The sequence below is a fragment of the Oreochromis niloticus genome, linkage group LG15 (genome assembly GCF_001858045.2).
Source record: "Oreochromis niloticus isolate F11D_XX linkage group LG15, O_niloticus_UMD_NMBU, whole genome shotgun sequence".
Lineage (NCBI taxonomy): Eukaryota > Metazoa > Chordata > Actinopteri > Cichliformes > Cichlidae > Oreochromis > Oreochromis niloticus.
This window is the reverse complement of record NC_031980.2, coordinates 28,581,060-28,640,564: the sequence shown is the minus strand read 5'-3', so window position 1 is coordinate 28,640,564 and position 59,505 is coordinate 28,581,060. Positions and strand designations below refer to the sequence as shown.

The 59,505-nt window shown below is 42.9% G+C and overlaps 1 protein-coding gene across 1 annotated transcript; it reads right to left on the bottom strand.

The window, feature by feature from the left end:
- Positions 1-17,344: 17,344 nt before the first annotated feature.
- On the bottom strand, positions 17,345-56,236 carry ddhd1b (DDHD domain containing 1b). Its single transcript, XM_019346233.2, has 13 exons — positions 55,284-56,236; positions 53,325-53,501; positions 52,785-52,913; positions 50,284-50,431; positions 50,069-50,178; positions 44,653-44,759; positions 41,916-42,172; positions 41,283-41,358; positions 36,115-36,264; positions 35,034-35,098; positions 34,133-34,311; positions 32,369-32,626; positions 17,345-21,903 (listed from the first exon to the last, which is right to left on the bottom strand). The coding sequence occupies exons 1-13, from the start codon at positions 55,996-55,998 to the stop codon at positions 21,719-21,721; spliced, it is 2,556 nt and encodes an 851-aa protein (XP_019201778.1). The 5' UTR covers positions 55,999-56,236; the 3' UTR covers positions 17,345-21,718.
- Between the last annotated feature and the right edge of the window lie 3,269 nt (positions 56,237-59,505).

The window sequence follows — 59,505 nt, the reverse complement described above, 5'->3', positions numbered from 1 at the left end:
CTGTGCAACACACATGTCTTTTGCCTCTACAATGGTTGAAATGGCAAGATTCTCATTTCAACCATTATCAAGGATTCAAGGATTCAAAGTGTTTATTTTCATGTGTACAGAAGAAATAGCATTTCTCTGTGCAATGAAATTCTTCCTTTGCTGTCCATACACAAATGCCAAGTTAGGTAAGGTTGAAGGAACAAGATAAATAAGGTAAAAATAAGGATAAAAAATAGTGAAAGATAAATAAATAAGTACAAAATAAGTAAATGAAGACAAGTGAGGTATGCAGTTGTCAATGTAAAAGGATGTACAAAGGAGCTTAATGTGCAAAATGAACTTAGTGTGCAAATTGTCCTGATGTGCAAATTGCAGTTGAGGTAGGTCAGCTGTTCAGGAGTCTGATAGCAGTGGGGAAGAAGGAGTTGTTGAGTCTAGATGTTCTGGATTTCACACCTAAACCTTCGTCTCGAGGGTAGAAGTGTGAACAGTCCGTGTTGGGGGTGTGTGGGGTCTCTAAGGATGGAAGCAGCTCTCCTCTGGACTCTGCGATGGTAGATGCTCTACAGAGAGGACAGGGGGGTCCTGGTGATCTTCTCCGCAGTTGTTATCACTCTCTGCACTCTCTTGCACAATGTACTTCTAAACATAAACATAATAAAATCTTTCAACATTCCCTCCTGTTGTTTGATCTTTTCTCCTATATATATATACATAGCAACTCACTAACACTGTATCAGTCTATGGCCACTTGTAAAACATTTTTAGCCAGGACATCATTAATTAGTGGGTTTTGTGAGTATGTTATATCCAAATGTCTATGTCATTATCATCTTCTTCATTCTGTGGTAGGGTGATGTAAGCATTAATTGAAGCAGTTACCATTTTTGACACCATGTTCTTCAAACAAGGTATGACGCATGAAGTGGAAAGACACAATAACAATAGTAGAACACCAACGAAAATAAGTCCTTTAATCAGCAGGGACTTCCAAGAGCCGCTTAACAACCACGTGAGCCAGTCTTCTGTGTTTGTAACATAGTCTTGTTGTTGTGCATCCCTGAGTTGTCTAAGTGTGTTCAGAGCATCGGTCATGTTGGACGAGTGTACATTATCTGGAATGTATGTGCAGCATGTGTTGTTAAAGAGGACACATAGTCCTCCTTTCTCAGCGAGAATCATGTCTAATGCTACCCTGTGTTGCATTACTGCAATGCGCAGAGCGTCAATTTCTTGATTCTGTTTGTCGTTGATTTTACATGAAGCATTCAGAAAAAGTCCAAAACGGTAGTCCAACGTCTCGATACGCAGGGCATATTTCCCAACTCCGACCCATGGGAACAGGGCATGTACCACTTTCTGTCCAGTGGTCCAGAGCTTGAAATCCTGGGGGACATCTGATCCCCAGATCGGGTCGTGTGGTTGGACTGCAGAGACGTCTCGTCGTTGTCGTCGAGGCATCGTAGTGTTTCCCACAGTTATTTTGAAGGTGTGATCTGATATGAAGATGGGAGCGCAAACTCCGGTCCAGCCTGGGGGTAGTATGAAATAAGCACGTTGTCCACATAGCCAGGCCATTCCTTGCACCCAGTAGGTGCCGTTAGAGCGGTTGGCTGTGTTCACAGGGGCACCTTCTCCATTTCCAGCGATCTGATTACAATTAGTGGTGCTTCCAAGCGGTCTGTTACCGTTGTCTTGCCGGTAGCACATGGAGTGGTTCTTCCCTGGGGTTTGGTCCAAGAACACTGGGAAGTGAATGGATGTGTTCCGGTTCGTCACGTTGAAGTTGATCCAGAAAAGTTGATCAACTTTTCTGGATAATCCAGCATTTTCAGTGGTGATCAACTCATATTGTGGTGGTCCCGTAAACATACTAAACAGGTTAGGCGAGTGGATGGTAGAGCTTGTCTCATTAATGATGATTTTCTTATGTTGATAGCCAATGCCCGTGAAACTGGCAGCGCACTTGGCTTGTGTTTTATTCATGTAGTCTCCATAAAAGGTGGGATGTGTCGAGGTGCTTGGCATGTGGGAGCAGACGTAACATGCAGTGTTGTTAGGCTCTCCCTTAGTTCTGTCATGTACGTAGCGATACCATGCGTTATTCATCCATGGGTGAATGTGGTCTTGTGTCATGTCACGGAGGTGTGAGTTGTCATGTGTCCATCTTGTCTGCAGGTGGTGTTGTTCATCTTCTTTCTTTCGGGTGAGTGTCAATAAACTCACCAGGAGTGCAACACTAGCCACTAGGAGGACGAGCGTCTTCATGATGACCAGACACACCTGTGACCTCTGATGAGTAGACTACCGGCGAGAAGTAGAGGGCGGGGTGTACCCGATCAGCCCTCCCTTCACCAATAGCTCACCAGGAGTTAGGGGTGTCGGCGTCTAAACGTCTAGGTTGTCACTCACTTTTTTGCAGTGGCTTTGATGAATCCAGGACGGTCTTTCTGCTATTTTGCAGGCAGTTGGTGTGGTGAGTAGCACTTGATAAGGACCTTCCCACCTTGGTGAGCTCCAATTTTTCCTTTGGAGTACTTTGATCAGGATCCAATCACCTGGTTTCAACCTGCAAGACACTGAAGAGATATCACTCGGCAGTTGGTTGTTTAGTACAATCTCTTTATTTTCAAGCAATTTAGTCATCCATTCAGCTAGTGTAGTTTCTCTTATTGACTTATCTATGGGCTCACTTGTGATTGGTAGTGGAAATGGTCTACCGTGAATGATTTCAAAAGGTGTGAGTTTCTGAGAACTTTGTGTCAGTCTCATCCACATTTTTACCAGGCCTATACACTCAGGCCATGGTCTCCCTGTTTCTTCCATGCATTTTCTCAGTCTCTGTTTTATCGTGCCGTTAGTTCTTTCCACTAGTCCGGCACTTTGAGGGTGGTAAGCACAGTGGTGTTTGATGCTGAATCCTAGTGCTTCAGAGACCTTGCTGATTACTTCATTAACAAAATGTGTCCCATTGTCTGATCTTATCAGAGTGGGGATGCCATATGTTGGAATGAAATGGTTGCACAAACATTTTGCTACTGAGATGGCATCTGCTTTTTTTACTGGATAAATTTCTGGCCATTTTGAAAATACGTCTATAATCACTAGAGCATATTTTGAGCCTTGGCATTCATTTAGTTCAATAAAATCCATGTGGATTGTATGAAAAGGATAAGGTGGTGTGGGAAAGTTACCTCTTCTTGGTCTGAGGTTTCCCTGTGCATTATATTTTTGGCAAATCATGCATGTTCTGACAAATTCCTTTGCTGAATTTTTGAAATTTTGAGTAAAGAAATGTTTAGAAAGTATATCTACCATTCCTCCCGTTGACACATGAGTGAAACCGTGTGTCACTAATGCTGCTGTTTTGTGTAGGGATTTTGGTAGTATTGGTTTACCATTACAAGTCATCAAATCATTTTCTAGCTGTGCACCACATTTTAACCATTTCTTTTGTTCTGCAGTTGGTGCGGCTTTTTGTTCGTTTTTAAGCACATCAAGTGGTATTTGCATTGAGGATTCAGACATTAATGTGTCTATTGTTTGTTGTGCTGCTGCTTTTGCGGCTTGATCTGCGAAGTTATTGCCTTTAGTGACCTTTGAGTTGTCCTTCTGGTGTGCAGCACATTTACATAATGCTAACTGTTTTGGCAATGTTATCACTTCCAACAGTGCCTTTAAAAGATTTCCATGTTGCACTGGATTGCCAGTAGAAGTAATCATACCTCTATTCTGCCAAATTTTTGCAAAATGATGTACTGCTGCAAAAACATACTGGCTGTCAGTGTGTATGTTTATGTCTTGTCCTTCATGCAGTTGACACACACGTATAACAGCTGTAAGTTCTGCACTTTGAGCACAGTGTGAGGAAGTTAATGCTTTTGCTTCTAAAACTGTGTCTGCTGTGGTTACTGCATAACCTACACAGTTTCGCCCGAAGCTATTTTTAAACGCTGAACCGTCTACAAAGATGTTAACGAAACCAGCTTGTGGTGTGCTGTAAATGTCAGTGCGTGGTTTTGTTTCCTCATCTAGCTTCTTTATACAGCAGTGTGCATCACCATCTTGCAGAGTGGGGAGAAGTGTGCTGGGGTTTAACTGGCCACACTTCTCAATTCTGATGTGTGACTGTGAAAGCAAAATGCCTACATAGGAAAGTTGTCTTGCATGTGTGAGATAAGACAAATTTGCTTGCAATAAGATGGAGGTTACAGCATGTGGGACTTTGATAATCAATGTGTGTCCCAGAACGACATCAGCAGACTTTTTAACTGCCTCTGCTGCAGCTGCACAGGCCTGCACGCACGCAGGCAAACCTGATGCAACCGAGTCTAATTTGCACGAGTAAAACGCAAGTGGACGTTGCTTTTCCCCGAAGGCCTGCGTTAAAACAGCCTTCATGTAGCCTGCACCTCCGTCTACATGCAAGTAGAAAGGTTTGTCATAATCTGGCAATGCTAAAACTGTACGTGTTTGGAGTGCGAGTTTTAGATTGCTGAACGCTTTTTCTGCTTCTGGTGTCCATTCTAATTTATCTTTCAGTGCTAGATTTTTACCATAAATTAGATTCTGCAAAGGCTGAGCTAAGGAAGCATATTCAGGTATCCAACTTCTACAATAATTGCAAAGACCTAAAAAGCTCATCATTTGTTGCTTCGTGAGTGGTTTTGGAGCATTTTGTACTGCTAGTTTTCTGCTGTCTAACAGTGTTTTCCCTTCCCCTGTGAGTGTGTGTCCGAGGTATGTGACCTTTGGGCTCCACAGTTGTAGTTTGTGCTGTGAGACTTTATGACCCTGCTCAGCTAAATGGTGTAACACTGTCATTGTGTTCGCTTTGCAGTCTGCTTGTGTGTACCCTGTGATGAGTATATCATCTACATACAAGAGAAACTGCCCCGGCGCGGGGAGTGTGCACAGTGACATGGACTTTTTTAGAGCCTCTGCGTACAGAGTGGGGCTGTTCTGAAACCCCTGAGGTAGCCTTGTGTATGTGTACTTTTGACCCTCAAAGGTGAACCCGAACAGATGCTGCGAGTCAGGGTGCAGTGGTACAGAAAAGAATGCATTTGACAGATCTATAACTGAAAACCACTGTTCCTTGGGGGTCCCTTGATTCAGGAGTGTGTGTGGATTTGCTACCACAGGCGGGATTTGTTCTGTTACTTCATTTATTGCTCTGAGGTCATGTACTAGACGGTACTTTCCCGTATTTGCTTTTTCACTGGGAAAATAGGTGTGTTACAGGTTACTTTAGTTGTTTTTATTAAAATGCCTGCCTTTTCCATGTCTGCAATTACTGGTTTTATTCCTGCTTTGGCTTCTGTTGTGAGGGGATACTGTGGTTTTACTGGCCTGTAAGTTGTGGTGGTTTTTACTACAACAGGATCTGCTCCTTTAATTAGTCCTACGTCTGTTGGTCCTATAGACCATAGCTTTGCAGGTAGTTCCTCTAGTTCTGGATGTTGCTCTAAAGAGAGTGTGTATCAATCCTCACTAACTTCATGCATGTGTGCATGTGCGCAGTCAGTCATGTGGGTTGCTGGCTGTGTTGTGAGTACCCACCCTAATGTGTACCTCATACATCCTGTTCTACGGCCCTGAAACCACCCTTCATGTGTTTCTTCAGTTTTCTCATATCTGTCCCTTTCAACCTGAGTGAGGATGCGGCCTAAGTCTTTCCAGTCTGTATTGTTATTGCGTGCTACTGACACATGTGGTTTTGGCATCCTGTTTAGCTCTTGTACCTTTTCTGGCTGTATTACAGAACACACTGCGTTGCCGCTTTGGGTAACATAAAGGTGTTGCAGTGTGAGTTTCTGCGGTCCTAGTCTGTGCACTTGTTGGTCATATATGGAGTCATGACCTGGGCTTTGTTTGAACCTTAAGGTGTTGTGGTAATCAGTAAAGTCTAGCTTTCTTGAATGGGTTGGCAAATAGCGGTTTGCTATATGCTGCAAGGGTTCTAATGGAGGCAGGTCTAGTGTCCAATAATAGTGGGGTTCACCCTGTCCTTCACACACAGTAAGCTGACGGGCCTCAGGACTTTGCTCTTCATGCAACATTAGTTTAGCATACATGCCCTCTGGCCCTGGCACTACACCGATCTTTAGTTTTTCTAAGGCATCTCTCCCTAAAAGGTTGACTGGGCAGGATGGGTCTTATATACATTGGTTCTTACAACTTCTGCTGCTTTCTTTGTGTACTAGCAACAATCCTTCTGTTAATGATTTAAATCTGGTGTGGCCTGACGCAGATTTAACTATCAGGGTGTCACTTGAGTATTTTAAATTTTTGGGCTTTTGATTTAACACGGTTTTACATGCTCCAGTGTCACATAACATGGTTATAGGTTGGCCACTGACATGGATTGTTACTGTGGGTTTGTGTTCAGAACCTAGGAGCAACTGTTCTATGTTGAAAATTTCTGTTTCCTCTTCTGTTTCCTGTTCTAGTCACTTACTCTGATCCTCACTTCTATTCCTACAGTCTCTTGCAAAGTGTCCTTCCTTTCCGCAGTTATAACAGCGATGGTCTCTATCATTTTTGTCCCTTCTATCTCCTCTGAAACCTGCTCTTCTCCTTCCTTTGTTCCTCTGCTGTCCCTGTCTCTGTCCTCTGTATCCACCAGCAAATGCCACGAATCCTGTTTCAGGATCCACAGTGAAAACACCTCCTTTCTCTTTCTTTTTTAGCACTCAGGTTGCATGTTCTGCATACTGCAGAGCATCTGTTAGGTTACCGGTGTTCATTGTCACCCAGTGTTTTTCAACATGGGCTCTAACTGGGGGAAGGAGACCATTTAAGAATGCATTCTTTAATTGCTGTTGGTATGGTCTCTCTGGGCCTTCTTCATAATCTAGGCCTGAATGCTGTCTAAAAACCGGGTGTAGCCGGTCGAGGAAGTCTGATGCTGTCTCGGCTTCCTTTTGTTTTACTTCTCCTATTTTTGCATAATCTGCTCTGGGGGCCAGGCGGACTCTAATCCGCTCATACAAGTGTGTTATGGCAGTTTGTAAGTCATCAGATACAGGAGCTAGGACCTTACCATGTTCATCTGATCCTGTAAAATCTTCCCTCACTGTTCCCATTTTTAATCCTAACAAGTCTTGTATCACTTGGAGCACTTCATGGCCATTTAAATACCACTGTCTTCTAATTAACTCGACAGCTTCTCTCCACTGTATGAAGCCTTCATTTAAAGATGGGACATCTTTGAGTACATTCTGTCTATCTTTTTGTGACCATGGTCTAAAAACAAATATGTTTGGGTTCTCATCTCGCTCATTATTTGCACCACCGGTCAGCTGTCCAAATCTAGGATTAGGTGTGGCTATCATTGGGAATAATTCAGAGGGTCCTGGGGGGTCAACACTTCCTCCCATGTCCCTGCCTGACGGATCTTTCCCTATGTCTTCCTGTGGATTTTTATTTACAGTCATACAGTTTAATGCGTTTCGGGCTTGAGCATAGGGGTTAGGTTGGTTGATAAACGGATTTTTTGATTGCGGTTCTGGTGCTGACGGCATTGATACATAAGGGGGTGGCTGTGGGCTTTGTAACGCTGTTTCTTTTTTCTTTTGCTTTTTTTGTCTATTTTCACTGCGTCTTTCTTCCTCCTCTTTCCATGCTTTAAAATATTGCAACTCTTGAATACGTTTTGTTTTCTTTTTTGGATTCTTTTCAGTATTTATTTCTACTTGGAGGGTTTCTTTTAATTTAGTCAATGCGGAGGGGCTACATTTTCCCTCCCATGTGGGACATTTAGTTTTTTTTGGATTTCTCCATCTACATGCACTAACTTGTCCGGCGCCTGGACATTTTTTCTCTAACCACTGCTCGTCAGCAGTGAGTTTTGAAGCTTCGTTACCCATTTTAATCCTTTACAACTACACAACTGCGGCACCTTCTCTGGCACGAGAATCGAGAGAGGTAGTTGACACGGCCTTCTACTTTCAAGCTATTCTTGAAAGCGGTGTCAGCTTTACGTGATGAAACACGACCTTTTTCTCTCTTCACCAGTACTTGGGTGGCCAACAGTAAACAAATTAGTGGAATAGTTCAGCCTCCTTATTGTGCTGTAAAATCAACTTATTCCATCAACACAAAAATAAAACAATAAATACCTTTATGCGTGCGCTAACTTTACCCACTACAGGGGAGCTACCAGTCCCAGACGAGCTCTATTTTATTTTAAAATGCTACCAGCCTTCTTCAGGCGAGCTTTTACATGCTACCAGCCCCTCTGGGCGAGCTTACACGGTTTTACGCAACGTGTCTCAGAGTGTCAATATTCACCTGCTTGTTGAGTTATTGCCGGGTTGTCAGGTCCTCCTCATCGACCCCCACCGTCGTGGACCACTTCTAAAAACGCTGGCCAGAACCCGAATTCACGTCTCTGGTCTTTATCCTGTACCTAGACAGGAGCTGTCGACAGACTTCAGTGCGGGCTTCTCACGACGTCAGGACTCGATGAGGTTTTCCCGTAGGATCACACAAAAGTGTTATGTTAATCCGGCTCGAAGGACCAAGAAATGTGAGGAGTTTCCCTGTAATGCAACTCAGGTTGGAATAAATGACACTCAGACAGGTTTTACAAATTAACGTGCACACGGGTGAGAGCTTGAAGGAGACTCACACACCCTGGAGCAGTGGTCAGCCTTTATTTATACTCAAGCATGTTTGCGTCTCAGAAACATGCAGGAAGAGATAACATACAACTGTGCAGGCTTCCTGCAGAGCTTGCACAGCGTGCAGGCTTCCTGCTGAGCTTGCACAACGTAACTTCCTGTTGAGCTTGCACAACGTAACTTCTCTAGTAAAAAAGAGCAAACACATCTAGAAAACCTTAAATGAAATGTACTTCTAAACATAAACATAATAAAATCTTTCAACAGCCGGGTACATGAACAGAGAGATGTGGTCAGACTGTCCAAAGTGGGGGCGTGGTGCAGCCCTATATGAACCGTTTATGTTGCTGTAAACATGATCCAGGGTGTTCTTGTCATGGGTAGTAATGGCCACATGTTGGTGATATTTGGGTAGTACAGTCCGTAAGTTGTACTTATTGAAGTCACCAGCGACAATAAAAGCAGCATCTAAATGAGTTGTCTCTAATGCACTGATGACTTCATGGAGTTTGCCGAGCACTGCTGTGGAGTCAGCTCACGGTGGGATGTAAACAATGGCCAAAAACACAGCTGAGAACTCCCGCGGCAGATAGTAAGGGCAGCATTTCAGCATTAGAAACTCCACGTCTGGCGAACAGTACTTGTGGACAGTCTGCACGTCTCCACACCACGAGTTGTTAATAAAAGCACATACACCTCCCCCAAAAGCCTTACCGGAGGCTGCGGTCCAGTCTCCTCGGTGTACGGAGTAAGTCTGCAGATGGACGGCGCCTTCCGGGACTTTATCTGAAACCCAGGTCTCAGTGAAAATAAGAGCGCTGAATTCTTTTATCTCCCGCTGTGTTGTGATCCTGGCTCATATTTCATTGAGTTTGTTTTCCAGGGACCGCACGTTGGCCAGTAAGAGGCTTGGTAGCAGTGGTTGGCTAGCCCGAGCTTTTAGCCTAGCACGGAGCCCTCCCCTCTTGCCTCATTTGCGTTGCCATCTCCGAAGTGCTCTCCTGGGGTCGGCTAGCTCACTTGGGCTCGGTGCTTCGTGGCCTTCCTGGGAGTGGTGGCGGTGACGGTGGCTGCTGGGGCGAAAAATGGCTGAAAGTTCCAGTAGTAGAGCTGAAAGCTCCGGGGATAAGAAAAGAGTAGAGTCCAGATGATTGTGTGAGTTGCCGATGTCTAGTAGTGCCTGTCTCGTGTACATTAACAGTGCACAACACTTGTCCAGTGCAAAAAGAACAGTGAACACACAAAAAACAAACGAAAATCAGCATTTGTGAGTGGAGCGATCAAACATGTCTGCCTCGAGGGGCGCCATGATTTTCTTACTATTATAGAAATGTGACTACGGTTTTGATTTTTAAGATTATTTTTTGAGCATTTTAGCCTTTAATTAATAATAGAGCAGTGAAGACAAGAAACTGGGGAGTGAGAGAATGGCAAGACACAGGGTGCATCTTTTCCTTTAAATGGTTCACTTTGTCCAAACTGTTACAGATTTTGAAAAGTAATTTTTCAATACAATTCAATTTTATTTATATAGCGCCAAGTCACAACAACCGTCGCTTCAAGGTGCTTTATATTGTAAGGTAGACCCTACAATAGTACATACAGAGAAAAGACCCAACAATCATATGACCCCCTATGAGCAAGCACTTTGGCGACAGTGGAAAGGGAAAAACTCCCTTTTAATAGGAAGAAACCTCCAGCAGAACCAGGCTCAGGGAGGGGCGGCCATCTGCTGTGACCGGTTGGGGTGAGAGAAGGATGACAGGATTAAAGACATGCTGTGGAAGAGAGCCAGAGATTAATAACAAGTGTGATTCAATGCAGAGGTCTGTTAACACATAGTGAGTGAAGAAGAAATACTCAGTGCATCATGGGAATCCCCCAGCAGTCTACACCTATTGCAGCATAACTAAGGGAGGATTCAGGGTCACCTGATCCAGCCCTGACTATATTCTTTAACAAAAAGGAAAGTTTGAAGCCTTATATTAAAAGTAGAGATAGTGTCTGTCTCCCGAATCCAAACTGGAAGCTGGTTCCACAGAAGAGGGGCCTGAAAACTGAAGGCTCTCCCTCCCATTCTACTTTTAAATACTCTAGGAACAACAAGTAAGCCTGCAGTGTGAGAGCGAAGTGCTCTAATGGGGTGATATGGTACTACAAGGTCATTAAGATAAGATGGGGCCTGATTATTTAAGACCTTGTATGTGAGGAGCAGGATTTTGAATTCAATTCTGGATTTAACAGGGAGCCAGTGAAGGGAAGAAAATAGAAGGAGAAATATGCTCTCTCTTTCTAGTCCCTGTCAGTACTCTTGCTGCAGCATTTTGGTTAAACTGAAGGCTTTTCAGAGAGTTTTTAGGACATCCTCATAATAATGAATTACAGTATTCCAGCCTAGAAGTAATAAATGCATGAACTAGCTTTTCAGCATCACCCTGAGACAGGATATTTCTAATTTTACAATTTTGCACAAATGGAAGCAAGCAGTTCTACATATTTGTTTAATGTGTGCATTGAAGGACAAATCCTGGTCAAAAATGACTCCTTCCTCCAGTAACACTGTGAGGTTCCACACAGTGTTACTGGAGGCCAAGGTAATGCCATCTAGAGGAAGAATCTGGTTAGATACCATATTTCTAAGATTTTCAGGGCCAAATACAATAACTTCAGTTTTATCTGCATTTAGAAACAGAAAATTAGAGGCCATCCAGGTCTTTATGTCTTTAAGACATTCATGCAGTTTAACTAATTGGTGTGTGTTACCTGGTTTCATGGATAGATAAAGTTGGGTGTCATCTGCATAGCAGTGAAAATGTATACTATATATTCTGATGATACTGCCCAAGGGAAGCATATAATATAAACAGAACTAGTCATGGCACTGAACCCTGTGGAACTCCATAATTAACCTCAGCGTGTGAAGAAGACTCTGCATTTACATGAACAAATTGGAGTCTATTAGATAGAAATGATACAAACCACTGCAGTGCTCTAATAGAATATTATGGTCAAGAAGAGTATCGAACGCTGTACTGAGGATAACCACAGAGATGAGTCCACTGTCAGAGGCCATAAGAAGATCATTTGTAACCTTCACTAAAGCTGTTTCTGTGATGAGCTCTTAAACCTGACTGAAACTCTTCAAATAAGCCATTCCTCTGCAGATGATCAGTTAGCTTCTCCAGTCTGAATGAGATTCCGATTTCATTGCTGTATATCCTGGTTGTGTGGATCAGTGAATCAATGTCCCATTCACTCTTGGCGTACAGCTTGATGTCATCCATGTAGAGGAGGTGGCTGGCAATTGCTCCAGTCGGGATCCGTAGCCGTACTCATCAATGATCTCAGTAATGCTATGTAGAACAGCAGTGAGGACAGAGTATCTCCTTGGTCGATCCTGCATTTGATGGTGACTTGTGCTATTTTCTTGAAGTTGGACTCTAGTGTTGTTCACCACATCCCCATTGAGTTCCCGATGAAGGATTCAATTCAATTCAATTCAATTCAATTCAATTTTATTTATATAGCGCCAAATCACAACAAAAGTCGCCTCAAGGCGCTTTATATTGTACAGTAGATAGCACAATAATAAATACAGAGAAAAACCCAACAATCATATGACCCCCTATGAGCAAGCACTTTGGCGACAGTGGGAAGGAAAAACTCCCTTTTAACAGGAAGAAACCTCCGGCAGAACCAGGCTCAGGGAGGGGCGGCCATCTGCTGCGACCGGTTGGGGTGAAAGAAGGAAAACAGGATGAAAGACATGCTGTGGAAGAGAGACAGAGATTAATAACAGATATGATTCGATGCAGAGAGGTCTATTAGCACATAGTGAGTGAGAAAGGTGACTGGAAGGGAAAAACTCAATGCATCATGGGAATCCCCGGCAGCCTACGTCTATTGCAGCATAACTAAGGGAGGATTCAGGGTCACCTGGTCCAGCCCTAACTATATGCTTTAGCAAAAAGGAAAGTTTTAAGCCTAATCTTGAAAGTAGAGATAGTGTCTGTCTCCCGAATCCAAACTGGAAGTTGGTTCCACAGAAGAGGGGCCTGAAAACTGAAGGCTCTGCCTCCCATTCTACTTTTAAATACTCTAGGAACAACAAGTAGGCCTGCAGTGCAAGAGCGAAGTGCTCTAATAGGGTGATATGGTACTACAAGGTCATTAAGATAAGATGGGGCCTGATTATTTAAGACCTTGTATGTGAGGAGCAGGATTTTGAATTCAATTCTGGATTTAACAGGAAGCCAATGAAGGGAAGCCAAAACAGGAGAAATATGCTCTCTCTTTCTAGTCCCTGTCAGTACTCTTGCTGCAGCATTTTGGATTAGCTGAAGGCTTTTCAGCGAGTTTTTAGGACATCCTGATAATAGTGAATTACAGTAGTCCAGCCTGGAAGTAATAAATGCATGAACTAGTTTTTCAGCATCACTCTGAGACAGGATATTTCTAATTTTAGAGATGTTGCGCAAATGGAAGAAAGCAGTCTTACATATTTGTTTAATATGTGCGTTGAAGGACATGTCCTGGTCAAAAATGACTCCAAGGTTTCTCACAGTGTTACTGGAGGCCAAGGTAATGCCATCCAGAGTAAGAATCTGCTTAGATACCATATTTCTAAGATTTTCAGGGCCGAGTACAATAACCTCAGTTTTATCTGAATTAAGAAGCAGAAAGTTAGCGGCCATCCAGGTCTTTATGTCTTTAAGACATTCCTGCAGTTTAACTAATTGGTGTGTGTTACCTGGCTTCATGGATAGATAGAGCTGCGTGTCATCTGCATAGCAGTGAAAATTTATGCTATGTCTTCTAATGATGTTGCCTAGGGGAAGCATGTATAATGTAAATAGAATTGGTCCTAGCACTGAACCCTGTGGAACACCATAATTGACCTTAGTGTCTGAAGAGGACTCTCCATTTACATGTACAAATTGGAGTCTATTAGATAGATATGATACAAACCACTGCAGTGCAGTACCTGTAATACCTACAGCATGTTCTAATCGCTCTAATAGGATATTATGGTCAACAGTATCGAATGCAGCACTGAGGTCTAGCAGGACAAGCACAGAGATGAGTCCACTGTCAGAGGCCATAAGAAGATCATTTGTAACCTTCACTAAAGCTGTTTCTGTGCTGTGCTGAGCTCTGAAACCTGACTGAAACGCTTCAAATAAGCCATTCCTCTGCAGATGATCAGTTAGCTGTTTGACAACTACTCTTTCAAGGATTTTTGATATGAAAGGAAGGTTGGAGATTGGCCTATAATTAGCTAAGACAGCTGGGTCTAGAGATGGCTTTTTGAGTAAAGGTTTAACTACAGCCACCTTGAAGGCCTGTGGTACATAGCCGATTATTAGAGATAGGTTGATCATATTTAAGATTGAAGCATTAATTAATGGCAGGACTTCTTTGAGCAGTTTTGTAGGAATGGGGTCTAAAAGACACGTTGATGGTTTGGAGGAATTAATTATTGAAGTTAACTCAGAAAGATCAATTGGAGAAAAAGAATCTAACTTAACATTGATGGTACTAAGAGTAGCTGTAGATGATATTACATCTGTGGGATGATTATTGGTAATTTTTTCTCTAATGATAAAAATTTTATTTGTGAAGAAGTTCATGAAGTCATTACTAGTTAACGTTAAAGGGATGGTTGGCTCAGTAGAGCTCTGACTTTTTGTCAGCCTGGCTACAGTGCTGAAGAGAAACCTGGGGTTGTTCTTATTTTCTTCAATCAGTGACGAATAGTAAGATGTTCTGGCTTTGCGGAGGGCTTTCTTATAAAGCAGCAAACTATTTCTCCAGGCTAAATGATGATCCTCTAAATTTGTGACACGCCATTTCCTCTCCAGCTTACGAGTTATCTGCTTTAGGCTACGTGTTTGAGAATTATACCACGGAGTCAGGGACTTTGGATTTGAGGCCTTAGTTTTCACAGGAGCTACAGTATCCAGAGTCGTACGTAGTGAGGAGGTAAAATTATTAACAAGATAATCGACCTCTGTTGGAGTAGCGTTCAGATAGCTGCTCTGCTCTATGTTGGTACAGGGCATTGAAGATGATAACAGTGGGTGGATTATATTCTTAAACTTAGTTACAGCACTTTCAGAAAGACATCTACTTTGATAAACTCTACTCTCCACTGCTGTGTAATCAATTATTGTAAATGTAAATGTTATCAGGAAATGATCAGACAGCAGAGGGTTTTCAGGAAACACTGTTAAATGTTCAGTTTCTATGCCATATGTTAAAACAAGATCTAGAGTGTGATTAAAGTGGTGGGTGGGTTCTTTTACATTTTGAGAGAAGCCAATTGAGTCTAATAACAGATTAAATGCCATGTTGAGGCTGTCATTTTTAGCATCTACATGGATGTTAAAATCACCCACAATAATTATTTTATCTGAGCTGAGCACTAAATCAGATAAAAAGTCTGAGAAATCAGAGAGAAACTCTGTGTAAGGCCCAGGTGGACGATAGATGATAACAAGTAAGACTGGTTTCTGAGTTTTACAGCTGGGGTGGACAAGGTTAAGCATCAGGCTTTCAAATGAATTAAAAGTCTGTCTTGGTCTTTCGTTAATTAATAGGCTGGTGTGAAAAATTGCTGCCACACCGCCCCCTCGGCCTGTGCTTCGAGATTTCTGGTAGTTAGAATGACTCGGGGGTGTTGATTCATTTAAACTAACATACTCATCCGGCTGCAACCAGGTTTCTGTAAGGCAGAGTAAATCGATTTGTTGATCAATTATTAAGTCATGTACTAACAGAGACTTGGAGGAGAGAGACCTAATATTTAATAATCCACATTTCACTGTTTTACTCTTTGGTTCAGATGTGGATACTGTATTGTTCTTTCTTTGTGATTTTTTATGTTTAAGTTGTTTATTGCTGGTTTTTGGTTTGTTTTTTGTCTTTTTGGGAGCTGACACAGTCTCAATGGAGATGGGTTTTTGGGGGGGTAGCAGGAGGAGAGAAGCTGCAGAGAGGCGTGTAAGACTGCAACTCTGCTTCCTGGTCCCAACTCTGGATAGTCATATTTTGGGGGGTTTAATAAATTTGTCCATATTTCTAGAAATGAGAGCTGCTCCGTCCAAAGTGGGATGGATGCCGTCTCTCCTAACAAGACCAGGTTTCCTCCAGAAGGTTTGCCAATTATCTATGAAGCCCACATCGTTTCTGGGACACCACTCAGACAGCCAGCAATTTAAGGAGAACATGCGGCTAAACATGTCACTCCTGGTCTGATTGGGGAGGGGACCAGAGAAAACTACAGAGTCCGACATTGTTTTGGCAAAGTTACACACCGATTCAATATTGATTTTAGTGACCTCCGATTGGCGTAACCGGGTGTCATTACTGCCGACGTGAATTATGATCTTACTGTATTTACGTTTACCCTTAGCCAGCAGTTTTAAATTTCCTTCAATGTCGCCTGCTCTGGCCCCTGGAAGACAATTGACTATGGTTGCCGGTGTCTCTAGCTTCACATGTCTGAGAACAGAATCACCAATTACCAGAGTTTGACCCCCGGCGGGTGTGTCGCCGAGTGGGGAAAAACGGTTAGACACATGAACAGGTTGGTGGTGTACCTGGGGCTTCAGTTTAAGACTATGCTTCCTCCTCACCGTCACCCAGCCGCCCTCTTTCCCCAGCTGCTTGGGGTCTGCCGGGGAACAGCTAGCGGGGCCTACGCTATCTTCGGCTGCACCAGCTACAGGGGCCTGGCTAGCTACGGGTGAATGAAGGGTGCGAAGCCGAGTCTCCAATTCAGTAATCCTGGCCTCCAGAGCTGCAAATATGCTACATTTATTACAGGTATCATTACTGCTAAAGGAGGCCGAGGAGTAACTAAACATCTGACACAATGAGCAGGAAAGTGCAGGAGGGACAGGTGAAGTAGCCATGGTGCTAACGAGTCGGCTACGAGCTAAGCTAAGCTAGCGAAACAGTAAAGAGACAGTGAGTGAATACTTTGGCTATAAATTAGGTAGTGAGTACACAGAAAGGGTGATTCAGATGAAGCACGTTAAGATTATACTATGAAAAAGGGATGTATCAAAAGATTTAAATTAAATTGCTAAGCAGAAAAGCTACTCAGAAACACCACTGTGTTTGAGCAGGAACAGGAAGTGATACTCTACCACAAAGCGAGCGAACACCAAGTGACAGCGCCACCAAGAGTCAGATCCCAAACAGACAGCAATGTTGACCTAAAGGCCCTACTGATCTTGTATAGTTTGAGGCATTCCAGGATCTACGTGTGGGGCATTGAGTCATTGAGTCATAGGCCTTGCTGTAGTCAACCCAGATAGTGCACACTACTACCTGGGTTGACTACCTGGGTTTCGCTCCTCTAGTATTGCTCTAGTATTCCTACCAATTCCTTTCTGTGTCCTGCTCATGTTTTTAGCCATGTGCCTGTTCATCTTTGCCGCTATATGTGTAAAACATTTTGTATATGGTGAGCGAGACATATTGTGTTGGACATATAACATAGATTAGTAATAACTAAAGTTATTTTTGTTGTTGTTGTTTCTGTCCAAAGAAAATGGTTTGAACAGGGTTAAACATTTCAAGCAGATTAATATAATTTTTATTTAAAAATTCTCCCTTATCATTTATTACACCCATAATAGTATGTGATAAATCAGAAGTGTGTTCTGCATATGCAAATTAAATCTTTCACAATGTAAAATGAAGACCAGAGAAAGAAGTGTATGTTCCTGGTCTTTTAATCATAAAATGGAAAAAAAACATGAATCGATTAAGAGCCACATCAATCATGAAGGAACTGTACAATGTAGGCAGAAGTGGGTAGCTAGACAGAAACATGGTGTTAGCTAGACTTCTCATTTCATCAGCTGCAAAGTAATATTTGACATAACTACATTTATTAAAAAAAAAAAAAAGACTGAAAAAGATGTCACTGTACAAAATGTAAACAGTATGGTTGATGGGTCCAAAAGACATATTCTGTTTCTGAATGTGATATGGTAACCTTTTAATTCTCAATATTGTTAGAGTTTTCATTTTGCTTCCAGGGTAATGCAGAAAAGGAGAAAGGCCTCCAGTCACATTCCAACGCAAAACATACCCGCAGCAGAGGGGACCACCATCAGCAGCATCAGTGATTCTTAAGGGGCAGTCTGCCACCCAGTTCTGTTAATAATGCAGTCTAATGATTCTATGATTTAAAGTCATACAGTATGTATCATCATGCATCATTCATGAAAACCTTCTTCCATTTACCATGTATCCTTGCTATGCTACCTTTTACAGCAATGCAGAGTATTTGGCCACCCCACATCATCAAGACATTTAGGGCCTTTTCCTAACAATTTTTAGAAAACATAATATTTCATGTCCAACATATTTGATATTAGGTCTGATTTTATTCAATATTAAGCTGATGATGAAAACATCTCTATATTTTTACAAACATTTAAAATAATAGTACATTTGAATCCAAGGGTACTTTTTGTATGTTTTGACCCTTTTTAAAAAAAAAAAAAAAATCCACAAAACAGAATAGAGGTTTGGGGGATTATTATGACTACTCAAAAAAACTGACAAGCTGACTGGACTTTTTAAGGTACAAGTTAAAAATGCAAAAACAAACAAACAACAACCTGTTCTCAAATTCAGAACTGTTCTACACACAGAAAGGATTTCATTAATATTTATCCTTACTGTGCAGAACTTAGACCTGTCTTGGTTGAAACTGTTTTTTTGTTGTTGTTAGCTGTCTCCTAATATAGGTAGGCCCCCAAATTCTCTACATCGATGCATATATAGGACATCACATATATTAGGTTTTAACTAAAAAAAAAAAGGTGCAAACACATATTACAAGGGATCAGTGAAAAAAAGTTTAAAACATTTAACTGGCAGGTTAAACTTTTCTCTGAATTCTAATTTACGCATAGTACATTAGCAAATTTAGTGTCAGGTGTTAGTGTCAGCTTCTCTGCATGCTTGTGTCTTTACAGTTCAGCTAATGTACATGGCACATCTCCATTGCATGCTTTGAGTTAGGTAAAGTGGCCTTTAAGAAAATTGTTTAAAATTGAATTGGTGCACAAAGCTATTCTCTGGGTAACACAGAATTCACAGATTCACACTAGGCATTGTTGTAATTCACTGTTATATTTTGCCTTTTTGCCTCTGTTCTGATAGAAGGGTCATTTATGTATATTATAATTTCATTTTTATTTTATAAATATATATTTTTTTCATATTTTTATTTATTATATTTTATGTAATAGTACTGATTACAGTGAGGATTCAAGTTGTATCACCTCCAAGGCAACTCACAAATATTTTGCAGAGAGTTACGCCATTAGTGACACAATCAGTATTCAATTTCAACATGATAATAAAACACCCAGGCTGCCATAACATTAAGTGACTTTTTTTTCTTAAATAATAAAGGACAAACTTTTGTGGCTGCAGTTATTTCTCCTGCCCATATTGACCATGAAGTCCTTTTAATTGTGTCCCCCTTTACAGTAGCAATTCTGCCATGGTTAATCTGAACTTGACGCATCAAATGATGGTGATGTAGAAAAGAACAAAAACATGGGCATCTCACAATTTTCCACATAAGACAACAGAACAAACCTTTCTAGGCTTGTGACAGCTGCATGTGCAGCAACACAACTGAAGTTGGGGGAAAAAAAATGCATTCTGGGATGCTTATATACAGGAAGTGCTGATTGGGCCACACCAAGTGCACCTCTTACATGGTGGAGAATATATAATTAATTTTAAGTTATATATATTATATTTGACTTATGAGTTGTCTATTTACTTTGTCTTCTGTTGAATATTATTGATTTGAAGAGGTTATTAAACTAACAGTTATTTTGTTTTGTTTGGTGTTACATAATTTGTTAGTATTTGTTATTACCTTATGTGTCATCCTGGACTGATCAGCCAGTAGTTATGTCCCCTGTGTTTGTTGTGTGTTAGGGCAGTTTTAATGCGGTAAATCAAACCTATAGATGGGCAAAGTGAGACTTTGTGAAACACTGAAACACTCAAAGCATTTGTGCCGGAGTTGTATTGAGGCTTTGAAACAAATGAAACCCGTCTCCATGATGACATCTGCTGGCCAACTTTCACTACACCAGTACACTACAGTGGCACAGACAAGCTCTGCACAATTCCAAACAAAGCTACTTATTATACCAGACTGTTAATAATTATTTTGAAGGCCAGAAAAATATTGGCACAGTTAAAGATGGCAGCCTGTGACTATAGTGATCAGCAAAATTCTTCCTCTGTCAAGAGTCCTGTTGTTTTCAGCAACTTAATTTACAAAGTAAATCATTCTGAGAAAAGACTGCTGTGTTTACTGGAATAACCACAGAGGTTTCCAGCTGTCTGGAGCTCAGTCTGTCTCGTTTTTTCCTCAAAGCCTTCAAACTTTGGATGTCTTTGGTTGATTTTGAAGCTTTCCAGGTGTTAGTGTCAGCTTCGTGCTAGAAGCCACCAGTCTCTGTCTTGATGCTAGTAATCATTCACAAGAGGTCTTTACATATTATGCATATACCAATATAATATTGGATTGATTACACTATAGATTCCAGTGTTTAAGTGCTTGGATAATCCATATTGGGCTTCACAATTCACAGCAAAAATAATAATAGAAGAGAGGATATTGTTTTCTTTTACACATGCGTGTGTCATAAATTGAAGTAATAGTATCATAAACATTAATTCAGTAATTACAAATGACTCTGATTCTTGAAACATTGGAATCCTGGTGCCTTGTAATGCCTAGGAGCAGGTTTGGCACCGGTTGAAACTGGGGTGAAGTGCACCAAAACCTTGTTTAGTCGTGGTAATGTGACCCGGGTGTTTTGAACCATGGTTCGGAGCAGTGTTTCAAAACATCTGCACTTCACAAGCTTGACACAGTATCGAAACACCATTTCCTCTCTGGCTTACGGGATATCTGCTTTAAGGCACACATTTGTAAAACTACCTTCTCCCACACCAACTACAGGGCCTGGCTAGGTACATGATTTTCAAGGGTGCAGTGCTGGGTCTCCAAAACTACAAACAGGCTACATTTAGTATCGCTATTACTAAAGGAGGAGGAACCATTAAAGAAGCCATGCTACACATATATTCGTTGCAAAGGAGATGGAACTATACAGCAGTGATCCAACAACAAGCCGCCATCAGAGGGTTAGTGGTTAGGGGTTAGAGTGACTTAATTTTAATTTATATAGTACCAAATTACAACAGCAGTCTCCTCAAGGATTTATGAGATTGGTGATCTTTAGGCCCCCAAACATAATTCTGTCATGGAAATCCCTGCATGGTTCAGGAACACTTCCAGAAATCACTGTCTGAACACAGTTTGTTGTGCCATCTACATATGCAGATTAAAGCTCTATTATGCAAAAAAGAAGCCATATATGAACTGGGTCAAAGCTCAGAGAAGACAGTCTCACTCCATTCTTTGTCTCAGAATAGACAAAGTAGAAAAACGTTCTGTGAACAGACAACAGAAATTTGAAATTGTTTTTGGAAAACATGAATACCATATCCTCAGGACTAATGATAAGAGGCGTCACCCAACTTGTTATCAGCACCCAGTTAAAAGCCTGCATTTCTGATGGTACAGGGGTTCATTTGTGCCTATGTAATTGGCAACCTGTGTAACTGGGAAGGCACCATCAATGCTGAAATGTATATAGAGGTTTTAGAGCAACACAACATAGATCTATCAGACAAGAATGAGGCAGCATTCCTCTCGCAGAAGTCCAGCTACTACAGACCTTTGCAGAAAAGGTAGCGCACAGTGGTAAACACGAAACTGTGCAAACTTTTTTGAGACTTGGTTACAATAAAATTAAAAAGGCCTTGGTTTTTTTATGGTAAATTTTCTCCGTTTTAACATCTGATATGTTTTCTTTGTTGCATTGTGAATAAAACGGGATTTGAAATTTGAAAATTCTGTTTTCATTTACATTTTATACAGCATCCCAACATTTTTGAAATTGAATTTGGATTTCAAATGTTGGAAAAAGAAAGAAAATTGACTCAGGTGTACAGGTCCCACTCTCACTTTGCACTTATGTGGTGTCTGAGTTGTCTTCAGCAGGTTCAGGAAGCTCATGTTGTCTGTACATAAAGGTGAGGAGAAACAGAGCCACATCATAAGAGCACCAATAGGCTGTATGTGAAGTCACAGCTGACCAATAGCGGCTTTCTACTAAGCCCTCCCGCAGCTCGAAGTCGATGCGTCTCTCCAATTCCACTGCAACAGAAGAAATGCCATATTAGGATCTAGGATCATGTGAGCCAGGCTGGTGCTGAAGACTCATACTGAACAAGTTCACTTGACTTTTTTTCACTATGCAACATGTGGTTTCCATTTCAGTTTATGGGAGCAATAAAATTTCTACTATTGGCCTAAACTCTTACTATTAACCAGACAGTGAATATTTTGTAGGTATGCATTAGTAAACTACAGTAGATCATAAAACATATTTATAAATATTGAATGTACGCATACATTTGTAGCCACCAACCTTTCTTTCTCATCAAAGAATAGAATAGAATAGCCCTTTATTGTCATTGTACATGTACAAGAAAATTGTGAATAAATAAAAAAGAGGAGAAATATATACATGTCATGGTCCTGGGTCAGTGACCCAGTGTTTTTGGTTGTTGTACTTTTACTTTTGATAGTTTTATGTATTATGACTGTTGTGTTTTGGTTTCCCAGGGTTTAGTTGTGTTCCCTCTGTTTGGTGTCATCCCTGCCTGTGTATCCCCTTTTGTGTAGTGAGGTCTCTGTGTTTAGTTCGCGTTTCTGAGTCTGTGTCTTTGCGTGTGTGTGTTTCCTGTTTTACTTTGAAGGTCCATGTCTGATCTCAGTGTGTTCAGTTTTCGTTTCCCCGCCTCGTCAGTTGTGATTTCTCCCAGGTGTGTTTCCCTCCTGTCTCCCATCCCCTGATTACTGCTGTGTGTATTTAAGCCCTATGTGTTCTCCTGCTTGTTGCTGGTTCGTCTGCGTTATTTGGTATGTTATGGTCTGTGTCTCTCCATCCGTCATTCTGTGTATTTCCCCGTGCCTCCCTGCATCTCCGTTTCTGGTTAGTTTCTGTTAGTTTTTCCCAGTTTAGGTTTTCTTAGTTTCATGTTCACCCTCATCATCTCTGTTGTATCCACTTTTGGTTAATAAACTCACTTGCACCAGAGCTGCCGCATCTTGGGTCCTAAATAATTCACACACGGCTTGCCCCGGCAACCCGTGACAATACAATCAAGAGGAATATATAAAAAGCAAGAGAGTGCTTGGAAGTACTGCAAAGAAAAAAGACTTCTGAAGAGAGTTCGTGTATGTGTGGCCTGACTGATGGGGGTTACTCAGACCATGGCTCAGATTAGTGAGGTGGGTGGGCAGGGGTGGGGTGTGGGGGAGCCAAGGAGAAGGAGCTGTTTGTGAGTCTTGAAGTGTGGGACCTGACTGATTTCAGGCGTCAACCAGAGGGCGGCGGGTCAAACAGGTAGTGGGCAGGGTGCAAGGGGTCCTGTGATGGCCCTAGTTTTCTTGAGACAGGAGGAGCTGGCCATGGCCTCCAGCGGTGGCAGAGGGCAGCCAATGATTTTTTGGGCAGTGTTAATTACCCTCTGTTCAGCCTTTTTTTTTTTCTCAGTTGTGGCCCCTGCATACCAGACACCCATGCCAGGGCGATGGTGTTGTGGGTCCAGGGGAGAACGGAGAAGACGTGAGTGCCCAGAAACCTGAAGGTGGAGACAGATCACAATTATATTCCATTTATGATGCAAGGGAATTGGACCTCCCCTCTGCGAATCGCTACCTTATAGTAGTGGAGGGGTTTGTGTGTCCCAGGGATCCCAGGGGCTATGTTGTCTGGGGGCTTTGTGCCCCCTGGTATGGTCTCCCATGGCAAATTGTCTGGTCCCTTCCCCAGGACCAAAGGGCAATTCAGAAGACCCCTATAAGAAGACCATCAAGGGAACAGTTTACCCTTCCTGGGATAGGGTTACCGGGGCCCCGCCCTGGAGCCAGGACCAGGGAGGGTGCCCGAGAGTGAGCTTCTGGTGGCTGGGCCTTAGTCCATGGGGCCTGGCTGGGCACAGCCAGAAAAAGGGACATGGACCCATCTTCCTGCAGGCCCATGAGGCACTGTAGGGGTCGGGTGCATTGTGAGCCGGGCAGTGGCGAGGAGCGGAGGGCCTGGTGGATCGATCCCCGGCTACGAAGACTGGCAATTGGGACATGGAATGTCACCTCTCTGGTGGGGAAGGAGCCTGAGTTAGTGCGTGAGGTTGAGAGGTACTGGCTAGATATAGTCGGGCTCACCTCAATGCACGGCCTGGGCTCTGGAACCAGTCTCCTGGAGAGGGGCTGGACTCTATCTCAGTCTGGAGTTGCCCCTGGTGAGAAGCGGCGGGGTGAGTATCCTGGTATCCCCTTGGCTTGCTGCCTGTATGTTGGGGTTTCTCCCAGTGGACGAGAGGGTTTGTTCTTGCGATTCCGGGTCGGGGAACGGGTCCTGACTGTTGTCTGCGCTTATGCGCCGAGTGGCGGTTCAGAGTACCCGGCCTTCTTGGAGTCCCTGGATGGGGTACTGGAGGGTGCACCGCCCGGGGACTCCTGCTCTTGTTGTCCTACTGGGAGACTTCAATGTGGACAATGACAGCGAGACCTGGAAGGTCGTGATTGGGAGGAACGGCCTTCCGAATCTGAACCCGACTGGTGTTTTGTTATTGGACTTCTGTGCAAACAACAGTTTGGCCATAACGAACACCATGTTCCAACATAACCGTGTCCATAAGTTCACATGGCACCAGGACCCTCTAGGCCACAGGGTGATGATTGATTTTGTAATCATATCACCAGACCTAAGGCCATATGTTCTGGACACTCAGGTAAAGAGAGGGGCTGAGCTGTCAACTGATCACCACCTGGTGGTGAGTTGGATCAGGCGGCGGGGGAGGATGCTGGACAGACCTGGCGCCCATCAACATATAGTGAGGGTGTGCTGGGAACGCCTAGCAGAGGCCCCGGTCCGCGAGATCTTTAACTCACACCTACGGCAGAGCTTCAACAGCATTCTGAGGGAGACTGGGGACATTGAGTCCGAATGGACCATGTTCAACATCTCCATTGCCGAAGCCGCTGCACTGAGCTGCGGCCACAAGGTGTTTGGTGCCTGTCGTGGTGGTAACCCCCAAACCAAATGGTGGACACCAGAAGTGAGGGGTGCCGCCAAGCTGAAGAAGGTGTCTTATCGGGCTTAGTTAGCCTGTGGGACTTGAGATGCAGCTGATAGATAAGGCAAAGCGGAACGTGGCGTGGGCAGTGGCTGAAGCAAAAAGTCGGGTGTGGGAGGAGTTCGGAGAGGCCATGGAAAAAGACTTTAGAACTGCCTCGAAGAGATTCTGGCAAACCGGCGACTCAGGAGGGGAAAGCGGTGTTCTACCTGCACTGTGTATAGTGCGGGTGGAGCACTGTTGACTTCGACTGAGAAAATTGTCGGGCGGTGAAATGAATACTTTGAGGACCTCCTTAATCCCACTGGCATGTCTTCTGTGGAGGAAGCAGAGTCTGGGGACGAAGGGGATGACCCACCAATCTCCGGGGGCGAGGTTACTGAGGCAGTTAAACAACTCTTTGGTGGCAGGGCCCCTGGGGTGGATGAGGTCCGCCCCGAGTTCCTGAAGGCTCTGGATGTTGTAGGGCTGTCTTTGTTGACACGCCTCTACAATGTTGCATGAAGATCAGGGGCAGTACCCATGGACTGGCAAACGGGACCGGAGGGTGTGTTACAGCAATGGGGGAATCACACTCCTCAGCCTCCCTGGGAAGGCCTATGGCAGGGCGCTGGAAAGGAGAGTCTGTCCGTTAGTCGAACCTTGGATACAGGAGGAACAATGCGGTTTTCGTCTTGGTCAGGGAACACTGGATCAACTCTTTATCCTCTCAAGGATACTTGAGGGTGCATGGGAATTTGCCCAACCAGTCTACATGTGTTTTGTGTAATTAGAGAAGGCACACAACCGTGTCCCTCGGGGTGTCTGCTTTTCGCAGATGATGTGGTTATGTTGGGTTCCTCGGGTGATGGCCTCCAGCTCGCTGTGAAGCGGTGGGAATGAGAATCAGCACCTCCAAATCTGAGGCCACGGTCCTCAGCCGGAAAAGGGTGGAGTGCCCACTCAGGGATGAGTTCTTGGCCCAAGTGGAAGAGTTTAAGTATCTCGGGGTGTTGTTCACGAGTGACGGCAGAAGGGAGCAGGAGATTGACAGGCTGATTTGTGCTGCGGCTGCAGTGATGCGGACGCTGTACCTGTCTGTTGTGGTGAAGAGGGAGCTGAGTATAAAAGGAAGCTCTCAATTTACTGGTCAATCCCTACCCTCGCCTATGGTCACGAGCTGTGGGTAGTGACCAAAAGATACAGGCGGCAGAAATGGGCTTCCTCCGAAGGGTGACTGGCCTCTCCCTTAGAGATTAGGGTGAGAAGTTCGGCCAACCTGAGAGGAGCTCAGAGTAGAGCCGCTACTCCTTCACATCGAAAGGAGCTAGTTGAGGTGGTTCGGGCATCTGACAAGGATAGGAGCCTCCTGGGCGCCTCCTGGGTGAGGTATTCTGGGCATGTCCCAGCGGCCTGGGAACACCTTGGTGTCTGGGAGGTCTGGGCTTCTCTGCTTGGGCTGCTGCCCCTGCGACTTGACCCCGGATAAGCAGAAGAAGATGGATGGATGGATGGATGGATGGATGGATGGATGGATGGATGGCTGGATGGATGGATGGATGGATGGAATTGGAACTGTCTGTGCCTCCTGCAGTCCATGATGAGTTCTTTTAAGCTTCAGGTTATTTTCTAAGCACCAGTAGGACAAACTCTTTACCTTCACCCTGCATGCTGTCTCATGCCCATCAAAGATGAGCTCAACCACAGTGCTATTGGCATACTTGACGATGACATTGGTTGTGTGGGTTGGTGTACAGGACATACAGTAGGGGGCTGAGAATGCAACCCTCTGGGGATCCGATGCTGAGTGACAGTAGAGTGGAGAGGTAGGGGTCAAGTCGGACTGATTGAGGCCGGTTGGTTAGGAAATCTTTGATCCAGGAGCAGGTGGCAGGGGGGATGTGGAGGTGGTCCAGTTTGGTGGGAAGGATGTCTGGGATTATGGTGTTGAATGCTGAGTCCACAAAGAGCTTCCTCTCGCAGCTCTTCCTGGTGATGGTAATGGAATACTCTGTAGACCGATTTGCTCTGTAAGCAAACTGGTGGAGGTCAAGAGAGGGAGGTAGGCAGTCTTTGAGGTGCTTAGACACTATCTGCTCAAAACACTTCATTGCAGTGCAGTAGCAGACCCTGTATTTATTTAAGAGGACCCAAACGCAGACGCTCGAGGCAGGAGTCAGGTTTAACAAAAAACAAGCCACTTATTGAAGGCCGAAACACATGCGAAACAAAGGCAAAAGAACACAGAGATAAACTAAACTAAAAATCTAAACTGGAAAAAAATAACCAAGATCTAGTCTAAGGAGCTTGGAAAAGCGTCTGGATTTCTTTAAGTTTTCTTGAAGACGTTTTACCTCTCATCCGAGAAGCTTCTTCAGTTCTAAGAGCAATTGGTGGAGAGTCCCAGATTTAAGCCCTATGGGAGTGTCCACAAGAGGGTCATGGACCCCCTATTGTTCCTCTACCTAATCACATGAGCCAAGGTGTGAAAACGGGTGTGGGTGAACCCATTGTAAGACCTTGCCCCACCCTATCATGTGATTTACTGAGGTCAAAACCGGATTATAGATGGCAGACAGTTGGTGTTGTAAGCCCCACCCTCTGACATTGGTTCTGTTCAATAAAATCACCTGTCTTCTCTGTCCCAAATGTGAACACTGGCATCCTCGAAAGAGTGACCTTTGCCCTTTAGATGCAGATGGACAGCCGAGTCTTTTACCCTGGAGGGGGCTCTTCTATGTGCCATGTGTTTATGAAGTGGCTGTTTGGTCTCTCCAATGTAGAGATCTGAGCATTCCTCGCCTCACTGTACAGCATATACCACGTTGTTAAGTTTATATTAGGAGTTTTGTCTTTGGAATAAGCCAGTTTCTGTCTGAGTGTGTGGCTAGGTCTGAAGTACACTGGGATGTCGTGCTTGAAGAAGACTCTCCTGTTTTTCTGATAAACCGGCTACATAGGGGATGACAATGTTGTTGAGTTTGTCTTTCTGATCCTCCCTAGTTGGTGTCTGATCTTCTTTTCAGTGCATCTTTGCTGAATTGATGAAAGTTCAATTAGGATAACCACATGTTTTAAGAGCTTCCTTTACATGTGTGTCCCCTCTTGTTCCCTTCAGGCTTAGAGGGAACATTTTCTGCCTCGTGTTGTAAGGTCCTGATTACTCTAAGTTTGTGTTCCAGAGGGTGGTGGGAGTCAAAGAGGAGGTATTGGTCCGTGTGTGTGGGCTTCCAGTAAACTTCAGTGTTGAGGTTTCCATTCTCTTCAATGTGCATGGCACAGTCCAGGAATGGCAACTTGTTATCATTTGTGTCTTCACTGGTGAACTTTATGTTTTATCCACAGAGTTAATGTCTGCGGTGAAGGATCCAAGAAGTAGAATCCTTCACTGCTCACATCACTGGAGGTTTCCTCCTGTTATTGTTAGGAGGCCTGGGTCGTTGACCCAGGGTTTTTGAGTTTGTTATATTATTTATAATTTCTAGTCTTTGGTTTCTTTGAGTTCTGTCTTATGGTTTATGTCTCTGTCGTCTCTAGTTGCTCTGTCTCCCCTGTCAGCTGTATCCCCTTGTCTAGTTCGCGTCTCTGTGTATCCTTAGTTGCTATATCCCCGTGTCCAGTCAGTCTGTGTCTGTAAGTTCAGTCTGTGTTGTGTTTCCTGTTTTACTTTGAAGGTCTCTGTCTTTTCTCAGTGTGTTCAGTTTACGCTTCTTTGTCTCGTTAGTCCTGATTTGCCCCAGCTGTGTTTCCCTCCTGTTGCCCATTCCCTGATTACTCCCTCTGCGTATTTAAGCCCTGTGTTTTCCTGTGCTCTCTGTCGCGTTCTACCGTTTACTTAGCTGTGTGTTTTGTTTTCCGGCCTGTGTTAATGTTTGTACTTTGGAAGTTTCGTTACCCTTTTTGAGTTCAGCATTAAAGCTGTTTAAGTTCACGTTTGTCTCCGGAGTCTGCACTTTGGGTCCTTTTCCTGCCTGCACATAGCCTGCACCTAACAGAAGAACGCGACCAGAACATGGACCCCGCAGACGTTTTCACTTCGGAGTCAGACGCTGAGATGGAAAGGCTGGTTAAATTGCTGGACCGCATATCCCAGTCCGACAGCCTACGGGCTATGTCTGTGGGACTGAGCACAGTGGAAGCAATGGTGAGAACCAGCCCCCGGCTTCAGCAGTTTGCTTCGGATGCCAATCTGGGCAGCACGATCGCTGCATGGAGGGAGCAGGTCAGGGCAAGTGAGCTCGCCCTCTCTCTCACCACGCCAATGCAGCAGCGGTCTGAGCTCGCCGTAAAGCAGTTTCCGCAGCGGTCACCACAGCGGGACAGAGTTTCCGCACCGCTGCCACGGACTTCCTCTCCCTCCCCACGCCAGCGGGGATCTCGTTCACCTATCCGTTCGCCTGCCTTTTTCCTGGCGGCTATGTGGTCAGGGGATGAGGAGGAGGTCTCCGCTTCTCCACCGGTTCCTATTTCCTCATCCCGAAGGAAACAGCGTTCATGCCGCCGCCACTCCAGAACTGTTGAGCAGACTCCTCTCAGGGGAAACAGTGACTGTTTATTGCATGCTCCATTTGAGCATTCTGACTCCGGACATTCTGACGTCACACCCACTGTGAGTAACATTGTGTTTCACTCTGAGGATTCTGTTTCATCTGAGCCAGCTAATACAGAGACTGTTAGCCAAGATGCTTCTTTGGATTGTTTAGTTTTCCAGCCTTCTGTTCCCGCTGGGGGTTCTGGAGAACCCCACCAGCCTTTGTTTGCCTCCGCTGGGGGGTCCGAGGGGCCCGTCCAGCCTTCTGCCTCTGCTGGAGGTTCCGAGGGGCCCGTCCAGCCTTCTGTTCCCGCTGGGGGTTCTGGTGAACCAAACCAGCCTTTGTTCGTCTCCGCTGGAGGGTCCGAGGGGCCCGTCCAGCCTTCTGTTCCCGCTGGGGGTTCTGGAGAACCGCGCCAGTCCTTGTTCGTCTCCGCTGGAGGGTCCGAGGGGCCCGTCCAGCCACCTGTCTCCGCTGGAGGGTCCGAGGGGCCCGTCCGGCCACCTGTCTCCGCTGGAGGGTCCGAGGGGCCCGTCCGGCCACAGCCACCTGTCTCCGCTGGAGGGTCCGAGGGGCCCGTCCGGCCACCTGTCTCCGCTGGAGGGTCCGAGGGGCCCGTCCGGCCACAGCCACCTGTCTCCGCTGGAGGGTCCGAGGGGCCCGTCCGGCCACAGCCACCTGTCTCCGCTGGAGGGTCCGAGGAGCCCGTTCGGCCACAGCCACCTGTCTCCGCTGGAGGGTCCGAGGAGCCCGTTCGGCCACAGCCACCTGTCTCCGCTGGAGGGTCCGAGGAGCCCGTTCAGCCTCCTGCCTCATCGGCTGGGGGTCTTGGAGGTCCCAGCCAACACATCCTCATCTCTATTGACGGTTCCGGGGAGACCGTACAGCCACCACCTACGTTGCCGCCTGCAGCGCCCACATCGTTGCTTGCAGCATCCCCGCCTGCGGCGGCTTCATCCACGCCGCCAGCAGCAGCAGCAGCTTCAGCTCCGCCGTCGCCGGGTCCAGCTTCAGTGTCGCCTGCAGCGCCACCATCTCCGGCTCCCACACCGTTGCCTGCAGCGCCACCTTCGCCCCGTCCGGCCTCCGAGGCTTCAGCGTCGCCTGGTCCGGCCTCCGAGGCTTCAGCGTCGCCTGGTCCGGCCTCCGAGGCTTCAGCGTCGCCTGGTCCGGCCTCCGAGGCTTCATCAGGGTCGCCTGCAGCGCCACCATCTCCGGCTCCCGCGCCTGCGCCTCGACAGTGCCGGCCTCCTTTCAGGCCTCTGATTGCACGTCCTCGCCCTTCTGTCCTGCCCGTCCTGCCCGTCCTGTCCGCAATGCACGCCCTGCACGTCCTGCACATCCTGTCCGCCCTGCACGCCCTGCACGCCCTGCATGCCCTGCACGTCCTGTCCGCCCTGCACGCCCTGCACGTCCTGTCCGCCCTGCATGCCCTGCTCGCCCTGCACGTCCTGTCCGGCCACTTTCCAGGCCAATGACTAGACGTCCTCGCCGTCGTGGACGGCCTCCTGACCTGCTCCGTCGCCGCCGGTGCCTCCCGCCCGGCCGGCCTCCTGTACTTTTTCTGGACTCTTGGGCCGTCGTCCTCCGGGCCGGCCCCCTGAACTTTGTGTGACTTGTTTTTCCTGGCCGCCTGTGTGTTTTGTTATGTTGCTTTCTGGGCTCCGTTGTTTGCGGTTTTTTTTGTTTCTGGCTCCTTGTTTGGTTTGTTTCGAGCCCTCCGTCCTGTTTCCCCCACCGCCCACCCTGGTTGGGTGGTTTTTCGTTTTTGGTGATTCTGGTTTGGGCTGTCTGGAAGCCAGCCCTTAAGAGGGGGGTACTGTTAGGAGGCCTGGGTCGTTGACCCAGGGTTTTTGAGTTTGTTATATTATTTATAATTTCTAGTCTTTGGTTTCTTTGAGTTCTGTCTTATGGTTTATGTCTCTGTCGTCTCTAGTTGCTCTGTCTCCCCTGTCAGCTGTATCCCCTTGTCTAGTTCGCGTCTCTGTGTATCCTTAGTTGCTATATCCCCGTGTCCAGTCAGTCTGTGTCTGTAAGTTCAGTCTGTGTTGTGTTTCCTGTTTTACTTTGAAGGTCTCTGTCTTTTCTCAGTGTGTTCAGTTTACGCTTCTTTGTCTCGTTAGTCCTGATTTGCCCCAGCTGTGTTTCCCTCCTGTTGCCCATTCCCTGATTACTCCCTCTGCGTATTTAAGCCCTGTGTTTTCCTGTGCTCTCTGTCGCGTTCTACCGTTTACTTAGCTGTGTGTTTTGTTTTCCGGCCTGTGTTAATGTTTGTACTTTGGAAGTTTCGTTACCCTTTTTGAGTTCAGCATTAAAGCTGTTTAAGTTCACGTTTGTCTCCGGAGTCTGCACTTTGGGTCCTTTTCCTGCCTGCACATAGCCTGCACCTAACAGTTATGAGTTTTTTCTACCCACCGTTGCTTGCTCATAGGCGGGTCATGTGATTGTTGAGGTTTCTTTCTGATACTGTAGGATCTTTACAATATAAAACACCTTGAAGCAACTGTTGTTATGAAATGGCACTATATAAATAGAACTGAACTGAACTGACTTAACAGAGCAAACATGATTTTGACTCACAAAAAGTTTCTGAAAAATGATTACAGGAAGATAAAAGACATGGTAAATGGGCTGGTTCTTATATAGTACTCTTTTACTCAAGCACTTTATACATGTCTCACCCATCTACTACTTTCTACTTTTAGAGATTATGGCTAAGTATTTTCTAATTATCATTCACACAGATTCTGTGTGACACACACATTCTGATGAATGCATCAGGAGCAACTCAGAGTTCTTGCCCAAGGATACTTTAGCATTCAGACAGCCTAGGAGCAGCCTGGGATTGAACTACCAGCCTTCTGATTAGTAGATGATCTGCTCTACCCCTTGAAGAGCAGCCACGTCGATTTAAGATCTCAAAAACCAAAGCAAATCATAGATGCTTTACTTTACAGCACTTACATGAGGTGATGTCCATGACAGCTGAGGTGGACTGGGACATGGCAGGCTCCACCTCCCTCCTCTCGTCCATTATTTGTTTGTCCTTTTCTTCTTTCTCTGCCATTGCTACTTCTTCCTCTCCTGTTGCCACATTTTTAACTTCAGAGGTACCACTCTCAGAATCTGATGGCTCCTCCTCCACTCCACCCACCTGGCCGCTGGAACGGGAAAAGCGGGAAAATAGGATTCCTCCAATTCCTTTTCCGAGACTTGCAGCACCTTAGGGGTAATGAGATTTATGCATTAGATCATTTAATTTTGCATTCCTGATCTAAAGTTATTCATTAACAATATTTAGTGTGTTCAAAAAAGTTGTGAGTCTTCTGCTCTTTTCTTCTTTCAACTGCTCCCTTTTGGGGTTTTCCAGATACCCACACCCAAAGTATTGGGCAATAATGGAAAAAGCTGGATTGATGCAACGGTATTAATTCTCATGTTTTTCAAACCCTCAGGGAGGCACTCGCAGGGGGCAAAAGGACAACAGGTTCAAGACCCTTGTCTGTGGACCACAACTGTGGCAGCAAAACTTCCCCAACTTCATAGAGGCAAAGGATCTCCTATCTGTAAGGTCAAAGATTTACAGTAAAAATCTTTGTGTTCTAAAAAGATTTGCCTTAAATGTAATTTTCCCTTTAAACTTAAGGGAAATATTTAGTCTTCCCTAAAACTACTTTTTACCCATCTGCAGTTAACATGGGATGAGTAGTTACAAGTAGCAACCAGGGAGTTGTGTGATGTTACAGTGTGTTTTCTTCTCTTACTTTAAATGTTTTTGTTTTTTTATCTATCAGGCACACACATTTAGATACCAACAGATACTTCTGAAGCAAGATTTAGCATCTTGCCCAGCAACACTTGCAGATTAGATAAGCTAGGCATCAAAGTACTCAACAGCACATTCTGTCTCCTTAGCATTATGTTTTAATTCATCCACAAAAACAAAAAGGATAGCATTGGCAAACGTTAATAAGGAAAACAGATGTCACCTTGAAATGTTTGTTTTTAGCATTCTAGTGCTCTACAAGTTTCATGACCTAAAAATGTTTGGCTCGTCTCATCTTAAATTTTTGGGATATCTGCTGTGTAATATCAAATGTCATTTATCGAGTTACTCTCCAGAGCTAATTGCTTCTATTGATTTGTTTACACCCTGTTTACTGCCCAGTGCTGGGCCTGCTACAATATCAGCAGCTCAAGCATCGTCTGTTTCTCTCAGCTTACATCAGCTGATTTTACTTGGCGTTCATATCCATTTCAGATATTATTATTTCACTAAGCTGATTTTTAAACATGAGAAATAAAAAAAAATCACATATACATATATATATATACATACATGTATATATATACATACATATATATATATATATATATATATATACACATATATATATACATATATATATATATATATATATATATACACATATATATATATATATATATATATATATATATATATATATATATACACATATATATATATATATATATATATATATATATATATATATATATATATATATACACATATATATATATATATATATATATACACATATATATATATATATATATATATATATATATATATATATACACATATATATATATATACACATATATATATATATACACATATATATATATATATATATATATATATATATATATATATATATATATATATATATATATATATGACTCCATTGCTGAAATCCTCACCCATGATGCTGGCCTTGCCCAGGCTGGTGATTGACTCTCCATAGTGGCGCCGGGGCTGGGGCGGAGACGTGCAAGGGCTAGGGATGCTCTCTGAATCTGAGACAGACACAGTCTCCTTCAGGGGATTGAGTAGCGTGGGCCGTATCAGATCATACGGTGCTGGGTTGGTAGTGTTGTACCTGCACATCACATCCACATCAACCTCTGCTCAATGAAACATTTCGTCCTTACTTAAATGACATGATAATTATTACTAGGCAAGGCAAGGCAAGTTTATTTATATAGCACAATTCAACAACAAGGTGATTCAAAGTGCTTTACAGAGACATTAAAAACAAAAACAAATAAAAAGCATGATTTAAATTTGATTAAAACAAGCAAACAAACAAACAAAACAGTATATAAAATCAAATATCAAAACAGTAGATAAAATCAGAACAGTAGATAAAATCAGTAGTTAAAAAGTAGGTTTTGAAATTTAAACTTAAGTGTGGATTTGGTGCTTTATTCAAATGCAGCTGAGAATAGGTGAGTCTTCAACCTGGATTTAAATAAACTGAGTGTTTCAGCTGATCTGAGGCTTTCTGGGAGTTTGTTCCAGATATAAGGAGCATAAAAGCTGAATGCAGCTTCTCCGTGTCTGGTTCTGACTCTGGGGACTGATAACAGACCGGATCCAGATGACCTGAGGGATCTGGAAGGTTCATACTGGGTCAGGAGGTCACTGATGTATTTTGGTCCTAAACCATTCAGAGCTTTATAGACCAGCATCAGAACTTTAAAGTCTATCCTCTGACGGACAGGCAGCCAGTGTAAAGACACAAAACCAAAAAGTTTATTTAATTCCAGCTTCTACAGCTGGGAAACATCTCTTATACACAAGACACTTGACATTTCTTACCAGTGGATCTGAACAGGTGCAACATTACTGTAGTGCTTTATGATTAGAGGCTCCAGTCTGTATGCCTGAAACAAACAAATGTTTAAACTCATTAGGTATTTCAAAGACACAATTTAATCATTACTATAAGCTTGTCTTTAATTTTTTTTTACATATATATTAGTGTAATACTACTGTAACTGTTTGTAACATTATCTTATTCAGTATTCACTGAAAAAGAATAGCTTAATCATTAAAATAGGTACATATTATCTCAGCAGGTTAGTAAGATACATAACTGTGGAGCTTCAGCCACAACAGCTCCCACTTTGGACCCATGATACAGACGTCCTCTCTACTTTTAAGATTTGGCTTCAAACGTTCCTTTTTGCTAAAGCATATAGTTAGGGTTGGATCAGATGACCCTGAATCCTCCTTTAGTTGTGCTGCAATAGTCTCTAGGATGCTGGGGCATCCCCGTGATGCACTGAGTGTTTCTTTTTCGCTCACCAGTTTGCATTTAATTATTAGTTATTATTAATCTCTGGCCAAACCAACACAACTTTATTTATACAGCACTTTAAAACAGCAAGTGCTGACTTATATGCTTAACTGCTTAACATTAAAGACAGAATTTAAAAAAAAAAATATATATATATATATATATATATATATATATATATATATATACATATATATATATATATATATATATATATATATATATATATATATATATATATATATATAGGGGCACCTTGATGAGCAAAGAAATGGGTTTTACGTTTATGACTTTTAATTTTTAATCTGTGGCATTCTTCCACAGCGTGTCTTCGACTTGTCTTCTTACCCTCACCACAACTGGTCGTGGCAGATGGCCACCCCTCCCTGAGCCTTGTTCTGCTGCCGTTTTCTTTCTGTGTTAAAAGTGAGTTTTTTCTGCCCACTGTCACCGAAATGCTTGCTTATAGGGGGTGATCTGATTGTTGGGGTTTCTCTGTATTGTTGTTGGGTCTTTACTTACAATATAAAGTGCCTTTAGGCGACTGTTGTTGTGATTTGGCGCTATATAAATAAAACTGAACTGAACTGAATAACTCACCACAGGGTCTGTAGGGTGGAATATGTTAAAGAGGCGATTGCAGATAGATTTTGGAAGGATGTGGTCCTGCATGCCGTTGTTTCCAGGACGGATTCCTCGTAATGCTAAGAATACAGCCAGAGGAGACCCCATGCAGAAGAAATTCTCTACCTGCAATACAGAGAACAGGGTATCATTAGAGATATTAGAGATATAGTCTTTGCTCCTCACAGGCATTTAGTGGCCAGGTCTACACTTCAAGTGAAGCACCCTCAGATTGTGATTCTGTGAGCATTTGACATGCTAGGAATGATGTTTGTACTTTAAATATGAAGGCCGATTTATATAACAATGTTTTTAGGGTGAAATACAGGGAGACTATATCTGCAATCAGCTCTATGACAAAAGATGAATGGAATGGCATAATAACAACCCATCATTTTTGATTTGTGGTTCACATTTTGTCACACTTTAATGTTTCAGATCATCAAACAATGTTAGTATTAGACAAAGTTAATTTCAGTAAATATTAATTTTTTAAATGATGATTTCATTTGGCACCGGGAAGTAGAGTTGCAGTCTTACACGACTCTTTGTGGCTTCTCTCCTCTTGTTATCCCCCCAAAACCCCATCCCCTTAGAGACTGTGTCAGCTCCCAAACAAACAAAAAACTAAAAATCTGGAAAAAAAATTATTTAGAATCACAAAGAGCACCTGAACACTACATCCACAGAGGTCGATTATCTTGTTAATAATTTTACCTCCTCACTACGTATGACACTGGATACTGTAGCTCCTCAAAAAATAGATCCTCAAATCAGAAGTACTTGGCTCCCTTGAATAATTCTCAAACACGTAGCCTAAAGCAGATCTTCTCAAATTTAGAAGATCATCATAAAGCAGATCTTCTCAAATTTAGAAGATCATCATTTAGCCTGGAGAAATAGCTTGTTGCTTTATAAGAAAGCCCTCCGTAAAGCTAGAACATCTTACTATTCATCACTGAATCTAAGAATTCAGAATAAAAACAACCCTAGGTTTCTCTTGAGGACTGTAGCCAGGCTGACAAAAGGTCAGAGCTCTGTTGAGCCAACCATTCCTTTAACGTTAACTAGTAACGACTTCATAAACTTCTTCACAAATAAAATTTTAACCATAAATTAATTTGAAGTACTTTCCAGACTGATAGATGTTTTTGTTTCTTTTCTGTTTAGATCTTGAAATGATGTGTCGTTTTTTGGGCTCTTTCTACCGACTTCACTTTGTCAGACAGGTTCTATTTAAGTGACTTTGTGATTCAGTGGGTCTCATAATAATCGGGCCTGGGTGTCACTAGTGACTATGGAAGCCCGTTTCCACCACTATAAAAAGTATCCATAACTCGAAATTTCAAGAAAATAAGTCAAAATTTCGAGTTAATAACTCAAATTTTCGAGTTATGGATACTTTTTTTTGTGTGGCGGAAACGGGCTTCCATAAGTGACATTGAAGTTGGCTTTCCATAAAATGTTGTTATTCACAGTTAATTTGTGATTAACTGTGAATAAAAACATTTGAATAACAAAAGGGGGGTTACTTTTTCACACAGTGCCAGGTAGCTTTGGATAGTTTTTTCCCTTAATAAATGAAATCATCATTTAAAACTGCATTTTACATTTACTTTAACTTTGTCTTGCATTAAAATGTGACACATTTCAGTGTGACAGCAAGTTTGCCATACATAAGAGTATTTTTCTACCAAGTAAAGACATTGGAGTGTAAATTTGCAACACAAAATGACTGTCACGGATGATCCACAGTCCTTTTTGGACATGTTTGAAAATCATCATCACTTGTGCTGGGGCCTGCCAACCACCCTTCTGCCTATGTCCAGCAGCTGAAAGATGGGGCTATGTGGTAGCTGCAACCAGGGAAGGCAGCTGAAGAACAACAGCTACAGGAGCTGGTCATCACGGAACAGTTTGTGAGGGATTACAAACAAACAAAAACAACAGAGTGAATGAGATGTCACAGGCCAGTGAGCTCCAAGGCAGGTGGTTCTTAGCAGGTCGTCACTTTGGCTAGGAACCACTGCTGTGCATTTAGGGGAATACACTGAAGCAAACCAGGCTACCCATCTGATACCATGGACTGGACCTAAAGTCACTGTCCCTGCTTTACTGCCATTAGTCCCATTGCCTGCTGAAACTGCACCCAGCCTGCCTCGGGCAGGAGTGCTGTAAGTATGGGGTTACTCTGTCACTTCTAAAAATAAGTGCCCTCATAGGTGGTGGTGGTGGTGGTGGTGCAGGTCACTTCCAACACCTTTTCCCAGTCAGGGGGCACCAACAGTGTTCTGATAAAAATGCAAAGGGGGTATACACTGGGCCATGATAGATTCAGACTGCATTCAGTGCCTGACTCAAAGCGACCTGATTCACACCAGAGCTTTGGTAGAGGCATTGTGGGTGAATTTTAAGTGTGCAAATGGGGATGTTTACTGATATGAATAGGTAAAATAGGTACAAAGGTAAAATGCACTGACTGAGGCTGCAGTTAGCACCTCCTCATTTTCGGTGCAGATTAGCTAGGGTTTGGTGAATTGGTGGGGCAATGAGTGAGGGGCGTGTTCAAGACATTCAAATGAAATTCCAGGCAGCTCAATATAATCCCATGGCTGGCCATATGGGATACGAAAAACTGGGGAAAGAATAATGGCTCGATCCCATTGGCCACATATTTGGGTGCATGTGCACCATTAGTCACATAAATCCAGCTGACATTCCAAAAACACCTTTGTGCCCTTATCATTTATGGAGGTCAAGTTTGAACAAACTGGCATGGATTTCACTGGGCTGTTTCATCAAGCCATTTGCGATAGTTCAGGTGGATTGTGCAATTTGATATTACAAAGCAGAGCCCCATAATATTTCTGCAATAAATGTGGCATGGGAACAGTTTTAGGCCATTTCCCAGGTTGGAATGCTGAAAGAGACTGACAAATTAAGGCACACAGTTCATGTCATGCAACGATGAAAGAAGAACTTTATGAATATGTGTATTAAGGCTATTTTTACGAGTATGTATCATCTGCCTGCGGACGGTCTAATGAAGTGGCTGATTAAGACTCTAAAACTCATGATTTGTTAATTCATTTGTAACAAGGAATGCAAATGGGAATAATGGATGTATCCCCTGTTGTTTGTGGAAGGTTGCCCAGGTCTCCCTAGGATTTTTGTCCCTTTGAACTGCTGTTCAATTGAAAACCTTGCAGGATTTTTTAATTACTTAAAGAAAACTAGGAGGAAAATCCAAACCGTAAAACTTAAACTCAATACATTATGGACCTGAGAGCAAAACCTCACACTTTGGGTTGGTTGAAAACTTGCTCCAGGCCCAAGAACATCAACACCACCTGTACAACACAGGAAAAAAAAAACAGAGAATTTTCAGTGGGGTATAAAGTGCTTGTATTACTCCTTTCTTCCAGCGCTAAATTACTCAACAAGTGGCAAGACCCCTTTGAGATCACGCGATGATTGGGAGATGTTGACTATGGCATGGGGCAAACAGACAGAATTCAGAGCGACACAAATGAACCCCCTCATTCTCCTTGAAGCGTGGAGGGAGGGGGAGTCTATTCTCTGGTGAGCCAGATGAATGACAGAGATGAGATGAGTCCTTTCTAATGACAATTTTTTATTAGCCCAGAAGGCATGTGTTGCCAAGTTGCATCTTCCAGGTTACAATAATTTCAAACAGCATCATGTTAAGACTTCCCAAGGGTGACGGTTTGGTCAAGACTTTATAGATTGCCAGAACACAAACAAAAAGTAGTTCTGAAAGAACTAAAACTAAATCTGGAAATGAAGGTAGTAGGAGTCATGGTGCCTGGTGTAGTCCTATTGCTATTGTCATGAAGAGGGATGGGTCTATAAGGTTCTGTGTTGACTATCCCAAGGTGAATGCTGGTTTACAGTTTGCTGCCTACCTCATGCCCTGGATTGATGAGCTCCTTGAACAGTTGGGCACCGCTCAATTTTTCATGACACTGGATTTAACCAAGGCCTTACTGGCAGATTTCCTTATCTCCAGAGTCCAAGGAAAAAATGCCTTGGTTTGGTGCCCCGGCCTGTTGCATCCCAATACTACAAATGCTGTTTTCTACCAAGATTAAATGATCATCCACAGAAACACCTGAGCATAGCCTGTGCAGTGGGTAAGCACAGTGCTGGAGCCCTTGAAGCAAGCTGGACTTACTCCCAGCCTGAAGAAGTGCGTGATTGGACAGAGGCAGGTGCACAATCTGGGGTTCCCCTTGGGCAGTGGGTGAGTATCCTCTCAAGTGGACACGATGGGATTGGCTTGTTACTATCGGAAGTTCATCCCACATTTCATGGATGTGAATAGTCCATAACTAACCACACCAAGAATGGTGGTCCATCTTGGGTCTGGTGGACCGATTGGTGCCAGATGGCTTTTTATAGGGTGAAAAGAGCCCACTGTGAGAACCCCCTGATCAACACCCCTAACTTCTCTGTCCCTTTTATTTTGCACATTGATGTGTTGAACAGAGGTTTGGGGGCTTATTTTTTCCAGTGGGTGTATGAGGTTGACTCCCAGTGCTTTACATCAGAGAGAAACTTAGTAACTTAGTATAGCATACCAAGTTTGGACCATGCCTCACTGCAGTTGCTCCACTACATAAAGGATGCCAGTGTCCAGATCACTCGATGATATCTGGCTTTGCAGCCTTTTAAATCTGAGGTAGTCTATAGGCCGAGGGTGCAGATGACTGGTTAACTTTCTCTTTCACTAGTGAAGGGGTTAGAGCAAATAACTCCCCGCCCTAAGTTGGGCAGTGGGGGGGGGTTATGGGTTATGGTTTGTGGCTCTGCCGTAGCAGGGAAAGGTAGTGCAGATGACCGAGGGTTCTTGCATCAGTTGCAGAAAGACACATAGGGTGTGTGCGTGTGCAAATTAGTTTTTTTCCCCTATATAGTACATGTTGAGCACAAAAAGCAATAAGGAAGGGGGCAAATACTTTTTGACTGCACTGAGGGACTGGAGGAATGCAGTGGCGGACAAGCTAAAGCAGTGGGAACGAACACTCTCTATCCATGAGAGTATATTCCCAGAAGGTTTTATAATAAAGATCTGTGTGTGCAAATCTGCTCTCTTTAAGGAGAAACTGCTACACCATCTTTACCTTGAATTTCAAGGCGGGCACTGGAACACAAGACGAAGTCTGCAGACCCTGGAATTGATCCTCTAAGTCCCTCAACCTGGACAGGATGACGGATACCATTTATTATGCCAGTGTAAAGCAGTTGACATGACTTTCAGCCGAAAACATTTTAACACATAATGAAAAAACTAAGGCAGATGTGAAAATTGTGACCTGAAAAATGTGTGAAAAATCTGAAACTGAATAAAATAAAACTGTTTCTCCAAGTCAATGACAAAACACTAGTGATATCTCTGTCAGAGATTATCAAACTCTCAAGCTATATTTTATTGAGCATTGATCCTTATAAAAAAATATAAAAATATTCGTTCCCTACATTTTAAGCGGCTTCATTGTGGCCTTCACCAGCCATTCTGCTGGTGAAGGCCACTTAACCAAAGAGTTAACCTTTGTTTTGTATTAATACGTAAGTATTAGACAATTATATTACAAAAGTGATTAAATATTTCTCTATCCCTTCGTATATAATGAAAAAATGTGGAAGAATACCGAGGATCTCTCCTCAAACTCCTTTGTGCCATTAGGTACACTTTTTGCTGAAACAGATGGGGACTTGGACTCCTTACCTGTTTCAGACAAAAGCCAGAAGAGTACCTGAGGCGCGTTAGTCTCAGTTGCTCCTGAAGGTGGTGCTTTTCATCAGTTGGCCAGTGGAGCCGTGTATCCTCTGGGTCTAGGGCTTCTGGATGATGAAAGTGAACTGGATCCCAGCCTGTCATTATGTCAAAGGTGATGACGCAGCCCAGTGAGTGAGACACTATGGACACCTTCCCATTTTTCTCAAAGTCTGGGTTCCGTGAGCAGAAGAGTGAGTACAGACGATTCAGTTCCAGAGTCAATCCCCTGGTAATCTACACAAACAAAACAACAGCATGTATGCACAACACCATGAGATATAAGTTTAATTATGTCAATCGGATTCAAATAGATATGATTATATTTGATGTTTTAGGGTCATTTTGATCGGCCGGTAGACCAGTGCTGCATAGCCAGTCTGGATTACAAAATCTTAACCAGATTTTAAGTGTGACAAAGTTTGGTTTAGCCTAATGGGAGTAATGCTGAGTGCCAGCAGGGAAGAAGTTTATTTAACACACTGATCCAAACTGATCAATTTAGAATCACCAATTAATCCAACATGCATGTCAAGAAGCTGGAGTACCTGGAGGAAAGACACACAACTTGGCACAGAAAGACCAGGCTTCACACCACAAACCACTGCACCAGCTCCCTGCAGCATCATATCATTGGGGGGACAAAGGCTAGCCCTTAGGAACATGGTTTGTAGTAAGAATACTTATTTATTTTTATATTTTTTTTATCATTTATTAGCAAATTGAAATAAAAGGTTAAAATATAAAAGTTTTATCGTTGTCATGTGTTGAGTGCGAGAAAATTGAGGATCCAAATGCAGACATGCAGAGACTTACTAAGGTAAACTAAAAGTAAGATGTTTTATTTGGCCGATTGCAAAAATACATGTGAAACAAAGTGCAAAGGGAAACTGAAAACTATTAACTAAATTATTAAACTATTAAATCTGATATCAATTAAGCATTTGGGAAATCCATTAACTCCCTGCACTAAAGGGAAAATTAACTGGCACATGTAAGTGACACACTCTGTAAGCGAATCATGAGAAAGGTGGTGGATCAGCCTAAAACTACATAGGAGGAGCTTGTTGATGATATGAAGGCAGTCGGGACCACAGTCACGAAGGATTTCTCCATTAAGTACTAAGTCATGTTTTGATTGGGGATCAAATTTATGTTTTTTTGGTTGGCGTAGGATTTTTGGTTGATATCCTGTCTTTTTTCATTAAACGAACCTACCATCAAAATAAGAGACTGTTCATTTCTTTTTAAGTGTAAGTGTAAGTGTAACAGCTTTGACTTAAACTTTAACCTCAATAATGCCCATCACTTGCTACAGTAGCTCATCAGTTGGATCAGGTCACATGGGGCAATCTTTGCTCACCACGTGCATCAGTGAGACTTGCTCATGACAAGTCGCTGGATCACCACCATTCCTTCCTTTTAGAATAGAATAGAATAGCCTTTATTGTCATTGTACAGGGTACAACGAAATTGGAGTGCCACTCCCTTGGTGCAAAAATACAATAATAAATATAAATGTAAAATATAAAAGGTGCAATAAAACAAACAATAGTAAGTACAATATATACAGGATAGCAGCATTAATATAATGACAGTAAGAATAGCAGCATAATAATTGACGGTGACAGTATGGAGTAGCTAAGCAGTTTCAATTGTTTTTGTGCTTATTTACTATGGTGATAGCTCTGGGAAAGAAGCTATCCCTGAATCTGTTTGTCCTGGTTTTATGTGACCTGTACCGTCGGCCTGATGGTAATAGTTCAAACACTTGATTGCTGGGGTGAGAATGGTCCTTGATGATATTGCCAGCTCTGCTGAGGTACCGAGAGTTTGCAATGACCTCCAGGCTGGGCAGAGAGCAGCCAGTGATCTTCTGGGCTGTGTTGATGACCCTCTGCAGTGCTTTCCTGTCCTTTTGACCACTTTTGATTGATACTGACCACTGCAAACTAGGAACACCTCACAAGAGCAGCAGTTTTGGAGATGCCCACTTTCCATTTTCAGCTGTGAGGACAAAATGTTCAATTGCTCACTATTATATCCCACCCACTAACAGGTGCCATGAAGAAGACACAAGAGCAGAAGCATGAACTAAACCTCTTCTGAGAACATGCATTTATATTTGCTTTAAGCCAAAGGGCAATTTGACTGCTACCACTGACAGTGTGTAACTATCTTTGTTCTTTGATATAGATATATATATATATATATATATATATTGTAAAAGTTCAAAGACATTTGATAAGTCAGAGATTTCTGACTGGCAAAAGTACCTTCGCCAAGGTAAGCAGACTGTTGCTGATTATTCTGTAGACTTCTGAATCTTAGCTGAGGAGGCAGAATGGGAAGAGAAAGACCCTCATTTTTACATAGATGAAGTAAAAATCTCAGAAGTGAATTCGCTGCCGAAGACTTTCTAATATGCACTTGATTTATTGATACCTGAATGTGCATTAGGATCAGTGATCACATTCAGGTGCAGAGATGACTGCCAGACTCCCAGGATCCACCAACCTCCAAAAGTGCTTCCCCAGATGCTCTTTCTCTGTAAGTTCTTTCTATCTAACATTTAGAGAACTCCTTGGGGTTAGTGTCTTGCCCAAGGATATTGGAGAAGACAAGGATCGAACAACCAACTTTCTGATTAGTAGGCTGCTCTACCACCTGAGCTACAGCTACCCTGAATGTTGAAATGGTGGGGCTTTTTCACTCACCTCATCTCTGTACAGAGGACTTGTGTAGTACATGATGTCCATGGCACTGCTGTTCAACATGTCTCTTAGACCTCTAACCTTGTCTGGAGTGATGGAGTCCACTGTGTCTGTAGGAAGAATATCCAAATACATAAGACATAGTTGTCAGAAGTTCCCAGAGCAAAATTAATTACTTTTTAATGCTTCTGCATATTTTTGAGTAGACATTATGATTCTGGCTTGCAATGTATAGATATGGCAAAACTCAGTAGTATTGTCCTTCTGTCCAACATGAATATTAGCGAGTAAATCACAACAATGAAACCACTGACAGGTGAAGAGGATAGTACCATCATCAGCAAGTGTCAGGAACATTTTCTTCACTAGTGCTACTGACTTTATCCTCCTTGTTTGGTAGCATTCAACAGTACTACCCCCTTCTCCTCTTTTGGTCCCTTTTGTTTGCTGCATTCATTTCTGTAGTTAAAAGTTGATTTTGTGGGAAAAATAAGTATCAGGAGGAAGTATAAGGATGATAGATGGATAGTTTTTCAGTGTCACTCTGAGAAAGGACGTTTCTAGTTTCAAAGATGTTGTGCAAATGGAAGAAAACAGTCGTACATATTTGTTTAATATGTACATTGAAGAACATATCCTGGTCAAAAAAGGTTCCTCACAGTGTTACTGGAGGCCAAGGTAATGCCATCCAGAGTAAGAATCTGGTTTCATATCCATATTTGTAAGATCTTTAAGGCCAAGTGAATTAACCGCAGTTTTATCTGAATTTAGAAGCAGAAAATTAGAGGTCATCCTTAGATGAATTAGAGATTAGAGGTATTTATATCTTTAAGAAATTCCTGCAGTTTAACTTATTGGTGTGTGTTATCTGGCTAGACAGAGTTGGGTGCCATCTGCATAGCAGTGAAAATGTATGCTATGCCTTCTGATGATACTGCCTAAGGAAGGCATGTATTATGTAAACAGAACTGGTCCTAGCATTGAATCCAGTGGAACTCCATATTTGACCATAGACAGCTCACACAATTTTCACCACAAACTCGTGAGCTGTGCTCTAAAACTTTTTTGTGAAAGACCTATATAAATTCAGCTAAATGCACTTTTTTAGTTCATTTGATCCCTTACAGTAATGTAAGTTGTCTTCATGCAAGAACACTACAGAACGCCATGTTCTGTAATGTTGTCACATAGCTTACAGTCCTCTACTGGAGCCCGAAGCCTGTTTCCATCATAATGACTCTGTCTGTCAGACTCCAACCATAGGCCTACACTTAACATACACTTGTATGACCTATAGTTATATGCTTTTCTGATTGGGTCAACAAGGGGCGTCTGTTCTTTTGGTCAATTACATGCAACTGAACATCATGTCTTAGTACTTGAACTAAAAAAAAAAAAAACACCAGCAAGGAAATGCTATGAAAGCTGATAGATAGATAGATAGATAGATAGATAGATAGATAGATAGATAGATAGATAGATAGATAGATAGATAGATGGATAGATGGATAGATGGATGGATGCTGATTTCCTTTTCTAGCAGGACTTAGTTGCTGCTTACAGTGCCAAAATGGGAAATACCAAATGGTTTGCTGACTATGTTCTTACTGAGGTTGATGGGCAAGGCACCTTGTCCGACCTGAACCTCAGAGAGAATCAAAAACACAGATGAGCTATCAAAGCAATCTGGGCTTAACAGAGCTGATCACCTCTATGCCACGCTGCATCGACGCCATAAAGGATATTTCATGAGCTATAAGGTCATCATGGGCTGTAAGCTAATCATCAAAATAAAAAAAGGAAAAAGCTAAATGCATTTATATTTACATGTGATGAATTTCTTTTCACAATATTGTAATTCTTTATTTAGTTTTTGCACTAGTGATTAAAAATCTTACGATAATAGAAATTCAGTTAAAGATCAGAATACAGAACAAAACACGAGGATGATGGTAGATTTCTTTTCTTAAAAGTAATCCAGCATGCCACTAAATCACTCCCTGTAAAAAAGAATTTGTCACATTTCTCGTTATATTACTTTTGGATTACTCAGTAATATGCCCTGAAGTGCACTCTGACATAATGACCAGTTAACAATATAAACCTGAGCTATAGTCTCCCATGCTGACACAAATCACTATCCTAATCAGGACATACATGTGCTCTTTTTCTTAGTCTTTACATAAAACCACAAAAACAACATCACAAAGCAGCTGAAAACCAGCTCAAAGGAATTCCCTCAGTGATTTTACTTTAGAAATATATACGAACAGAAATGAAGTCTGCAATGCTGCAGGCCTGATTACTCATCACCACTTTTGTTGACTTTTAAGGTTCAGGCTCTGGCTACATCCTGGTTCAGCATATGCTCAGCTTTAACATCACTCTGGATTCTTCTGTAGCTTTATGTCAGCATGCTGTTTGTGTAGACGTATGCAAAGAGCCAGAGTTGTATTGGTTTTGTCCCAGATGCAGTTTGCACTCTACCAGCATACTTTTGCCTTTTTGTGCAATTAAAATAAAAGTAAAGTCCATATTTCCACTCCTCAGAAAAACATTGTTGTAATTTAGTCTGCCTCTGGTGTGGTATCGAGAAATTTTGAAATTCTTTCACTGCATTACCTAATGTGGATATCAGAAGAGTTGTTCAAGAGCCAAGGACCACTTGTGGGGAGCTACAGAAAGACCTGGAATCAGCAGGTACAGTAAGTAATACACTCACCGCCATGGACTGTATGCATGCATCTACTAGGATGATGAAGATAAAACACCAGTGGATGTATGATACTGGAAACAGGAAACTCTCAACTGTTTTCAGAGAAAGAAAATAATGGCTCAGCCAATCACTTGACCTCAATCCAATTTAGAATCTATGGAGAGTACTAACTAAATTGACTTACAGCAGAAGACACCTGACATTCAAAAACACCACATAAAAAACAAACACATCACCTTAAAAAACATAAGCACACAATATGTAGACACTTTGGCTTTCCTTACATCTTAGGGATGATTTTATACCACTGGTATACTGGGCGATCGTGGCTCAAGCGTTGGGAGTTCGCCTTGTAATCGGAAGGTTGCCGGTTCGAGCCCCGGCTTGGACAATCTCGGTCGTTGTGTCCTTGGGCAAGACACTTCACCCGTTACCTACTGGTGGTGGTCAGAGGGCCTGGTGGCGCCAGTGTCCGGCAGCCTCGCCTCTGTCAGTGCGCCCCACTGACAGTGGCTACAACGTAGCTTGCCATCACCAGTATGTGAATGGGTGAATGACTGGATGTGTAAAGCGCTTTGGGGTCCTTAGGGACTAGTAAAGCGCTATATAAATACAGACCATTTACCACACCAACTTGGCAGCCTATGTGTTGCTCATGTTCAGAATTTTGATGGCTTGAGGAAAAAAAGATAATTTGGACGTATTTTCTGTGAACAAAGTGGGACAATAGCGCTGTGCAGATGATAATAGTCCAAGGAAAAGGCAAGTGGATGCCTTACATCACTCACAATATTATTTGCTTTGCTCCATACCCTGTCCCTAAAAATGCTTTCTAAACTTGCAGTTTAGAAATGCAATAGCAATGCAGTTCCAAGCAACTTACTAGCTACTATTACTGTCTTTCTAGTCGCCTTTTTCTGTGCCTCAGAGACATTTTCCAAACCAACAAATAATACAAGAACTAAACACACTTTTGATAAAAGCCCAACAAAACATATGAAGCATTTTAGTTATGTTTTATGGTCAAGCATAACGCCAAGACATTTGTATTCAGTCACACACTGGATCAGCTCTCCAATTATGAATTTAGGCTGGGATAATGGATTCCTCCTAAAATCTACTGGCATTTGGTCTTTGTGGTGTTGAGGACAAGATTTGCCCTCTCACACCATTTAATAAAATATTCAAGAACTGGCCCATCCTCCCCATCATACACGAGGCTCTCTAAAGCTGTATCGTCTGCATAATTAATAAAAAGTCTGTTTTGAAAAGTGCTATTACAAGACTTGGTATACAGAATAAACAACAATGGAGATAAAGCCCTGAGGGGAACCTGTTGAAATGGTCAGCTTGTCAGAAAGTTGAGTTCCCATTCTGACCAGCTGTGTTCTACTCCAAAGAAAATCAATAAGCAAAAATTCTTTTTCCAATTTATCTGCTAAAATAATCAGTAAGATTGTGTTAAAAGCAGAGGAAAAGTCCACAAATAAAATCTTGGCATGAGTCTTTTCTTTTTCCAGATGAGCATGTAGTAAGCAGCAAAATTAATACAGCATCTTCCACCCCTCTCTAGGGTTGATAAGAAAATTGCAGGATGTCTACAAGACCTTGAGTTTTCGGTACCATGTACCTTTTCACCACATGTTCAAAACATTTTATGACCAGAGATGTGGGTGCAACTGATCTGAAGTCTTTTGGACCCAAAGGTCTAGGGGACTTTGGAACAGGAACAATTACTGACACTTTCCAGATATTTGGTATTGTATGACTGTTAAAAGAAAATCAAAAAAAAAATTGAAAAATAGTTTTCAAATACTTCAGATATTTTTAAATATTTTTCAAATACTCCCACAGACATTGTCAGGACCTGAACTTTTTGGGGGTTTACAGCCTCCGAAAACCTGCAATACTTTTGATTCTGTAATAAAGTCCAAGGGAGGAGTTGGTGAGGAGGGCAACTCAACAGGACAGTAATTTCTGCTGCCTCTATCAAAGCAGCAGAAAAGGGTGTTTAGCTGATTGGCCATCTCCAGACCCTCACTAACCTGCAGGTTGAGGGAAGCCTTACCCCTACCTTGATGTGGGACATTTATCATGGTTTTGATACTCTGCCACACTTCTCTGGAATTACTAGATGTCACAGCACCCTTTAACTTTTGATCGTACTTTTAATTTGTCTCTGGAGGTCACTTCTGGCTATGTCATCATAGTCTTTAAAAGTGTTTTTCTTAATTTGCATAACCTTTACAAGTTTTGGATGGGACCACTAAATTCACACAGAAATTTATATAATCAGTCACCTTTTTGGTACAGTCATTAATGTTAGCACTTTCAAATACTTAGACATCTATGGTTGATTTCTTTGCATGTGTGGATTGGATGGGTTGTTACCGTCATCTAGTGAGAATTTTATGTCATTAGCACCTCTAGAAATATAAATATATTTTATTTAGAAAAACTGTGATGTGTTCAATGCTTATTTACCCACTGTATATGTTCAGCATTTGATATAGAAAAAAAAAGCTGAACAAAAATAAGATTTACTAAATACTAATGCAAATTTTGATCCTGTTTTAGAAGATGAAACTCTGTGTCAGTTTAATGTAAAGTGGTGTAAGCAGGCTTTTCACACGTGTCGTAGCAGAAAAAAAACTGCATAATAAGCTTGCGAGCAATCCAAAACGAAAGTGTTGTAAAACATACCTCCATCGAGACACAGTTTGGACCTCCACTCCACAGGAAGGAACTCTACATGCTCTGTGGTGCGATCTGAGAAGTGTTTCTCCTCCATCTTTCTGGCAGCATCTCTCATCCTATCCAGCAATTAAAAATAAATAAATTAAAAACTGTTACCTCCAAAATTACTCTAACTTTAATTTTTTATCTGTTCTTGCAATGGAAACACCATAATTTCTCACATGCTGGTGTTCCTGATAATGCGACCCTGGTCCATCTTCTGGCCAATCCCATGCACCACAAATACAATGTGTGTGGTTTCAGGTGGGGTGTCTTCAGGTGCAGCCTCTTCCACGTACCCTCGATGGAGACGTGTCCCACTGCTAGAGGCTGAGGACGTGAGAGACAGGTACAGGGCTGTGAAAAAAGTATTTTCTCTCTTCCTGGTTTTTTTAGTCCATCCAGCCATTCATCCATTTTCTTCTGCTTATCCGAGGCCATGTCGCGGGGGAAGCGTTTGAATGCCTTCTTCACATGTATACGGGTTAGTCAAACTCCCATGCAACCTCAAATATCCTCAAGAGGATAAGGAGCTAGTCCAGTGTTACGTGACCAGGACGAAAACTGCATTGTCCCTCCTGTATCCGAACTTTGACTAATGGATGGACCCTACTTTCCAGCACCCCCCTATAGTTGGAGCATCACCTTGGTCTGCCAATACAAAGGTACCACTTGAGATCTCCACATGACATTGTAGAGGCGTTTCAACCAAGACAACCTTACAACATCCAGAGCCTTCAGGAACTCAGGGTGAACCTCATCCGGTGGGCTCTGCCACCAAGGAGCTCGGTAGCCTCACTCCCAGTGATGAATGAGTCATGCCCCTCATCTGCTTCCTCTATGGAAGACCTTCCAGTGTGATTAAGCAGGTCCTCAAAGTATTCCTTCCACTGCCTAACAATATCCTCGGTTGAAGTCACCACACCACCCCCACTATTCACCGTGTGGGTAGAGCACTGTTTACCCCTCCTGAGTCACATGACGGTTTGCCAGAACCACTTCAAGTCAGTCCAAAAGTCTTTTTTCATGGCCTTACTAAACTCCTCCCACACCCGAGTTTTTGCTTTAGCCACTGTCTCAGCCACATTCCACTTGTCCAGCTGGGACCCATCGGCTGTCTCCAAAGTCCCACAGGCTAACCAAGCCGAGTAGAATTCCTTCAGCTTGATGGTTCAGGGGATTACCACCACAACAGGCACCAATCACCTTGCAGCCACAGCTCAGTGCAGCAGCCTCACCAATGGAAGTGCCGAACATGGTCCATTCTGACTCAATGTCTCCAGTCTCTCTCGGAATGCTGTCGAAGCTCTGTCAAAGGTGGTTGCTGAAAATCTCACAGACAGGGGGCCTCTGCTAGGCACTATACATTTAGGTGCACTCGGTCTGTCTACCATCCTCTCCCACCACCTGATCCAACTCACCACCAGGTGGTGATCCCTCTCTTCACTCAAATGTCCAGAGCATATAGCTGCAGATCTGATGATATGATTACAAAGTCGATCATTGACCTGCAGCCTAGGGTGTCCTGGTGCCATGTGCACTTATGGACCCCCTTATGTTCAAAGATGGTGGTTGTTATGTACAAACTTTGGTTTGTCCAGGAACAGAACACCGCTCAGGTTCAAATCAGGATGGCCGTTCCTCCAAGTCACGCTCTTACAGGTCTCACTGCCATTGCCCACATCAGCGTTGAAGTCTCCCAGTAGCACAACAGAGTCCTTAGGTGGAGCACCCTTAAGAACCCCACCCAGGAACTCCAAAAGGCCAGGTATTCTGAACTGTTGTTTGGCACATAAGCACAAATAACAGTCTTCATCCGTTCCCTGACACAAAGGCACAGAGAACAAACACTTGCACCCACAAGGGAAAAATCCAACATACAGGCAGCAAGCCAATGAGATACCAAGATACCCACCCCAGCCCACTCGCTCTCACCAAGGGCAACTCTAAACAGGGGCAGAGTCCAGTCCCTCTCAGAGAGACTAGTTCCAAAGCCCAAATGATTCAATTGAGGTGAGCCCGATTATATCTAGCCAGTTGCTCTCAACCTCATACACTAGCTCAGGCTCATTCCACCAGACAGGTGACATTCCATGATAACCAGCCTCGGTAGCCAGGATTGTTTTAGTTTGCTGCACAAATGTTTTAGAACATAAAACAAATTCTAAAATATAACCTGAGTAAATAAAAAATCAGCTCAATATCACAAGCAACACACAGGTCTGGTTACTGCCAGATATACTTAATTGCTTAAATATCGCTTACCTAATCATTTAAATCACTTAAATAGAATCTCTCTGACAAAGTGAACTAGGCAAAAAAAAAAACATTTTGAATATCAAAACAGCTAAAGAAACAGCTAAGAAACAAAGTAACTGACATCTATTAGTCTGAGAAGGGTACCAGTAAGTCCACCTCTGAATGGCTGAAAAAAACAAACCAAAATTAAGGCTTTGGAGTGGCCTAATCAAAATCCAGACTTTTTTGTTGAAATTTTGTTTAGCCCAGTTTTCATGACATATTTCAGCTCAGAAGGACACTAAAACATTCCAACAACCCCATCTCTCGCCCAGTGGCAGCTTGGATAGGCTCCAGGGTCAGATGACCCTGAAATGGATAAGCAGAAGAGGATGGATGGATGGAATTCTTGGAATAGACAGAAAGTACTAATCATCCTATATACCTTTAGAGAAGCCCAGTTTCTGAGTGACAGTACGTGCAATCTTCGAGGTGGTGGCATCGCTGTACAGATACACCTCATCCACACTGTGCCAGTCCACATGACTCCTGTTCAGCTTCAGACTGTGGATAGCTGTGAGAATTTACACTGTAATTAAGAGCTACTGACATAATTCATGCAGAATAATTAATTCACCAGCTCCCATGAAAGTATGCAGAATTGGAGTTAATGTGATGACTGCATTTTAAAATTTGTTTCTCTTTGTTGATTATGAAAATATTTGACTTGTTATGTATTCTTATTCCCATGGACAGATATAAATGCTGTGACAACAGAATTTCCCAAACCTGGATTTTAGATTTTAGAATCAATAAATACCCATGCATTATAGCATCACTTGACTTGTTTTGTGAACTTGCTGTAAAAGACACAATTCTGGCCAACAGAGACACACACCTAAAGACATGGTTGCAAACACTCATCTTCTTTGCCTGACACACAATGGCATCTCTCTGTCTTTCCTGTCTGTTTTAAATTCCCTACCGTCCTTGCTGTCCACTGTGGTGGTCACTGCCTCAATCTCATAGGTGTCCCTCATCTGTTGCCCCCGGAAGCATAAAAGGTGTTCCTGCTCAATCAGATCACTCTCATCCTCCTCCAGTGGAAGCCAAGTTCCATCAATGAACCACTGGCCCCTCATCACAGGAATTCGGTCTTGCTCTGTGGAACGACATGTGATGTTTATAAAAAAAAAAAAAAATTGTAATCTAAGACAGAATGTTGGATCCCAGTAACAGAGGAACTAATTTTGAAAACATCAAACACAAAATTTAAAATTAATCATATCTCTCAGTGTGTGTGTGTCTAATCTAAGAAATACTAAGCAAATGTGTAATTATAGGTTCAATTTAGAATTGACCCAGATTAGTTCATTAATATATTAATATATACACTATCAGTCAAAAGTTTTAGAACATCCCTACAGAGAAATTGCAAAGAAAGTCAAGATGTAAGTGAGTGTAGTTTCCTTCACCATCAAAAGGCACTCAGAAACTGGGACAAACGCTGACAGGAAGAGGTCTGGCAGACCTAAAGCCACAACTGAATCAGAGCACAAGTTTCTGAGAGTTAACAGCTTGTGTGATAGGCGGCTCACAGGACAACAGCTTCAAGCACAGCTTAATAGTGGTCATAGTCAGCAAGTATCAGTTTCAACTGTGAAGAGAAGACTTCGAGCTGCAGGTTTGACAGGACGTGTTGCAGCAAGAAAGCCATTGCTAAGAAGTCAGAATAAGACAAAGAGGCTTGCCTGGGCCATGAAACACCATCACTGGACTACTGAAGACTGGAAGAAGGTATTATGGTCTGATGTGGAAGAGGAAGTGTGATGGTCTGGGGCTGTTTTGCTGGATCCAGACTGGTGGCTTGTACAGAATAAGAGGTACCCTGAACCAACACGGCTACCACAGCATTCTGCAGCACCATGTAATATCCTCTGGTATGTGTCTAGTTGGTCAGGGGTTCATCCCACAGCAAGATAAAACATATAAAACACATAAACAAGTCCAAGACCAGACAAGACCAGGCCAGACCTACCTCAGAAAAAAGAACAAAATAGTAAGCTTGAAAACATGGAGTGGCGAGCACAGTCTCCAGACCTAAACCCCATCGAGCTGGTTTGGGATGAACTGGACAGGAGACTGAAAGCAAAGCAACCTACAAGTGCCACACATTTATGGCAACTTGTGCAACAGATATGGGAACTTTGTGAAGAATATTTGATGTCTATTGTAGAAAGAATGTCACGGGTGTGTTCAGCTATTACATCTGCCAAAGGGGACTACATTGATGAGTCAGAAGTTTAGAATAAATGTTGGTCTAAAAATTAATTCCATGGTTTCTTTTTTACCTCTAATTGCTTACTTGTACTATGCTTTCATTTCAGAGTGTAAGGAGACAATAAAGTGCATAATTTTCAATTAAAAACTGGAAAAAATGCAGTGTTCCAAACCTTTTGATCAGTAGTGTGTACATATGTATTCCTGTTCTCTGCTCTACATCCCTGTAAAGTATTGTTATTGTGTTGGACAAAATCTTGAGAAGTCTCCTTCTAATATGAAACAACTGTATTATTGTCTCGTTTCAAAGAGCATGTCCAAAGACATGCTTGTTAAGTGAATTGGTAGTTGGAACGTGGCCACGGATGTGAGGTAGATAAAGTACTTAATGTGTACAGAATAAAGCGCTGTGTGAATGCATGGCTCAGTGTGGCTTTTGGTCTAAAGCACTTTGGGTGGTCAGTAAGACCATGACGATGTCAGTAACAGAGGATGTTTTTACAGCAGCCTATTAGCGCAGTCCTCAGAGCTCAGTCTAACAGTACAGAGGTGACAGAGTTAGCAGCAGCAGAGGTTTAATTTTCTTAGAAGTGGCCAAAGATACTGACAGCAGAACACGTGCTAACATTCCTAACAACAGCTATGTCATTACTGAGATGCTCACGGTTCCAATAAACAGGGTAGCATTCCTTTTCTTTGATATCCACTTCATAAAGGCCCCCTCTGACACACACTGCCTCCACGCTGGTGCCGCCGTTGTGGACCGGCTCTGTGATTTGCTCTGACACTGAGAGCTGTTGCACCGCCGGTTCCGCCCTGAAACTTGCACTGTCCACGGCCGAGCTTTCCGGCTGCAGCTCAGAGGACCCGGCTGTCTCCTTTTCGTCGGCTTCATTGGGATCCACGGCCTTATCCTGGTTCTGGTCAACGAGCCGCCGGTAGATGATCTCGATTTTTAAAGAATCGTGTCCGACGAAAGGCTTCCACGTCCGTTTGTCCTCTTTGTAAAACCAGCGGACCTCCTCTGGCCCCAGCTCTGTGACGATGTCACCGCGGTGCCGGGAGCTGTTGGACCGGATGCGCTTTTTGGTTGTAAGGTTGCCATCGCTTTCCGTGTAGTTTGGCTCGAAATCCAGATAGGATGAGGCAGAATATTCAACCCGATCCAGGCCCAACATCATCCCATCCAAGGGCAGACGCGTGTCCAGTAAGCTGGACTGTGCCGACTCCTGGTCCCCATCACCGATGCTGTCCGCTATCGCGCTGTCGTCAAAACCGGACACAAACACATCGTTTGCCATGTCCCACTCACTGCTGCTCACAGAGTTATTCTCGGAGCTCTGCTGCCGAATAGTCGCTCTTTCCTTTATACTGCTCATTTTTTAGAGTCCACAGGAAAACTCACAATGATGTCCTCCCACCAGACCACTGGACCAGATTAACCGTTTACTTTTCTGCACCTACTCACTGTCTTTCTTGCCATTATTGCTGCACATTAAAGCTGAATACAGTAAAGATAAATCCCTGCTTTGCTGACCACATTTCCACCCCCCTTTCTATGATAATGGCTGGAAAAAACACAATAAGCTATGATGGGATTCGCAGTCGCTCCCTAGCGTCAGGTAAAATAGGAAAAGTGCAACTTCCTGTTCAAACGTTCAAAATAAACACATTTTTCACAATAAGACGAAGATTGTAAACACAAATAACGCGTGCGCGCAGGACGCACACAACGCGCGTGGGTCCTGCGCACTGTAAACTTACACATCCAGCTACAGACCTTTAATTTGAAGATCAGTCTGTTTTTTTCTCTTTGTTTGACTCGTTTATTTGAAATCAGGTCAAACGGTCTGACGTTTCATCTTATACCGTTTAGAATTTCGCTAAATTGACTATTAATCTGTCATCGTGTCAAAATTAAATTCCAAAATACAAATGTCTGTAATAACAGGAATCCCACGGTGCATCCAGTTCAATTCAGTTTTATTTATACAGCGCCAAATCACAACAACAGTCGCCTCAAGGATCGCTCGACCAACCAGAAAGTATTTCCAAATTTTGTCATGTTACAGCCTTATGGGCTAATGACAAAGTGAAAAACGTTTGCTTGAAGACCTCTATCATCCATAAATGGAAGAAGTCTGAGACCACAAGGACTCTTCCTAGAGTTGGCCAAGCTGACCTATTTGTTAACAGTGCTCACAACAATTTTTTTTTTTTGAGTATGCAAATATCTCATAAACAGAGAAGCCATGTGAGATAAATGGAACCCAAACTCCAGACTCAAACAGAGTCAAACATCATGCCCACGTCACACACAATATTACATCCATGAGGAAAGTTTATCAGCTGAACCAGCACAAGACATGCTGCCTCAGATTCAGGGGCAATTCAGGATCAAATCTTTAGGTGGCTCAGCCCCTGTTCATAATGTCATGCATAAAGTCCTGAAATTAATATTAATGGAATATTCTGCTTTCACACTAGGTAAACAAACAAACAAACAAACAAACAAACAAACAAACAAAAACCCTCAGTTATTAATGGATGCTTACACAGCTACAATATTCATTTACAACAGTGTCATCTTTGCTATGTCCACCTCCACACTGTCACAGAGCTTTGCACTGGTGCAGATAGACAAGCAGACAGCTCCTCCCCTCAGTAACAGGTTTGTAACACTGAACAGTACTTTCAGAGGAATTTAAAGAGGTCAGTAAAGGCGCTTTTCAACAGCTTTGGAATATTAAACTGTTTTCATGAACATGGGTGTAAACCTGGCTGGAACACACATTAAGATTAGCCCTTTAACTATTAGCAGTTAGTCGCCTGTTATCATTAACGCAGTTGCAAGTAGACTTCAGGTTACAGATGGAATATTAAGCTGTTTAGATGTGCTGTGCACAGCAGCAGGGGAAGCTGAGAGTTTCGAGAAGTAATCTGAGCAAGCAAAGAATGAAATTTGGACCAAAGCTGTGGAACTGAAAGGGTTTCCACCCTAAAGACCTGAGCTGAAGATGTAAAGCTGCAGACTGAAGCCGGTCTTCTGCTCCTCCGTTTTATGCTGTCTGTTGCACTCCAAGATTTGGGCCAGTCTTGCTTGCACTGTTGTTGGTCAGTCCACCAGCTACAGAGAAGAATGAAGTTAAAACATACAAAGATCTGAAAGCGAGAGTTAAAAAGTATGAAAAGTGTGCATTGCAGCCACTGTCTGTCGGCAGGGCAAAAAGGAAGGGGATTAAATATAATAAAAAGACAGAAAAGCATGCTGTATGGTCAACTGCTGCGCAAAATATACCTGATAATGGGCATGGGAAGGGACAATAATTTCACCCGAGTGCATGCGGATATCGCTTTGTATTAGTTCTGATGGATTGTGCAACACAAAATTCCAAAACAAAAGTTGCTTTGCACCTTTTTCTACAAAGAGTGTTGCACAGGTGCAGTTTCAGGTCATTTCCTATCCTATTCATAGTCTTTCTTTCTTTTTTTTCTTAGGTCACGAGCAGTTGTGTAAGCATTTCACTGCATATCGTACTGTGTATGACTGTGTATGTGACAAATAAAATCTGAATTTGAATTTCCTGAGTTGGCATCCTGAAAGAGATATTGACTGACCGGGACACATCGTTTATGTCTTGCACACTAAAAGAACTGCCTGGATTATTGGGAATTACCTTTGAGAAAGTCATGGTGTTAGACCTAATGAAAGAAAACTGGAAGCAAGGTCCAAGCCCAACTAAAATGAGATTTAATACATTCTGGACACTCTGAGGGCAAGGTTTCACATGCGGGCAGACGTTGCTGCATTGCAACAGCGTTTTGCAGATGTATTCTCCCCTTACTCGGCTGTACCAGTCTCATGGAGCACCATTTGGAGACGGTTACCCTACAGGTTACCTGAGCATTAGGGACAAATTGTTCAGAGAAATTGTCTGAAACACTAAAAATGTGAGTAATAGAAGAGTCACACAGTGCCTGGTGTAGCCCCGTAGTTCTTGTAGTAATGAAACATGGATCTATAACAAGGTGAATGAGGTGTCACAATTCGATGCATATCTGATGCTTCAGTCGACTGTGTGAAGACTTGCCTGATTCACCTGATTCACTCATATCCATGTGTATCAGGATCGACGACGATGCTTGGTTGCAGTGGGGCAGACAACAGGCTTGGCAGCTACGTGACTACAAGATGGCTGCAAACGGACGGAACAATGACCTGTGGCATTTGTATAACCTGTATAACAGTGGTCACATACAACATTTGTGCCCAGAAATGTTTTAAAATGTTAACTGGTGTAATAATGGTTCTCGAATAGAAATAAAAACAGGGTTTTTGCAGTATGGTGTGTAGACGTGCTCTTTGTCTGAAGGTTGCTGAACTCTGGAGGAACACTTATTGCGAAACATAAATGGTGACTCAGGTTATGCACTATGCCAGCTTTTCTTGTTGATTACTTCATTGCTCAGTAACTATCAATACGTGAAGGAGCTCTGATGGTAACAATGGAGCTCCGACTTCCAGTGAGAACATTACAGACCCATTAGATTGTACAGCTCTTGAGAAGAGAACTTCAAATTCAGACAAATCATTATTACAGTACAGTCACAGAAACACTATTTTGCAGCCGATGAAATCGCAATTCTAATTTAACTGCATCTCACACTTCCCATCACGCCTTCATAATATTCGGCATAATTTGGAGTATTATCTGGAAGTGGAAAATTCAAGATGTGTCTAATCTCCATGTTATTGAATCTACTTCTCAAAAATACAGCAGGATGTGATGAATTGTAACTGGTACTCTGTTCTGCATTTCCACCTTGTTGTTGTAATGAATAATCACATCGCTGGTGTAATGCAAACTTTGCAGCTGAGGTCCTAA

Excerpts from the sequence above, each read along its gene's own strand:
- ddhd1b (XM_019346233.2), bottom strand. The coding sequence starts at position 55,998 with ATGAGCAGTATAAAGGAAAGAGCGACTATTCGGCAGCAGAGCTCCGAG. Across the intron at positions 42,173-44,652 it reads GTCCTCTGTACAGAGATGAG|ATTACCAGGGGATTGACTCT; the intron begins GTGAGTGAAAAA and ends TTGTTTGTGTAG. Across the intron at positions 41,359-41,915 it reads CTGAGACTAACGCGCCTCAG|GTTGAGGGACTTAGAGGATC; the intron begins GTACTCTTCTGG and ends CATCCTGTCCAG.